Below are 72089 nucleotides of genomic sequence, written 5' to 3' on the forward strand. Positions count from 1 at the left end.
ATCGATCGATTGTATAGACGCGGCAGCCTTGTAAGTCACTCATCTTTCTTGTCCGTAGTTACCATGAGATATTTGAATGCATTATTGTATGGTGGATTGATGTGTTGTTTCTTTTTCTGTAGAGTCCGTTCGATGCTCCTTTGCGGCGGGATGAGCTTTCGGGGGACGAGGATGCGTAGCTCGCCCTTGGATCCCTAGAGCTCACACACCTTTATTTTTGAGTTGCCTGATCTATGTAGACATGTTCTGTGTATTAGTGATATCCTATTATGATTGTTCCAATCGCTTTTTATGCGATCATGTATTTATTTCATGTATCAGTTTTATGATTTCAGTATACATTGTTTTTGTTTGCCAGCTCATTGTACACAGTAGTGCATAAACTATTTTGTATGGCTCTCATAAAGCACACAGTGCTATATGTGGCAGGGTAGCTTGCTGCCTTGCGACAAAATTTTTTTCCCTGTTACCATCGCTATTAGTGTCGCAAATTTTACTGCTTGCGTCGCTATTGGCGTCGCTATGCACATTGCAAACCATCGCTATCAGCGTCGGTATTGGCATTGCTATCAGCGCGATTTGCTATGTGCATAGCGACGCCAATACCGACGATCTATGGCGTCATTAATAACGACGCTTTTTGCAACGACGGGGATAAATTTTGTTGTTTGTATTTTCGTCGCTTTAAACGTCGATATAAGGCCTATATCTTGTAGTGGGAAAAACCCTAGCTCACTCTCCAAATATGTTTCACTGTCCCTACATTTCGGTGAATATGGGCAAGTATTTAGGGTATAGGAGTTTTAGTTTTAGCAATACGTAACAATTAGGTTACGTATTAATTTCTAGTGAATTTCTTGGAATTTAACTCATTCTAAACGAGTACTCCGGGGTTTAGGTGTTTAGGTCTGTGCCAATTTGTTTAACTCTTGAAGATAGTTACGTTAACATTTAACAAACACATGACTCGTTGTCTATGCGTAAATTGATTTTTCAACCTTAACTTATCGATGAAGGTCAAGCATAGGTTAGGATAATTCCAACTAATCTTCCTATACTTGCGAACAAAATTCATACTAAACAAGCAACCTTTTACTTGATAATTTATGCAATTGATAAATGATAATTGCCTAGAGTTATACATCGTAAGAATCATTTCATGCCTTGCACTTTCCTAAAGATTCCTAGCACTTTCCATGATGATTCATTACAAAGAGGATATGGGTTAATAATGTGATATGTAGTTTATACTTCCATGTTTAAATGAGGTATACTATTTTAATTCCATTCTATAACAATGGACATTAATCTAATTTTAATTCATTGCACTGCATAAAGCTATTTACTAGAAATTCATTTATTCGGCCTTTATTTTTCTTATTTTATTGAAAATATTAATGACTAAATTCCTCCATCGTGAGCTAATTTTTCTAAAGCATTTAAGATGAAAAATGCATCCTATTTCCAACAATTATCCTTTGCACGATTGAGTTATAACGATACCAAATAAAAATGATGAAGGAAAACCTGGACTTGGGGTGAGATGTCCACATGGATGCTAGGAGACGAACCTCCTGCGGCTATGCCTTGGGCTTTCTTAGGAGGCATCGCGAATGTAGCCTTCCCATCGTGGATGCAGCTTTACAACTCCTTTTTGAAATTCCACCATGGTTCCCTTTTGCAATAACTTGCACTATCCATCGAAAGCAACTTTAGAAGGCTTCCTCCTTGAAGTAGGGATTTCGAAAGGGGGTGTTTCAAGATCTTTCGCGAATAAGACCCATTAAAGCCATGGGAAAGGCTTAATGGCCTTATAAAGACTCGCACGGACGGGGAATAAAAGGTGTAGAATCCCTTACGAGGGCTTTTGAGTGGGAAAGGAAGGTGTCAAAAGATCCTCAACACTCTCCTTTATTTTACGTGTAGAGGACGGAGCTCCAAGAGGAACACCAAGGAAAAGGGAATTCTCTTGCAAGAAAATCTATCTTGTAACATCAATAAGCTTTTTTATTAGGTTTTATATTATCACAATGAAGAAAAGAACACCAGGCACAACAAATCTTCATGCAGCATCATGTAGATCTCCCACGGATTTGATAGAATCAACCATATTCTTCAATATCTTCACAAATTCCATCAATAAAACAAAGAAAGCAAATGAATACACCATCTTTGAATGGAAATACATCACATAGTATTCATCTTCAATGTCTTCAATGTCTTCTCTCTCAATCTCTCATATACAATCACTCTGTTTTAGTAGAATTGGCTATCTCTGACTCTCTCTCTCTCTCTCCATCAATAATACATCATATCCTCACTACAATCTCTCATAATCACTCACAATAATCCTTCTTAGGTCGTGGATACCCCTCCCAAGAGGTATGTCTGATATGAAGAAGCAGCAGAGCCACTACAGTGTCCTTTTGTAGCTCACCACTATCACTTAACTCCAGTCTTTACTTGAGTCTTCAACAGCTACTTCTTTCACTTCTTTTAGCTCTTTTGCACTTGTATTCACCTCTTTCCAAGGCTAGAAAACTTTCCCAAGCTACACTCTCATCCATCAGAACACATACAGAAGTATATAGAAGGTCTACAGAAGCTCATCAGAGAGTTACAGAAGGTCAACAGAAAGCATCAGAACCACATAACTCATACCAAAACCATTCCAAACCATCAAAAATCACTCAATAAGCTTTCAAACAATCTCAAACCCTTTTAATCAATACTCCATCCCTCCTTACAGAGAGAAAACAGAACAAAACAGAAGCAATCAGGACCAATCAGAACATATCAGAACTTCATCAGAACTTCACATCTCTACTAATAAACATCATGAGCTTAATAAAACTATTCCAACCTATCCAAAACACACTCAAACCACTTCCAAACCAATCAATCATCTCATAAAATCAACCATTCAACTCTCAAAAACAACAGAAATCAACCAAAAATAGGTCATTTCAACACTCAACATATCCCCACACTTAATAAAGAAGTGTCCTCGCGACCCAGGAAAAAGGGAATACAAGTTCATTCAAAAGCTCAACTTTGATCTTCAATAAATCTTCAAAAACAGTCCATCCAACCACGACCCCAACTTATAACCTATATCTGATATAAAAAATACAATGAAAGGAAAATCCTTTATACATTAACACTTCTTATCAAACTGGAAATCACAACAAACTTGTAACGGATATGAGAGGTTTCTTCTTCTTCTGCATCAGCATCTTCAACTATCCAACCAGCAACACCATCACCACAATTCTCCAAAAATGTAACTCGCACAAAAGCCAATCGAATAGGCAACCACCACGATCTTATTACATAAATTAACCCACAACACAAACACGACACATAACACAACCATCTGAATGACTCCTCCAAAAAGAGAGATTTATCATTAAAAATCATCCACCATACATGGCAAAGGTATCAATGAAGATGATCCCTCTTGAAAGATTGGTGATTTCGAAAATGATCCATGGACAAGGATTCATCTACAAATGTCTTGGGAGGATTCTAAAAAAACTAAAGGCAGCACATCCTTTCCAACAGGACAAGGTATCTGCTAGGCAAACAGAGGGCATGAAAGTACAATACATCCAGTTGCTGGGAATCAATGCTCACATTGACATTCATGCACAACTTTGGAATAGGCTTTGAATCATTATGAGAATGCCTATGCATATACGCCAGGTACCAAGTAAAATGAGCAATTAAGCGCACAGAAGGATCTGCAGATTGAGAATACTGCTGAGCAAAATGCAGATAATTCTGATAAGCCTGACTAGCACTTATCCATTCTCCTGGGATCAATGGCCAATTGATTTGAGGTCGAGTAAGGGAATCATTTAAACTCCATCCTCTTCTTCGAAGAATCTTCTGATCAAATCGTGGATATCCAATAACCAACTGAGGAGGATTAGGAAGAGAAGTGTTAGGAGATGGAAGGGGGACTAATGAAAGAGGATGAAGTGATGGATATGCAAAATCATAAAATGAGGAATGGATTAAAGATGGATTGGCTGAAAATTGAGGAGATTCTGTTAAGAAAGGTGTTAAAAGATAAGGAGGAAAAGTTGATAGAATATCAGGGGATGGGGAAGGACAAGGATTAGGAGGTACAAAAACTCTATCTTCAATAAAAGAACAATGGGTAAAAATAGGAATTTGAGGAGATCCTTGAGGTTGGAAAAGAAGGGGTAAAATGACTTTTGGGTTAGATTGAAAAAGGGAAATATAAGCATCATACCTATGAGCCATTTGTTGATAATGAGTTAGACATGGTAAGGATAGACCTAAAGCTGATCTACGATGATAGGCTTCAAAGAAAGAAGTATCAAATGGGGGTTGATTGGAAAGATAGTCTAAAAGATCCACCCTTAGTTGGTTAGTGTTCTGAGCATGAGCTGAAGCTTTGACCTGTCGATGATTCAAAATGACAGAATCAACCATAGTGTGCCATGAAAACTCAGGACACTCAGCCACCTTGGAAAAATATCCCTGGAACATCTCATCAATCCTCAACTCCAAATGTCGGACATACAAAGAAGCTTGCAATACCACATCTCCGACATACCAAGCCAGATATTCCTCATCTGGAATCAGTAAATCACCCCTCAAATACATGTAGGACAAAAGCATCATATCTGGAGTGACAGAGTCTTCAAAAACCATCCTTACTACTTCGATCAGCAACTCTGATGACCATGCCCCACTCCATCCATCCTCTGGAATAGGTAAATCCACCGTGGAAAGCTTGATATAGAAGGCCAACTTCTGTTGTTGATAATGGACAAAAAAGGAATGATCTGGTGGAACATATTCCTGATACTGCTCAAAAGAAGACCATAACAAATCCATACGAGATTGCAATCTTTCCACCTTGGCCTAGAATAAGGGACATAAGGTAGCCTGTCTTTGAAGAGCTGCCAAGTCTGTAGGGGATAAAAGAGAAACTGGCTACACAGGACTCTGTGTATTAGACTGAGACTGAGCCAACTGATCTTTGAGTTGCTGGATTTGAACATTGCTCTGGTCTAAAATAGCTGTGGTGGATTTCAATTTCTCTGCTTGGGCAGCTATCACCTCCTTCATCTCTTGACTCTCCTTTTGTAACTTATCCCTCTCCTCTGTTACAGCAACCACTTGAGACCTAGCTTCTGCCAACTCAGCTTTCAACTTAGAAATTTCAGCTTTCTGAGCATCCACTAGCTTAGTCTGTTGCTCCATTTGCATACAAAGGTCAGAGAATTTCTCCTAAGTAGAGGCTAACTCAGTAGTGGTCTTATTCAGTTCCTCCTTAGACTGCTGAACTTCATCATAAAATGAAGAATATAATTGCTGGATACAAGCAGTCATCGAAAGTTCAATAGAACTCTGGATATCCTTCCACAGGAACGGAATAGCATCTCATGTTACCAGGCAGTGAACAGAAGGAATAGTAAGGTCGAGCATCCCATCTCTATGGGCTCTGAAAAGATTTGGTGTCTGAAGGAATGCAGGCAAGCTGCTGCAAGACTGGGCAGGAATTGTCACTGGAACTGGAGGAATAGGCATTGAATCAGCCACCCTCTTGAGGCGTTTTCTCTGAATAACCAGGGGAGGAGGAGAATCATCATCCTCAATTATCACTTCATCATCTTCATTATGAGGCAGAGGAGGAACTTCTTGAGGATCAACTGGAGGTAAAGGAACTTCCTTTGCAAGGGCAGCATGTAGCAAGAAGACATAGAGGAAGGACCCAAATTTAACATTAGTCACATTTCCTCGAGTAGCTCGGATAAAATGGTGATCCATCTTGGAGAGGAGGTAGGTACTCCAATCAATGGTTATGCCTTTCAAAATCATTCGTGAAGCTGTAAACAACTCCTTGGAAAGATAATGAGATGGGGATTTTGCAGGCATGAACCTGTCCTGAAGGAGTTGCCATATCTGTTTCCATAAGGGATTGGAAATCATGGAAACGCCCACTCCTGACGTGGTAATGACCTTCTTTGGATCAAGAACATCTTGAGTCTGCTTCTGCAATAGCTTCAAAATATCATCATTGGTAAACAACTATCTGGCAGCAGGGACAGATTCCCCACGATATGGCAAACTAAGAGCCTTGCCTAGACTCTTCGGTGTCAGAAGAACAGAAGTGCCATGGACTGGACTAGACCTCTTGCTATAAGAGGTTAGAAACTCGTCACAAAGGGAAGGATCATCTGGAACCAGTGGGAAAGACAGGCTGACGAACTTGGACAAGCCCGCTTTAGCAACAACATCCGAATCCAGTAACAAAGAATAATCATGGACAGCCAAAGGAACATACTGAATCAGGGGAGGAGTACGAGAGGGCGCCATTCAGATGGTTACACACACACACCACAAACACAAACAAACCAAGAGAATGCCTGCAAAGCAACATACAAAAACCAAGGATAAGATATCAACCAAAGCGGTAAAACGTGACTCGACCAACTATCCCCAAGCAAACCACAGCCTAGAAAAAATTCAACATGACCTCTACACATATGCGACAGAAAGCTTCATGCTATGCAACATGCAAACACCCAAATCCCCGTATCAGGCAATAAAGAAAAAAACTACAACCGTATCCTTAACCGTAACAAAGAAACTAAACCAAAACATAACCACAACCCACACATATCAGGACCGCAACTTTGATAATCAGGTTTGACCATGGAGACAACTCCGAAGACTTCACGTACCCATCCCACGAAATGAGTTCATTAAAAAGGGGAAACAAGTGCAGTGAGGGGGAATTAATTTAATGAAGGGTTAATTTTAATAAATTATTAAGAAATGGGTGAATTTTTATTAAGTGATAAACCTTATCAAGAAAATGACGGTTCCTTCTTAAAATTTTAATTACAAATTATTAGGTTAGAGCGGTGCTTTAATCCGAATCCCAGACACACGAATAGCCACGCGCACACGAGCAATCACGAACACACGAATAGCCACGCGCACATGTGTCAAAGGGCGGAGAATGGTATCGCGAGGTTCTGCGCGGTTTGGTTGGGTGCGGCTGGGTGTCATCCGTTGTTTCTGCGATGGGTGTCTGCGTCTCGAGGGGGAACAGGGGTTTGGAGGGGGGTTTTCTGCGGTTGGGTTTCTATGGGTGGGACAGGGGGCTTATGGGGGGTTTTTGCAGTGGTCGCGGGGGGTTTCTGTGGGTCTGCGGGATGGGGGGGCTTACAGGGGGGTGGGAATGGGATTGACCCTGGGGGGGGAACAAGGGCTTGTGTGGGGGTAGGGGGGGTTGTGTGTGATGGTGGGACTGGGGGGGAAGGGGGGGTTACAGGGATGTGGGGGATAGGTGTGACTATGGGTGGGGGGGGGGGGGGGGGGGAGGGGGGCTTGCAGGGACACGTGGTGGGAAGGGCAGGGGTGCTCGGGGCACGCCAAGTGACAGGGCGGGCGTGTGGCAGCTACAGGGCGGCAGGCAGGGAGGAGGCCACAGCGGGGCAGGCGTCATAGCGGAGCACTCGGCGGCATCGGTGGCGCACGACATACGAGGCGGCGGGCGCACAAGGCAACAGGGGCAAAGGCGGTGACAAGCGGCGCAGAAGGAGGTGGCAGGCGCACGAGGCAGCGCTCGACGGGTACAGGGCGGCAGGCAGGAAAGAGGCCACAGCGGGGCAGGCATGCACGAGAGGGCGTCGGCAGGGCAAGAGGGGCGGCGTCAGCGGCCGTTGGCGGCAGGGCACAGGGCACCGTGGCGGGACGAAGGAGGGGCAGGGAAGGAGGCCTAGCGTCAGGGGAGGAGAAGAGGAAGGGGGCAGATGGCGCAGAAGGAGGTGGCAGGCGAGGAATAGTGGCGTTAGAGGCGTGGAGGAGGGAGGGGAGGAGAGGAGCAAGGCGCCACAGGGGAGAAGGAGGGAGGGAGGAGAGGAGGAGGAGGGAAAGGAGAGGAAGGAGGGAGAGGAGAAGAGGAGATGGAGGTGTAGGAATGGAGAGGGAGATGGAGGTGGAGATACGGGGGGAGAAGGCACGCAGAGGAAGGGAGAGGAAGAGAGGTGGTTGCGGGGGGGGAAGGGGTCGGGGAGAGAGAAAGGTGGGGGGTGGGGGGGGGATAGGGAAGGGTGCCTGGTGGGGTGGGGTGGAAAGGGCGCCCGGGGGTTGGGGGTGGGGTGCCCAGGGAATGGGTGGGGGAAAGGGTGTGGGGGTGTGCCCATGGGGATGGGTGGTGGGTAGGTGCCCATAGGGGGGTGCCTATAGGGGAATGGGCGGGGTGCCAATGGGGGAAGGGTAGGGGTAGGGGGACCATGGGGTGCCCAGGGGATTGGGTGCCCATAGGAAGGAATGGGCGGGAGGGCCATAAAAGAAAGGCGTACCCCCATCCCGCGTGCGTGCGCGGGGCTGGGTAAAAAAATTTGCCGTGACAGGATCAAAATAGCACCAGGATGGTGGGACAGGGCACGCAGACGCGATCAGGGTGCGTGGAGATGCGGGAAATTGAAAACGGGCACGATCACTGCAGAACGAGTCGCGCGAAAACACGGAAAAATAAAGAAAAATTAATATCTCCCAATCCGGGCATCAAAACGAAATGTCGTAAAAACAAAAAGTGGGTAGGACGGTAGGGGGAAGACAGGGAAAATGTGCAACAGGGGTTCCGGGGGAAAGACAGGGCGTTCACGTGCAAAAAACACGAAAAATGGGTCCAAAAACACAAATGAAAATTAATATCGGAAGATTGGTGCATCGGAACCAGGTGTAGGAAAAAGGAAAAATGTGCAGAAAGACGTGTCTGACAATCCTATCATGTCAAAACATAGGTCTGACTGAGATAAGACGCGTTCACGTGGAAAAAACCCAAAAAACATACCCGAAAATGGGATCGGAAATTAATATTAGACGAACCGTTGGCCAAAATGACATGTAGTAAAAGGAAAAAATGTCCGCAAGAAGGGGGGGTATAGGGTTGTCATGTTAGAACGCAGTTCTGGTGGAAGTAGGAGGGGTTCACATGCAAAAAACACCAAAAATACGTCCAAAAACACACTGAAAAATTAATAATTAAAAATCCAGAAGTCGAAATAGGGTGGAGGAAAAAGAAAAAAGGTGGGGGAAGGCGGGTTGGACACGACTGTCAAATCAAACTGGAAGTCTGATGGAAACAAGGCAGGTTCACATGGAAAAATGTCAAAAAGACGCACGAAAAAGTTTTAAAAAACCGCAAAATTAATATTGGACAAACTGTGCATCGAAATGACACAGAGTAAAAAGGAAAAATGTCAGGGAGAAAATGGTTGTCAGGGCTATGATGTCAAATCACAGTTTTGAAGCAAGCAAAGCACGTTCACATGGAAAACCGGCTAATGTGCGCAAAATGCTTCAAAAACTAATAACTCGAGAACCGGGCACTGGAACAGGGGTAGGTAAAAAGAAAAAATGGTCAGTTCAAAGGGATGAACAGGGTTGTAAAGTTGAATGTGGATGTCAGTGAACGTAGGGTGCATTCTCATGAAAACACAGCAAAATAAGGGAAAAATGGAGGAGGAACAGTCCCAAGGGAGGGGTGACAGTGGATGGGTGGGCGAGAAGGGACCCCATCAGGGTAAAAGCAAGGCATGACATAGAGGCATTAGCAGGTTGAGGCATATACAGAGGGGTATGTAATGTAGACGCACAGGGACGTGTCTCCACACTTAAAACCTTAACGGATAGGGTTAACCGAGCAACAGGGACCTAGGACTACACAACAGACCATCCACTAATGTCCCCACACTTAAAACATGAACGTCATTGAGAAACAGAAGGTGTAGGGTTAGAAAAACTTGGCCCATGTTGTCGAGCATCAAGGTTGACTGTCGATGGCACATCCTGTGTCGTTGTCGACTGCAAGAGGTACCAAGGTATCTTCACAACACACGTCCTTCGTAGCAGGGACCACGGACAGCACCCAGGGAGGTAGCTGGTTGAAGGAATCGCAGGAAATTCGTCGATGATAAGGAATGTTGCACTCAACTTACAGTCACTCAAATGGAATGAAAGAACTGTCACTCACCCCATGACTAATATCACTCAAGGAAGAAGGATTAAAACCCATATCTCATACCCGGTTTAGAAAGCGACAGGGGGGAATGGTGCAGAAGGAGTATGCCAGGGTGCACAGTTGATGGTGCATCAGTGCGTCCAACCCGTCTGGCATAAGTGCAAGGAGGAAGGCAAGGGAGCCTTACAATGCAATGTACAGAGCAGGGTGGCGTGTCTTGTGATGACGACAGAGACCCATCCCGTGGGTGCATAGGGAAACGGGAACGTACTTGACTCCAAGTGTTGTAACGTCCCTCAATCTCACCTCTCAATAAGTGATTGAGGAAACACCAGTCACACTCAGCCCACCCTCTGTCTCACGCTCTGCTGATAGATACAGGAGGGCAACCATGTCCTGAAACCCATTAATGTTATCCTCACGGTCACTTGTGCAAAGGTTGTATGCCTTGTGCGCATTTGATGGTGGAACTGTGCATCCCACCCTTGTCGGCATACGGTGCGAGAAGAAAGGCCAGGGAACCTTATAGTACAGTGCACAAAAACAAATTGTGCTTTGTGCATTGAGAGGCCCATCCCGTGTATGCTACACTGCATTCACACTTCTCACCTCTCATTTGATTGGAAGGGAAAAGACTAGTCACTCGCCCCACCCTATGTCTCACTCTCTAATAGATACAGAGGGCAACCCATACTCACTTTCCCATCTAGTTAGGATGAAAGCTCGCATCACTCAATTGTTTGTCGATGAAGATCACATTGTCAGTTGTTGAAGAGGCGTACCCAGGAAGGTAGCCATCAAATCGAACATGGGGTTAGATAGGAACATGGCATCTGCTTAGAGGACAGTTAGACGCTCTGCAGAGAGACCCAGGACACAGCGTACCAAGGGAGGCAGCTTCGGAACTGGATCCTGGGGATATCAATTGATGAATCCACTTTCTGGACTGCTGGGTGTTGCCACCTTTTCCACAGCCAATTTCTCGCCCAAGGGTGTTTACCACCTTTTCTTAGAACGAGGCCTGCTATGACAAGGAATTTCTTCCTTTTCTCCCATAAACACAATATTAGTGAGTTTGGGAATCTCCCAATTCCCATTTTTTGAATACTAAAAAGGTGGCACCCGGATAACATGATCATAAGTTTCTCAAAACCATATGATATGACCTATCATTGGAAAGCACTTGAAAAATGGAATCTATTGAGCTATAGAGCACTTGATTTGGAGTTATAGTATTCAAGTTATGACAAATCCAAAGATTTGACCATGTATCCCAAACTTATGGGAAATTCCCATATTCCCCAATATGGTGTTCATAACAGATTTTTTCTTTTCTTGTTTTCTTTGTTTTTTTCTTTTCTTTTTCTCCTACTCCCGAGGGTGTTTCCACATTTTCTCGAAGAATAGGTCGGCATGACAGGGACCGAAGTCCTTTTCTCCCATGACTGATATGTATATATATTTTTTTCCTCTTTTTTTTCTTTCGAATTAAGCAAGGGAATGGTAGAAATACCATTTGTCAAAACCCACCTCGCCACTGTCACTGGTGGAAAATAGAGGATAAGAGATTAGGGCTGGAAGGTAGGGTTGAGGGGACAAAGGGTTGTGTCCACTTCATCAGGAGTGGTTGAAGAACGGCTATCAGAAGTAGCATCATAAGAGTGATAGTGCCACGCCAATGAGGGAAAGGATCAGGTGACCGTGATTGTCAAGATCCCCAAGGAGGGAAGTACTTCTTCAGGCGATATCCATTGATCAGGAAGGGATCATCAGAGGCATCAACGGTCTGTACTTGGACAGAGCCATTAGGATTGACAGCCAGTACCTTATATGGGCCCATCCACCATTGTTGAAGCTTGCTAGGAAACTTGCCAAATCGTGAATCATAGGCTAGGACCAAATCACCTTCCTTGAACTCCTTGTGCTTGATGAAGGTCATGATAAGCCTTGCGTCGAGCTTGCGTGGCTTCCATGCACTGTAGAGCCATCCTGCGAGTTTCGTCCAAACATTCCAGGTGCAGGAGATGGCATTGTAGTGAATCATCGTCCCCCAAACGCTCTTTGATAGCCACTCGCAAAGAGGGTAATTCCACTTCAACAGGGAAAACAACTTCTGTACCATACACCAGCTGGAAGGGTGTCTGTCCTGTTGCTGCTTTATGGGAGGTTCTATACGCCCAGAGGGCCTCTGTAAGTTGATTGTCCCAATCACGACGATGTGCGGCAATCATCCTTGTCAAAATCAAGCAGAGGATGCGATTGGTGACTTCGACTTGGCTGTTGGCTCTGGGGTAATAAGAAGTGGACTTGCGATGGTGGATCTTATACAGCTCTGTCAACTCTTCCATGACTTTATTAATGAAATGAGTGCCTCTGTCACTTACCAGCTCTAAGGGACTGCCAAAACGGGTAATGATATTCTCGTACATGAACAGAGCCATGCTCTTACCATCGTCCCGCTTTAGGGCTTTAGCTTCACACCACTTTGTGACATAATCCGTACATACGAGGATGTATCTGTTCTGTTTCCTTCTGGTAGGAGGATCAATCGGGCCTAAAAAGTCAATGCCCCACTTCTCAAAAGGCTTCAAAGGAAGGATAGGTTGCAGTGGCATGGCACTTGTCTTGGTAGGTTTCCCCATTCTCTGATAAGCGTCACATCTTTTACAGTAATCATAAGCATCCTTGTGAATGGTAGGCCACTAGTATCCTGCTAGCAGAGCCTTCCTGGCTGTGGCTTCTCCTGCAAAGTGGCCCCCACATGGCTCGTCATGGCAAGCCTTCAAAACAATCCCAATCTCATCTCCTGCAACACATCATCTAAGCACTTCATCTTTGCCTTTCTTGTACAGTGCGCCACCTAGCAAGGTGTAGGGGGCTGATTCTAACATAAGCTTATTCCTTTCCCGACTAGAAATACCAGGAGGGTACTATTGGGTTGCCAACAGATTGGCAATGTCTGCATACTAGGGGGTTACAGTTTCTACCAAGAATAGAGAAGCATCAAGGAGGTCTGGATCATCCTGCTCCTCGTCTGTAATTTGTGGGATACGCGACAGATGATCAGCCAGAACATGGGAATGACCAGGTTTAGTAATTACCTCAAAGTCGAACTCCTATAATAGAAGGAGCCATCTCATCATTTGTCCTTTCACGTCTGCTTTGTTCATCAGGAAGGATAGGGCCTCATGATCCACATAAAATTTAGAGTGGGTAGACAGCAGATAGTGGCGGAACTTTTCTAGGGCAAACACCATTGCCAAGCATTCCAGCTCTGTCACTGTAACACCATATTGGGAAAAATGGGAATTTTCCATAAGTTTGGGACATGTGGTCAAATCTTTGGATTTTTCATAACTTGAACACTATGACTCCAAATTAAGCGCTCTATAGCTCAATAGATTCCATTTTTCAAGCACTTTCCAATGATAGGTCACATCATATGGTTTTGAGAAACTTATGGGTATGTTATCTGGGTGCCACCGTTTTAGTATTCAAAAAATGGGAATTGGGAGATTCCCAAACTCACTAATATTATGTTCTGTGTAGTTCTGTTCTCTATCCGTGACTTTTCGGCTTGCGTAATAGATGGGTTGATCCAATTTGGAGGAGCCCTTCTGGCAGAGAACTGCGCCTAAGCCTTCAATAGATGCATCAGTGTGTACATGGAACTCCTTCGTCCAGTCAGGAGGTTGTAGAATGGGTGCCTCAATCAGACACTACTTCAGAGTGTTGAAGGCTTTGTCACATTCTTCCGTCCAAGTAAACTCTGCATCTTTCCTTAGAAGCTTGTGCAAGGAGGTTGCCTTTGTTGCAAAATGGGCTATGAACCTTTTGTAGTAACCCACATGGCCTAGGAATCCCCTCAACTGTTTGAGGTTGGTGGGTGCTGTCAGAGCTGCGATCTTTTCGATCTTTGCAGGGTCTATTGATATCCCTTGTGCAGAGACGATGTGGCCCAACAAAACTCCAAAAGAGACCCCAAAGATGCATTTGTCGAGGTTGAGAGAAATCCCATACTCCCGACATCGGTCAAAGCATTGTTCCAAATGTCCCCAGTGTTCACGGATCAAACTATAGACACAGAAGTCATCCAAATACACCTCAATAAAGTCGTGCAGATGATTTTGGAATGCGGCCATCATGACTTGCTGGAAGGTAGCAGGGGCATTGCAGAGTCCAAACGGCATCACTCGATAAGCGTAGGTCCCCCATTCTGTGGCGAAGGTTGTTTTGGATTGGTCTTCTTCTGCTATCTGCACTTGGTTGTATCCACTGAATCCATCCAGAAGGGAATAAAGCTCATGTCCTGCCACTGTGTCCAACAGTTGGTCTATGAAAGGGATAGGAAAGTGATCCTTACTCATCTTGGAATTCAACTTGCGGAAATCCACACATATACGAAGCTTGCCATTCTTCTTGGGTACCACCACGATGGGTGAAACCCATTCACTATTTGCCATTGGATAGATAAACTCGGCTTCTAGAAGCTTCAGCAGCTCTACTTTCACCAATGTGGAATAATTCGGGTTCATTCGCCTCTGTCGTTGCCGTACTGGCTTGGCATCAAGCTCCAAATCAATATGATGCTGACATATTGTGGGATCAATCCTCTTTAGGTCTTTGTAGGACCATGCAAACACATCCAAATTCTCTTTCAACAAGTTGTACAAAGTTGACAACTCCTCTTCTGGTAGGCTGCTACCCACCTTCAAATGGCATTCAATGCCATCTGCATCCACAAAAGTTAACTGCCTTTCACCTTCTACTTCACGGATGAAGGTCCCACGAACTACTTCTAGATATAGATCCGAATCCTTCAAGGAAGTGGTGTCCTCATTTGATGTCCCACTAGAACCAACTTCTTCTTTTGGTGGAGACTTAGGTTGCTCCTTGAGATGTTGAAATGGGATTAAAGCCGTTTCGGGTTTGGTTTCAAGATTAGTTACCTCTTGGCTTGAAGACTCATCTTCTGATGACATGTCCAGGAACGTCACATAACAGGGACCCTCTGATGCTTGTTGGAATTGTGAGACTAGTGCTTGTTGGCACGGTGCATCATCATCATCTTTTCTTGGCAGGGATGGTTGAGGGCGGCATGAGCCACTGCTGAAAGACGGTTTGGTCTTCTTTAACCATTTCTTATAAAGATTTTGCATATGAGAAGATCCATTTACGAGACCAAATGGTACCATCGCCATTCTGTCCCACATCATGAGCTCGTCTACTTTTGATGCTTCTGGAACTTCTTCTTCATATGTATCCTCTTCGGGTGGGATAGACTCTTCCATATCGCTTTCATAACCTTCTTCTTCCATATCATCTCCTTCCTCTCCTGTTTCTGTCTGTGTCTGTGTCTCTGGCTCTGGCTCTGTCTCTGTCTCTGGCTCTGTAGGAGCTCTGTAAGAGAAGAACATGTTCTCTGTTTTATCTTCTGCCTCTATCTCTGGCTCTGCTATGGCCATGTAACAGGGAGAGCAATACATCCATGCTTCTATCTCAGTGTCAGAAGTGATTTCGGAGATTGTTCCTGGTTCAGGTAGGAAGTATTCACCCATTGATAATGGCTTTGCATCTTTTGGGAGTCGGCTTACAGTATCCACTGTTAAGGAATGTGCCACTGTTTTCTTGGGAAGGATCTGTTTGACAGTATCTTCGTCTACTGATGTTCCATTTGTAGCCTCATTAGGGGAGTCAGAAGATAATTCCAAGGAGGTGGATCCATGTCCTTTTTTAGCACCATATAGCTTCAGCACCACTTTGTTGGGTCCTCTACCCAAGGTCAAGGTTCCTTTTAACCAATCCGTCCTTGCTCTGGCTTCAAAAAGCCATGGTCTGCCCAGTAACAGAGGGTAGGATGAACCATAAGAGTTTGGCTTCACCACCAAATAGGTTAGCCAATAATCTTTTCCATCCACTGTAGTCTTCACATATGGGAGAATGCCCAAAGGCTTGATTCTGCTCTGATCTGCCAGTCTGATGAGCCATTGGGTTGGTTGCACACCTTGTAGGCCTAGATCCTTCATTGTCACATCCGTCATAATGTTCACTGATGAACCACCATCAATCAGTGCATTTGCAATGAAGCAGCCTTCTATCCACACACCAGTCTCTGGGGTACCCGGATCTAGGAAGGCGTTAGCCACGTCCAGTTCTTTTACAGGCTTTGGAGCTTTGTTGGACTTTGTTGCTGTTGAGGGAGCAATCCTTAAGCCACGTCTTCTTGTCAGTATACTTTTGAACCTTTTTCAGCAACTGGGAGATAGCATCAATAATTGTCAGAATGTGAGGTTTGGTTTAAAGGTGTCTAGATCTCTAACCAGATCATATTCCTTAATAGGATCCACTGGCTTCTCTAACCGGTTAGGGAATGGGGCAACACCCATTTTCATTTTCCGTTTTTCTTCCAACAGGGGCATCATGGGGACTTCTTTTACCACTTGTGGCACTTCCTCCTCTTCTATCTCGTGAACCTCTGGTCCTGTCTCTGGAACTATCTCTATAACTCTCTGTGGCACTGTAGTGCTCTATACGGCACTGTCAGGCTCTATTCTGTTCTGTTCTTCTGGTGGAAGATTGAACTTCACTGTTTTGGCAGGAGGATTATTTTCTTTCTGGATAGGTGGTTCCTTCTTCTTTGCATGCGTGATGGCAGCAACTTTCAATTCCACTAAATTGGAGGTAGGCTCTTGGGCCTTGGCCGGACTATCCGTAGCACTGTTTTTCACTGGGGCTGGGCTTGGACAGTCTTTTGCAGTGTGGCCTTCTCCTTTGCATTGATTGCATAAGGGCTTATAATCCACTGACCTTTTGGGATTTGGACAATTTGGTGAAATGTGTCCCTTTTCTCCGCATTTGTAACACTCTACTTCTGATCTCTGACCACCGCCAGACTGTCTTCCTCTGTAACTTTGAGATGGAAATCTTCTGGGTCCGAAATCAGGACCAAACTCTCTAGGCTTGGGTCCAATATCATGTGTTGTCATTTTAGATTCCAGCAAGTTGAATCTTGCATCTTCTTCCTTCCTTCTCCTATCATGCATCTCCTTCAAAGAGCAAATATCCTCTGTATGGTTCTTCCGCAAATAGTAGGAACAGAAAGCTCCCGGAATGGTTGGTTTTCGTGTACATTCAGTGGCTAAATGGCCTGCTTGATGACACTTACCACACCAAGTATTTGACCGCATCACATCTCTTCCTGCTCCTGCCACATTGGATATACTAGTGGTATTCACTTTCAGTATCTGTAGCTGCTCTGTAATCACATCCATCAACTCCTTTTTTATATTTGCAAACTGAGTTGGATAAATAATCCTTCAAGCTTTCTCCTCCTGAGGTACTGGCAGTAGGGTTTTGAGGAGTCTCTGTAATCACTGCATAAACAGGATGGGCTGGCGCAAAGGGATCTCTGTTCTGATTCTGATTCAGAGCTCCTGTTTGAACTGTTGGCTATTGGCTCCAGTTGGTAGGGTTCCACTGTTGCTGCTGATTTGGCATTGGGAAAATTGGTTGGGACCATTGGTTGTTGTGGTTGAACCATCATTTGAGGCATTGATTGTGGCCACTGTGGATTTGATGCACTGTACTGTGATACTGGGGGCATCTGCTGGTAGGGGTAGGGAACAGTCCCTGGGACTACATTTGGTGGGTACATCATTCCTGGCATCAGAGGGGGTAGGACTCCTCTTCCTGGACTCATCGCCAATCGAGCTTCCACTTCATCGTACAATCTTGCATCTTTTGTTGCAGCTTGCAATGTGGCTGGTCTTTGCAGCTCCACAAACTTACAGACTTCTAGTTGTAATCCTCTAAGAAACACCCCCTTCTGAATGCCATCATCTAGATTATGGTTAGTCCATCTCTTCAGGATGGATTCCATTCATGAGACATAAGCTTCTACTATTTCTCCAGAGGACTGACTTAGGTTTATAAATTCCTCTTGCATCCGCTCTTCAAAACCTTCACGCCTGAATTTAGTGAGGAAGGCCAACTTCAGGTCGTCCCATGTGCCAAAAGTTCCTGCTGCTTGTCTCTCATACCACTGAAACGCCGTGCCCTTGAAAGTGGTGGGGAATATTGCTAACCAATGCTCAAGGGTTCTGGCATTGTTAACCACACATGCTACCATAAACTCTGCTACATGAAGATCGGGGTCTTCATTGTACTCTCCCTTAAAAACTGGCGACGGGACTACATTCGCTGGCCTGTCATCAATATTTCCAGGACGGATCTGGCTTGGAAGTGGACCTCCAGGCAGCAGGAGGAGGAAGGGCTTGATGTGCCATTGGGACTTCTGTAAAGAGTTCCATAAGGGGGTCAAAGGCGGCTTCTGCTGCGAGCTCGTTCTCAGCTTTGATTTTTGCTTTCTCTCTTCTCACGTACCTCTGGACTCGTTCTAACGCTTGCCTCTTTATTGCGTCATTCATCAGGGGGTTGGCTCCACTCTGTTGTTAGTGCTCCACAGAGGGATAACGGAAGGCTTCAGTCTCTGGAGGACTCTCTTGCCAACATTTCTTCTACTTATTCCTTTTCAATGTCTCTAAATTCTGCTTTCATGCAACTGCACAAAGGAAGGTATTCGGTTCTGAAGGTGTCAAAATGCATACGTCTAAGCATTGTGGTGGTGCTATCATCATAGTAATGCCAGCTTCTGATGGTTTCAACAGTGTATGTTGTGAAGAACACTCTGTCTACCAACTTCCAGTGGGTTGCTAATTGAACAAACATAAGATTTTCAGAACTCAAGCATCCCACGTATCTTGCTGTTGAGCATCCATGAACAAATTCCAACTCTTTTCCTTCTTGTCTTTCTGAACCTCCACAGACCAAGACTCCTAAAGCTTCTTCACAATCTCCCACTTGATGATGTCTGGAAACTTCTCAATGAATGCCAAATCTTCCATGGATGGTCATTCTCTCTGTTTCTGCTCTTCAGTTTGTCCCCAAATAGTTTGCCACCAAGATGCAAGTTTCTGCTGCTTCAACAGGAAGAGGAAACTGTCCACCACATAGAGCATGCATAATGATGGTGGTATGTTTTCGCCATCGTGGGATGAAATTCTTGTGGAAAGTGGCTTTGATTATGAGAAATTCCAACTCTTTAGTGGAAGAAGGAACTTTACAAACATCCATTGAATTCTTCTCTTCTTGGCAATGCCATTTCCTTCATTTTCAGCCTCTTCTGGTGCTTGTTGATGGCAAGTTTCCCTGGCTGCGCACCAAAAACATGGAGCCCCAAGAGGAACACCGAGGAAAATGGAATTCTCTTGCAAGAAAATCTATCTTGTAACATCAATAAGCTTTTTTATTAGGTTTTATATGATCACAATGAAGAAAAGAACACCATGCACAACAAATCTTCATATAGCATCATGTAGATCTCCCACGGATTTCGTAGAATCAACCATATTCTTCAATATCTTTACAAATTACATCAATAGAACAAAGAAATCAAAGGAATACACCATCTTTGAATGGAAATACATCACATAGTATTCATCTTCAATGTCTTCATAGTCTTCTCTCTCAATCTCTCATATACAATCACTCTGTTTTAGTAGAATTGGCTATCTCTGACTCTCTCTCTCTCTCTCCATCAATAATACATCATATCCTCACTACAATCTCTCATAATCACTCACAATAATCCTTCTTAGGTCGTGGATACCCCTCCCAAGAGGTATGTCTAATATGAAGAGGCACCAGAGCCACTACAGTGTCCTTTCGTAGCTCACCACTATCACTTCACTCCAATCTTTACTTGAGTCTTCAGCAGCTACTTCTTTCACTTCTTTTAGCTCTTTTGAACTTGTATTCACCTCTTTACAAGGCTAGAAAACTTTCCCAAGCTACAATCTCATCCATCAGAACACATATAGAAGCATACAGAAGGTCTACAGAAGCTCATCAGAGAGTTACAGAAGGTCAACAAAAAGCATCAGAACCACATAACTCATACCAAAACCATTCCAAACCATCAAAAATCACTCAATAAGCTTTCAAACTATCTCAAACCCTTTTAATCAATACTCCATCCCTCCTTACAGAGAGAAAATAGAACAAAACAGAAGCAATCAGGACCAATCAGAACATATCAGAACTTCACATCTCTACTAATAAACATCATGAGCTTAATAAAACTATTCCAACCTATCCAAAACACTCTCAAACCACTTCCAAACCAATCAATCATCTCATAAAATCAACCATTCAACTCTCAAAAACAACAAAAATTAGCCCAAAAATAGGTCATTTCAACACTCAACAGGGGAAAAAACAAGGTATGGGAGGTTATTTTTGCATGGCCTAAGGGGGCCCTTAAAGGGATTTAAGATCCGGGAAGGAAGAGACTTTAAGGTAACATATTTTGGTGGAAAAAGGACTTTATAAAGCTTCAAGTGGAAAATTGAGGGGGGGGGGAAAGGAAAAAGGGCTAAGGTAAAATTTTCTTGGGGGAAAAAGGGCCTTATAGAATTAGAAACTCCAAGGGGGGAAAAAAGTAGCCTTTAAAGGCTATACCTTTTGGAAGGAGGGAAAGGGGCCTAAGGGCCCTTAAGGGAAAACTTGGAGGGAGGGGGGGGAGTAACCCCAAAACCCACGGGCACGTGGAGGGGGAGGTTGAGAACTCCACGTGGGGGGGGGGGGGGGGGCAATTGGAGGCCGTCAGATGGCAGCGATGACCAGGTGGCTGTGGCATGGCGGATGGGAGATAGCGCCCTCCTGTCGTTGATTTGTAGCGTCTCCCCTCAACTCCTCCTCTCCCTCTCACAGCGGCAGCAACGCCTCAACCTCTCCCTTCCTCATTGCGTCTCCAGCTCCATCTCGTCCTCCTCCCCAGGCTACCATAGCCACTAGCATCCCATGGTTTATATAGGGGGAGGGGATAGGATCCTCCCCCCCTGCGTGTCAGCAGGCATGTGCACAATATTTGGCAAGCTCCAGCAAGGAGCTTGCCCACCATACTAATCCCCTCTTCCTCCAGCTCGACAGTCCGCTAGAGGAGAGGGAAAATTTAAAAAATTTCTTTTATCTATTTTTTTTTTTTAATCCCTATGTCTTATAGAAGTAGTTCACGCGTGGGGAAAAAAAAATCAAAACGTTACATTCTCTCCCCCTTGGAGGAATCGAGATGTCCTCACCTCGAGATAAACTGGGGATATTGATGGTTGAGAGTGCTTTCATCTATCCAAGTGGCATCCTCTTCGGGATAATCTTTCCATTGGACGAGGCATTCTCTCAAGGTTCTGGATCTAAGTTGTCTCTCCCTAATATCTAAGATCTTGTCAGGCCTTAGTTCAAGGACTCCTTGACTAGGCATTACAACTTGTTGGTCATCAAGTATATGGTTAATATTAGGTACATACTTCTTCAATAGGCTGATATGGAATACATTATGAACCTTTAGGTTCTTAGGGAGTTGCAGTTTATAAGTATTAGGTCCTAGGCATTTGAGGATCTTGTATGGTCCACAATATCTTGGACTTAGCTTTTTGCAATTTCCTAAGGATAGGAAACTCTTCTTTGGGGTACGCGAATGAAGACCATGTCTCCTTCTTCGAAGACTCTATCTTGACGCTTCAAATCTGCGTAGGACTTTTGTCTATCCTTGACAGCTTGGATGTCCTGTCTTATTGACTTTATTTGGTCATCCATCTCTTCCAACATCTGCCTTGAAGCTTCAACCCTTAAGGTTGGATCTGAGAAGTTTAGGGGACTTCAACAGTCATGACCATACAATGCTTGGAAAGGGGTCATCTGAATGCTTTGTTGGTAAGAAGCATTGTAGGTAAATTCAACCAAAGGCAAGTATTGAATCCACCTCTTCGGCTCACGATAATAGTATGCCCTAAGCATATCCTCGATGATTGATTTACTCGCTTTGTTTGGCCATCCATTTGGGGATGATAAGCGGTGCTAAAGTAGAGTTGAGTCCCAATGGCTTCAAAGATAGCTCTCTAGAAGTATGATGTGAAGAGAGAATCACGATCACTAATGATTCTTATGGGTAACCCATGTAGCTTGAATATCTCCTTGATAAACAATCTTGCAATGTCCGAGGCTTTATAGTTTGTCTTTACTGGAATAAGGTGTGCAACCTTAGTAAGCCACAACCATGATGGAGTTGTATCCTCCCTGGATTTAGGCTAGGCCTACAACAAAATCCATACTGATGAATTCCCATTTCATTTGGGGAATTTCAAGCGGTTGCAGCTTCCCTGGCATCTTGACATGTTCGGCTTTGATATGTTGACAAGACAAACACTCGGTGACATATTTGAGAACGCCACCTTTAAGCCTCTCCCAATGGTAGCTTTTTCTAACTGCATTAAGAGTCTTGGCATAGCCAGGATATCCTGAGAAAGGGGAATCATGAGCTTCCCACAATATCTTCTGCTTAAGTGCCTGACTTGCCGGTATACACAGTCTCGCTCTATCGTAGACAAGTCCGCTATGGGCAGAGAATTCATGATACTTAGCATACAGCTGTTGGTTCTGATCCTTGATAGAGATCTCGCTTAGCATTGTTTGATAGGCCGGATCATGGCATGCATCCTCTCTAGCTAACTCAAGTATTGGGTTGTTTGGCATAGATACTTTTGTAGCTAGATATCTTGCTGTTGATGGATTCTGCAAGATTAGGGAATCAAGGAATGCCTTGCGACTAAGTGCATCGGCAACTACATTCACTTTTCCTGGTCGCTACTTGATTTCAAAGTCATACTCGTCCAACACTTCAATCCACCGACGTTGCCTCATGTTGAGCTCATTCTGGGTAAAGATCCATTTGAGACTCTTATGGTCAGTTACTAGAGTAAACTTGTTACCCAACAAGTAGTGTCTCCAAAGCTTTAGAGCATGGATGACAGCTAGCAATTCCAGGTCATGAGTAGCATAATTCTTCTCATGACTCTTCAATTTCATTGAAGAGTATGCTACAGGATGACCTTCCTGCATGAGCACATATCCCAAAACATGTGTGTTAGCATCAGTTACTACCTCGAACTTCTTATTGAGGTCTGGATGTTTTAGGATAGGTGCTGATACCAAACTTTGCTTCAATCTGTCAAAGCTATTTTGTTTGGGAGTTGACCATGCAATGGAAGTTTGCTTCTTCAGTAAGTTCGTCAGAGGTGCTGCAATCAAGGCATAGTTTTTTATGAAGACCCTATACCATCCTATCAATCCAAGAAAGCTGCATATTTCTTTGACAGATGTTGGTATTGGCCATTCTAGCACATCTCTGACCTTGGCTGGGTCCACTGAGATTCCTTTCGCTGATACGATGAAACCTAGATATTCAATCTGACGTTTGAAGAATGCACACTTTTTCATCTTAGCATACAGTTTATGTGCCCTCATTGTCTCAAGGACAATCCAAAGTTGAGGTCCATGATCTTCTTCCTGTTTAGAATAGACTAAAGTGTCATCGAAGAAGGCAAGCATGAAATCATCAAGATATGGCCTAAAGATATCCTACATTAACCTGTTCAAGGTGGCAGGTGCATTCGTAAGTTCGAATGACATAACTAGGAACTCAAAGTGCCCATATCTTGTATTGAAGGCCGTCTTGGGGATATCTTCTTCCTTGATCCTTATCTGATAGTAACCCCAATCTTGGAGAAGATCTTTGCACCCTGAAGGCGATCAAGAAGCTCATCTATTCTAGGAATATGGTACTTGTTCTTGACCATTGATTGATTCAATCCTCGGTAATCAATACATAGTCGAAGTGTTCCATCTTTCTTTTTCTGGAACAGTACTGGAGCTCCCCATATGGTGAACTGCTAGGCCGGATGTAGCCCTGATCTAGTAGTTTCTTGAGTTGTTCCTTCACCTCAATTGCTTATGGTATGGACATTCTATAAGGTCTCTTTGCAATTGGCGCAGCTCCTAGTACTAACTTAATCTCATGATCCACTTCTCTTTGAGGCGGGAGTTCTATCAACTCTTCAGAGAATACGTCCACGTATTCCTTTAGCCAAGAATGTCCCTCACTAGACTCTTGCTTCTGATCTAACTTGTTGAGCTTAATTAAGTAGATACGTAATCCTTTTCTGAATCCTTTTATGATCCGAGATACTTTGGCCAATTGGATTTTTGGCACTCCAGCCTCACCTTGAGTTGTGACTAATTCCCTTTCAGAGTTTCGAAAGGAAACTTGGCCCTTTCCACAATGAATGTGGGCATCATTAGGCTTAAGCCAGTCCATTCCGAGTAGACACTCATGGATACCTAAATTCATGACTCTGAATTTAACCAAAGTCTTTTTTCCTCCCAGAAAGAATTCCACCTTAGCAGTTTTCCTGGTACAAGTAACCTCACGACCATTTGCCGATTCCACAAGCAAGATAGGTGCTTCTATTGTGGCTATTCCTAATCTTTTTGCACAACCTGTTGAGATAAAGGAATTTGTACTGCCACAATCAATCAAGGTCTTGAAACTTTTACCTTGATAGTTTGATGGTGTCTGAATCACCAAGAACTGGCGATTCAGACCTTTCTTGTGTAGAGCAGCATGGACTGTTGCCCTTTCAAACTCTGCTTCCATGGTCGGATCTTCTTCTTCTTCTTCTTCACACATTTGCCTATTGGCAATGCAGGCGGTTCTTCCTCTGCCTCGGGTAGTGGCTCCTTGACCACGGCCCATTCCTTGGAAAGGTGCTTGGCGATGTCCTCCTCCAAGTTTGGGACATTGCCTCTTAAAGTGACCGGGCTCGTTGCAGTGGAAACAACGGAGGTTTCGGCCATTGCTTTGAGTAGGAACAAAGTTGTTGACGTTATTAGTCCTTGCTTTCTTTCTTTGTCCCTGATTCTGACTTTGAACTCTCTTCATCTGAGGTATGAATGCTCCTCTGTTCGGGTCATTATAAGACCAAGTTTTTTTACCCCTTGGTCTAGACTGCACCTCGTGAATTATAGTAGGTGCAGCTCGAATGAGGGCCTCCTGAAGATCTGATGGACGCATAGATTCGAGAGGGGTATTCATTGGTAGATTTAAACCCGCACAAAATTTGGACACCGTGTGTCATGTCCATCTGTGGCGCATACTTAAGAGTAGTATGCATCAAGAGTGAGCCCCAATTGTTTTAGCTCGTAGAACTCATTCATTTTCTACGTGCGATATGCAGGTGGTAAGTATCTTCCCTGCATGGCTTTGTTTAGCTTCTCCCAGGTAACGGATCCTTCCGCGATCCCTTGATCCCTGCGCAATTGCTTCCACCAAAGCCTAGCTTTGCCGGTGAGCTTCAGCTTGGTGAGCATAGCCTGATTGGCGGGTGCAGTACCGGATGCTTCGAAGTAATCCTCCATGGATTCAATCCAAATTTCAACATCTGCTTGGACGGACCTACCTCTCCCGTCAAACTCGGGAGGCTTATTTTGTTTGAGAAGAAACTTCTTCTCTTGGATTACATCAGTATTTGATGTAGGAGGCAAACTAGGAACCTGTACCTGGGGTTGTGCTTGGATAATGATTTCCTAACGTTATTATACAATAAACGTTATTGATTTATATTACATCCTCAATTTTTGCTACTATCAACCAAGCAATCTAACCACTTAACTTTTTATCAATTCTTATGCACAATCAGACATTGATAAAATGAAGTCTTATTTGTATTTATATGGGCATAGCCCTTTCGAAATACAACATTTCTTGCGATGAGAAACCAACTATTACATTTAGTTTGGAGAGAACAACGTTGTATTGCATTTATCTATAGGAATTGTATAATAGTATGGTTTCGGGTCATGGATCTTCAGGAATTGGTAACTCATTGGAAGTTCAGGGTACCCTTTCCTTTGGAACCCATTCTTCTCATGGCGCCCCAACACTTTAATCCTATCGGCGGGGATCACACGGGTTACTTCCTCATACACATATGAGTTCATCTCAATCCTTCAACCTCAAATATGTAAAGTTGAGTTTACGTGAGCTTCCACAAAAATGAACAGCTTCACGAATTTGAGGTCTTTCAACCACTTGATCCTCTTTAGGTTGGTTTGTAGGTAAGCAAACCGATGGGCGGCTATATAGTAGATTCCTGAGGCACCCGTCCATCTTCGTTCCATGTACAAAGGCAATGGATTATAGATTTTCTCTAGGATGTTCATCATCTCAATCCTTTGTCAATAATGCGGAGAATGCATTGCAGTCATACACATGACTCGGAACACCAAGAACCTGTTCCATGCTTCATAGTTTTGCAAGACAGCATTGGAAGTAAGGAAATATTTGGACAGCCACATTTACTTTACTTTTTCTTATTATGATTTCATAAAAACAATTCCATTGTTGATGGGCTCTGATACCAACTGTACCATGTCCACTTGTATCTTCAAGACACATCCTATCAGTCCATCGGAAAGGATGTCTAGAAAGCTCCGCCCGGCACTCCCATGGAATGTTACGAGGTTTGCGATCTAGGGCTTTTCGCGTCTGCCATGTAGTGGAAGTATTCTGGCCGTTCCCACTTAGGATCGACCTGAATTAGGGTTTTTCCTTATTGGTCATTTCCTAACAACAACTAGCATCAGATCTAAGCGAACTACTTTACGCAGAAACGCTAGATCTAAAGCGGATTCACGCTGCACTTGGTTCAAGGAGAATGGGAAAAGAGAGGGATGCAAAGCTCAACCTCTCTGCCATAATGCATAGTCCCATTCCGTTCCCATAAAACAGCAAATCGGGATCAATTGTAACTCTAGGTCAACGCTTTTGTTGTGCGTATTCTTGATGATATTCTGGCTGCCCATCGTGATTTGAGAAAAGTTCTCGGCCAATCGGGACCACCCATCTGTAGGACGGACCTATGGCCACATCCACTGCAGTTTCCTCGGGTTGTTTTAATTATCTAATTACCTAACACATTTAGTTGAACATGTAACAATCAGCTTCTTTAATTAGCCCGTTAGGCACTGGTTCTTTCACGAATATCAGACAAGTTTCTTATTAAGAGGTTATCATATTTATCTTTGAAATACCAAAAGTCCAGCCCGTAGGGTTATCCACAATCCACCCAAAGGCTATCTAGCAATCCACAGGGATCACTAATCCAAGTTTCCACCCGTAGACTAGTATGCGGGCCTCGAGATCCAATCCCAAGTCACGTTAGCCTCTTGTGCAGGGCCCGGAAGGCGAGGGATTTACAGCCCGAGCCCCCCTTGGCACCCAAGGGTCCTCCTAGTCCAAGTAGCGCTTAACGGAGAGACCTCTCGCGGCGGGTTTGGTCCACTTTCCCGATGCGCTTAACAACCCCTTTGGTTAGGGTCAGGCAGGCAGTCAGGGGTAACTGAAGCTGCCTCTCCCTTTAGGCCTTCAACCTGAAGTATTAGATATCAATTTATCTTTTAATTCATTGATCAAACAAAGCCAAACAATGCTTTTAAATCTGTAACAAGCACAAACATTTCCATTGATCGTTTTTGTTGGCAAACTGCTAAGGAATGAATCCTTCCTTTTGAATGCGTCCAACACTCGATCTGGGATGACTTGCGACTTGGCAAGATCCCTATATCCTGGGTTAGGGCGTACCCTACTAACCCGCCTTGGTCAATACCTTAAGTTCATATGTTATATACCAATTTATTGGTTTGTCCTTTGCTCCAAGCAATTATCTTTACTCAAGAAAGATACTAAATTAGGATGATTACTCATCCTCTTGCAAGATCACTTGCGTAAGGACCTGCAAACCTCATTGTGAGAATTTGGCCATTCCCTTGTGATCCAATCACAAGATCATATGACTCCGCACTTGCTGCGCAAGTGTCGCATCGAACTATGAGACTTATTCTACTCATTGAACGGAGTCACGAAACAATCTGTTCCTGATTATATTAGGCTGACGTCGTTAGTCCTTGGGTTCCAAGTTCCATCTTATAAGATTCTTAGGGACAAACCCTAGCTCACTCTCCAAATATGTTTCACTGTCCCTACATTTCGGTGAATGTGGGCAAGTATTTAGGGTATAGGAGTTTTAGTTTTAGCAATACGTAACGATTAGGCTACGTATTAATTCCTAGTGAATTTCTTGGAATTTAACTCATTCTAAACGAGTACTCCGGGGTTTAGGTGTTTAGGTCTGTGCCAATTTTTTAACTCTTGAAGATAGTTACGTTAACATGTCACAAACACATGACTCGTTGTCTACGTGTAAATTGATTTTTTAACCTTAACTTATTGATTAAGGTCAGGCATAGGTTAGGTTAATTCCAACTAATCTTCCTATACTTGCAAACAAAATTCATGCTAAACAAGCAACCTTTTACTTGATAATTTATGCAGTTGACAAACGATAATTGCCTAGAGTTATGCATCGTAAGAATCATTTCATGCCTTGCACTTTCCTAAAGATTCCTAGCACTTTCCATGATGATTCATTGCGAAGAGGATATGGGTTAATAATGCGATATGCAGTTTATACTTCCATGTTTAAACGAGGTATACTATTTTAATTCCATTCTATAACAATGGACACTAATCTAATTTTAATTCGTTTCACTGCATAAAGCTATTTACTAGAAATGCATTTATTCGACCTTTATTTTTCTTGTTTTATTGAAAATATTAATGACTGAATTCCTCCATCGTGAGCTAATTTTTCTAAAGCATTTAAGATGAAAAATGCATCCTATTTCCAACAATTATCCTTTGCACAATTGAGTTATAATGATACCAAATAAAAATGATGAAGGAAAATCTGGACTTGGGGTGAGATGTCCACGTTGATGCTAGGAGATGAACCTCCTAGACTGTGCCTTGGGCTTTCTTAGGAGGCATCGTGAATGTAGCCTTCCCGTCGTGGATGCAGCTTTACAACTCCTTTTTGAAATTCCATCGTGGTTCCTTTTGCAGTAACTTGCACCGTCCATCGAAAGCAGCTTTAGAAGGATTCCTCCTTGAAGTAGGGATCTCGAAAGGGGGTGTTTCAAGATCTTTCACGAATAAGACCCATTAAAGCCATGGGAAAGGCTTAATGGCCTTATAAAGACTCGCACAAACGGGGAATAAAAGGTGTAGAATCCCTTACGAGGGCTTTTGAGTGGGAAATGAAGGTGTGAAAAGATCCTCAACACTCTCCTTTCTTTTACATGTGGGGGGAAAAACAAGGTATGGGAGAGCTAGATGGGTTATTTTTGCATGGCCTAAGGGGGCCCTTAAAGGGATTTAAGATCCGGGAAGGAAGAGACTTTAAGGTAACATCTTTTGGTGGAAAAATGACTTTATAAAGATTCAAGGGGAAAATTGAGGGGGGGAAAGGAAAAAGGGCTAAGGTAAAATTTTCCTGGGGGAAAAAGGGCCTTATAGAATCCTAAGGGAGAAACTCCAAGGGGGGAAAAAATTAGCCTTTAAAGGCTATACCTTTTGGAAGGAGGGAAAGGGGCCTAAGGGCCCTTAAGGGAAAACTTGGAGGGAGAGGGGGGAGTAACCCCAAAGCCCACAGGAAGGGGGGCTTAGAAAGCCCCCCTTGGAAGCTTCTAAGCTTCCAGAAGCTCACGAGCACGTGGAGGGGGAGGTTAAGAACTCCACGTGGGGGGGGGGGGGGGATTGGAGGCCATCAGATGGTGGCGACGACTAAGTGGCTGTGGCATGGCGGATGGGAGACATCGCCCTCTTGGCATTGATTTGTAGCATCTCCCCTCAACTCCTCCTCTCCCTCTCACAGCAGCGGCAGCACCTCAACCTCTCCCTTCCTCATAGCGTCTCTGGCTCCATCTCGTCCTCCTCCCCAAACTACCATAGCCACTAGCCTCCCATGGTTTATATAGGGGGAGGGGATAGGATCCTCCCTCCCCCCCCCGTGTGTTAGTGGGCATGCACACAATCTTTGGCAAGCTCCAGCAACAAGGAGCTTGCCCACCATACTAATCCCCTCTTCCTCTAGCTTGACAATCGGCTGGAGGAGAGGGAAAGTAAAAAATTTTACTTTTATCTAATTAAAAAAATATATCCCTATGTCTTATAGAAGTAGTTCACGCGTGGGGAAAAAAAAATGAGAACGTTACACTTGGGCTTGGTAGAGAATCTTTCGATTTTTTTTCCTAGTGATTCTCAAAGCATCTTCAAAAGTATTTGGGCATTTCACCTTTACCTTCTCATTGAGCAAGGGGTACAAACCTTAAATAAATCGATCCTTTTGAAGGCTATTTGGAGCTCTCTCACCAGGATTCAGTGAGTTTGACCCCCACTGCCCCCAAAGCTTCAAAAACCCTTCCTCATAAGTTGCATAACCATAAGGATCACTTTGATGGAGGGCCAAAAGTCATTGCCATAACTCTTCAGCTGAGTTAGTTTGTTGAAATCTCTGCAAGAAAGCTACCTTTAATCCCTCCCATTTAGCTCTTTGGGCCGAATTTAGAGTTTGGAACCACATTCTAACTTCTTCCTTGAGCACCAAAGGAAAAGCCCTCAACTTTAATGCTTTATCATCCCTCCCAGAGACAAGGAAGGCCATCTCAAGGTTGCCCAAAAAATCCACTGCATTTTTCCCATTGCGCCCAAAGAAGCTTGGAAATGCCATGTTGCCTTAGTAGAATACAAAGATGAACACATCTAGACTTAAGTTGTATTTTATGAAGGAAGGGAAAATCCCTTAACTTTAATGCTTCATCATCCCTCCCAGAGACAAGGAAGGCCATCTCAAGGTTGTCCAAAAAATCCACTATATTTTCCTCATTGCGCCCAAAGAAGCTTGGAAATGTTGTTGCCTTAGTAGAGTACAAAGATGAACACATCTAGACTTAAGTTGTAGTTTATGAGGGAAAGGATGAATGGGTTCACAGATGCATTGATTTTAGCAAGACGTCTAGGTCCCAGTATGCTTCTAATAATGCCTTGGAATCTAAGCTTTGTGTTGGCTACAATATGCACAGTTTGTATAGCAAGAGGTTGGATTGGTCCATACAACTCGTGGTGATTCATGAGAAACTATTATAGTAAAATAAAGACATGTACATTGAAGGATACATTGTAGTTTAGCATTGGAAAGATTATAGGTTCTGGTGTTACAAGAATCTCCCTTAATCTTTTAGCCCCAAAGTACATGACAAGACGCTGTTGGAAGAAAATCTTACTGCTGTTGCATACATTAACTTGGATGTTTTGTACAGAGTGAAAGGTGTAGAAATTCGGGCCATTATTATTATTCATAAGTGGAGACTACTTAAGGGAGTAGAGGGAATGCACTTTCTTGAATTATAAAGGATTTTCCTCTGAGTGTTTCTTTCTAGAACCCACCAACTTTGCTATACATAGAATTTTCTCACTAGTGATTGTTCTTGCCTTAGTGTGTCCATCCTCGGCGACATATATTTCATAAGGTGTGATGGCCACCTTTTCAACCACACCCAATCTTTGAGCTAGCAACAGTTGAAGGTAGTCTCCATACTTTGCACCTCTACAAAACTCCACACCGTTCATGCATAGTTATCCTCCTTTGATGTGGATTAGGCCAGAGAAAGAGGGGGATCTGATGATTTGGAGATGAGGACCTCCCGAAAGGGCCTTCACTTTGTTTGCAAAACACTCACCACAATTATGAGAACCTAGAAATTGATGGCAACATGATTTTTTCCATTGTGAGAGAATGTAATTTCTAAGGTGAACACCTTTTATCCGCGTACGTGACGTCATCCGATAGGCATACTTCCTTTCTTGGGATTCCTTGGAAAACCATTGTGGGAGTCATGGACTTCAACCAGCTTCAAAAAGAGTTGGTGAAGGTGTTGGAGAAGAGCCACTTGGAGCACTTGTTATAGAGGATGCACCACTATGTGTTGTATCGTCCCCATAAGGAGGTAGAGAATTGTGGATGAGAATGTACTCAGCGGGGGCACTAATTTATGATGAAGGAAATTCAGTATGGCAGCCTCTATACTATGCCAAACTCCCTTCTGCCCACAAAGTGAATGAGGTAAGGGCACCACCTAGTCATGGAAGTGCAGACTAGGACGCTATGCAAGAGGGAGAGGAGCTTATGAGGGAGAAGAGAGGAAAACTAAGAGAGGGGGAGAGAGAGAGAGAACTACAAAAAATAGATGAATCAAAAAAATTTAAAAGGGTGCAAGAGATGGATAACCCTCAAGACATAACCAATATACACAATATGGACACCAATAGCATGGCCTTATTACACTATAAAGCATGCATAAGCTATAGTAAGGGAATGAACTGCATAAGCTCATGAGAGAGAATGGGGAAGGCTCAATAGGGTTGAAGAAGGCCTCTTGGCTCTCTCTTGCAAATTACAAAGGAGAAGGCCTCTTTATATAGGCCTTGAGGGTATTTAGGGAGGAGGTTAAGATAGAATAGGAATTAACACCACCAAAGCTGCATTAAGGCGGTTCCACCAATGTATAAGCTCCATCTAGATGTTTTGTTGACTAATTTTATACTTAATTAAGTTCAATCATAGGTTATTTGTCTCCATTCTCCCCCCCATAGCTTGGGTCCAAGAGCTCTCCTATAAAAAAACATAGAGAATCTTCATAAAATAAGATCATATCTAGCAATAATGGAGAGAGAGTAGTGAGAATTCATACATTACTACTACAATTAAGGATAATTTGAGGTTGATTTAGGAGGGGAATTCTAATGGTTTATTAGCTTGAGAGAGAGGAGAAGAGAGTGGAAAGGGTTGGGAGTCTAATTAGTGATGTTTTATGGAAGTGTTAAGTGTGGTGAAGAAAGTGTGGGTGTGTATAAAATTGGGAGGTGGTCTCCCACCGCAGTTGGAAAAAGTTGGCGTCCACCATTTTGGCCATATCTCCCAACTCGTAGCTCCAAAAAATTATAAAAAAATACCAACCAAAACCTCAGCTCACGTGCTACAACTTTTATGTTGAATAGTTTTTTTGAGAGTGAAAGTATTTTTAAAAAATCTTAAAAATCATGTGCTTGATTTTTCTTCCACTAATGCTTCCAAGAAGGGTCCCATTTGTTTGAATTATCATAAGGCTCCAAAGCCATGTCATTATGAGCCTCACATGCCCTTTGGATGGCTCCAAATCCATTTCATGTCTTTTCTTTTCACATTACACATTTTCCATTCACCTTCCTCCATTGATCTTTACTCTTCACCCCCCCTTGGTAAACCGGTCCATGAAATATTTCAATCTAGTGATTTCTTGTATTTCCCAAGAGGTTGTTCCCACCCTCTTCTTTATTTCAAACCTCCAAATGTACAAAAAATCAACAAAGTGTTAGAAAAATATTTTTTTGTGATCTTCTCGGATCATAAGCCTCTTTCAGTACCATTGGAGCAAAATGTAAAGTTGAGTGCTGATGTTGGGGATGAGATAGAAGACCCTACTATGTTCAGGAGGATAGTAGGGATTTTGATTTACATAACTATCACAAGGCGTGACTTGAGCTATGCCATTGGCCTTGTCAGTCAGTTTATGTAGATGCTTAGAAAGCCTCATTTGGATGCAGTTAGACATATATTGAGGTATGTGAAGTCCACTTTACATTATGGACTTTTTTATGAGGTATGTAAGGATGTACAAGTCTTTGGATATATAGATGTAGATTGGGCTGGTAGCATGTCAGACAGAAGATCTACAAGTAGATTCATGTTTTCCCTTGGTAGTGCAGCAGTTACATAGAGAAGCAAAAAGCAACCTACAATTGCTTTATCGAGTACAGAAGTTGAGTATACGGGTGCTGCTATGCTAACATGTGAGGTGGTATGGCTACAAAAGTTATTAGGTCATTCATTGTGACAACATGAGCAAAATATAGCTAGCTAGGAATCCACTGTTCCATGCTAGGACAAAACACATTGAAATGCACTACCACTTTGTGAGAGAGAAGGTACTTGCAGGAGAGATTGACTTGGTATATATCAGCACACATGATCAGATAGCTAAAATTTTCACAAAGGCATTGGGTGCAGAGAAGCTTCGAAAGTTTTGAAGCTTACTTGGAGTTGCAGAGATAGAATTGAGCTTGAGGGGGAGTGTTGAGATGGAAAGCTCAACATGTGTGGACATTGATGATGGACTGCCTGACTGGATGAGTTCACACGTCTACACTTAGCACGTTGGTGGTCATTATGATACTCACATGGCTACTGACTCATCACTTATTATATTTAGTTTTGTGACACCTACCTACAGCTGGCAAAGATATAGTGTCAGTCGATTAGTGTAGTCGGTTATGCACTGTTTGACTTAGAAGGCCACTTTCCTTTATGTTGTATCTTATCTATACTTTGTGTACATTGTATAGTGTGTGGAAGAAGAAGAAAAATCAATAAGAAAAATTTTTGGCCTCCATCTCTCTTCTTGTGTTCTTGAGTGAGCTTCCTCTTGTGTATAGAGTGTGTGTTTGGCGCAGCAGCTCAAGCAAGTCCCCCCACCATGCGATTCTTGACAGGTTCTTGGGTCTTCTGTTGGGTATTAGGAGTAGCTTTCATAAGATCTGGACATGGAAAATCTTTTGCAGTGTGGCCTTCTACTTTCCATCGACTGCATAAGGGCTTGTAGTCCATAAACCTTCCAGGGTCTTGACAATTAAGTATGACCATTTTCTCCACATTTGTAACAATTCACTTTTGATCTCTAGCCACCACCACATTGTCATCCTATGTAACTCTGAGAGATAAATCTCCTTGGACCAAAATTGCGATTGAATTCCCTAGGCTTTTGACCAATGTCATGCATTGTCATTTTAGATTCTAGCAAGCTGAATCTTGCATATTCATCTTTCTTTCTTCTTTCATGCATCCCCTCCTTTAGAGAGCAGATATCCTATGTATGGTTCTTCCTCAAACAGTATGAATAGAAGGCTCCAGGAATGGTTAGTTTTTTTGTACATTCAATAGCTAAATATTCTGCTTGATGGCACTTTCCACACCATATATTAGACCGCATCACATCTCTCCCACCTCCCACAGGAGTGGACATATTGGTTGTATTCATATTTAGTGTTTGTAGCTATTCTGTAATCACATCCGAGTCATGTCCATAATATCTTTCTTAATACTTACAACTAAATTGGAGAGATATTCCTTTAGATTTTCACGTTGTGGAGTACTTAGAGTAGGATTTTGAGAAGTTTCTATAATCAATGCATACACTAGTTGGATTGACCCAGAGGTTCCTCTATTCTGGTTTTGATTCAAGGCTCCTATTGAGACTTGGGGTTGTTGATTCCAGTTGGTAGGGTTCCACCATTTGTTGAGTTTCCATTGGGGGAACTATTTGAGGCCACTACTGTTGTGGTTGAACCATCATTTGAGGCATTGTTATCTGCTGCCACTATGGATTCGATGCACTATATTGTGGCACTATTTGTATCTGGGGGTAGGGGTAAGGAACTGTCCCTGGGACTGCATTTGGTGGGCATACCATTCTTAGCATGGGAGGAGGCAAGATTCCTCTTCCTGAGGTCATTTACAACCTTACTTCAACTTCGTCATAGAGTTTTGACCTTCCACCATAGCTTGCAGACTGACTGGCCTTCTCAATTCCACGAACTTGCAAACTTCTTGTTGTAGGCCTCTGAGGAAAACTCCCTTTTGGATGCCTTCATTCAAATGATGGTTTGTCCATCTCTTCAATATGGATTCCATTTGTGAGACATAAGCTTATCCTCGTTCACCAAAGGACTAAGTTAGATTCATGAACTCCTCTCGCATCCACTCTTCAAAACCTTCAAGCCTAAATTTAGTAACAAAGGTCAACTTTAGAGCATTCCATGTACCAGAAGTTCCTACTACTTGTCTCTCATACCACTAGAACATCGAGACTTTGAAAGTGGCACAGAATATTGCTAACCAATGCTCAGGGGTTCTAACATTGTTAGCCACACATGCTACCATAAACTCTAGTACATGAAGATCAGGATCTTCATTGTACTCTCCCTTGAAAATGGGCAATGGGACTACATTCGCTAGCATGTCACCAATATTTCCAGGACAAATTTGACTAGGAAGGGACCTTGAGTCACCATAGGGACTTCTATAAAGAGTGCTTTTAGGGCATCAAAGGAGGCTTCTACTGCTAGCTCATTCTTGGCTTTGATTTTTGTATTCTCTCTTCTTATGTACCTCTGAGCTTGTTCTAGTACTTGCCTCTTGATTACGTCATTCATCAGGGAGTTGGCTCCCCCTAGTTGGTTTGTACTCAACAGAATAGAATTAGAGGGGGATTTAGTCTCTAGAGCACTCTTTGGACAATATCTCTTCTACTTTATGCTTTCCTATGTTTTTGAATTCAACTTTTAAACCACCACAGAGGTGAAGATATTCCATTCTGAAGGTATCAAAACTCATTCTTCTAAGGATCGTTGTGGTGCCATTATCATAGCAATGCCAACTTTTCATGGTTTTAATAGTGTATGTTGTGAAGAATACTCTATCCACTAGCTTCCAATGGGTTTCTAATTGGAAAAACATATTAGTGCACCATGCGTCCCACGTGTCCTACTGTTGAGCATCCATGAACAAATTCCAACTCTTTTCTTTCTTGTTTTCATAAACCTCCACTGACCACGACTCCTGAAGCTTTTCCATGATCTCCCACTTAATGATGTCAAGAAACTTCTCAATGAATGCCAAATCTTCCATGGATGCTCATTCTCTCTGTTTCTACACTTTAGTTTGTTCCCAATCAATTTGCTACCAAGATGCACATCTTTATTGCTTCAACAAGGAGAGGAAATAGTCTACCACATAGAGTTTGCATCATGATGGTAATATGTTTCCACCATTATGGGAACAGCTTCTTGTGGAAAGTGGCTTTGGCAATTAGTAACTCCAATTCTTCATTGGTTGAAGGAACTTTGCAAAGTCCCATTGAATTCTTCTCTTCATCGCAATGCCATTTCCTTCATTTTCAGTCTCTTTTGATGCTTATTGATGGTAGTTCCCCGACTGCGCACCAAAAACATGGAGCCCCAAAAGAAACACCAAGGAAATAGGGATTCTACTGAAAGAAATATATATTGTATCATCAACAACCATCTTTTTCATCTTTTATATGTCCACAATAAGAAAAAGAATACCAGGAATAAAAAATCTTCACGCAGCTTCATAGAAACAAATTTCCCACGGTTTTAACTTTAACAAAATCTATCATTCTCTTCATATTCTTCATAGAATTCTTTGATAGACATAAAAAACACAAAATAATACTCCAATTTTAATGGAAAAATATCACATATGATTCATCTTCAAAGTTTCCATAGCTTTCTCTCACAATCTCTCATATATAGATACATTGTTTGGCATAGAATTGGCTATCTCTGAATCTCCCTCTCTCTCTCTCTATCAATAGTATATCATCTCCTCACTATAATACTCAATAATAACTCATAATAATCCTTCTTTGGTTGTGGATACCCCTTCCAAAAGGTGTGTTTGATATGAAAGGTCACTAGAGCCACTACAATGATGCTTATCACTATCACTTCACTTCAGTCTTCTCTTGAGTCTTCAATAGTTTCTTCTTCCCCTTCCTTGAGCGCTTTTCAAATTACATTCACCTCTTTCAAAGGCTATAAAACTTTCCCAAAGTATCACATACATTCCATAAAAAACTTATAAAGGCATATAGAACAGCACACGAACAGAGGCTCTATAGAAGCTCAATAGAGGGTTACATAAGGTCAATAGAAAGCATTAGAACCACATAACTCATATTACTATCAAAAACCATTCAATGATATTTGAAACAACCTCAAACTTTATCAGTCATTACTCCATGCTTCATACAGATGAAAAATGGAACAAAATAGAAGCTAAATAGATGCTATTAGAACCTTATTACAACTTATCAGAACATCACAAAACCTCATCTCTCTACGATAAAACATCATGAGCTTCCAAAATATAACCAACCTCATCCAAAACACTCTCAAACACTTCCAAAATAGCTAATTATCATTCAAAGTCCATTAAAAATAAACCATTCAACCCTTAAAAACAACAAAAATCAACCAAAAAATCAAGTTATTTCAGCATTCAATAGGTCTACATTAGTATGTATCCCTTTGCCCTTCTCTAGTGCTCCTATGCTGCTGCAAGCTTTTAGAAAACAAGTAAAGGTGACTATATCTGGGAAGAGGTTCTCTTTGAAATATGCCCAAGAATTTTAAAGCTTCATTGTCAAGTTTGTTTATTAGCTTAACCAGTAATCAAGGGAATCTAAGAGGTTGTGTTTGTCACCAAGATGTGTGACAAACACTTCTTACCCTTTTGCCAAACCTCCTAGAGTGTATGAGAGTTGTGGTATGTTGACATGCAATCTAAGACTTTCCATCTTTTAATTTTACTCAGCATCTTCTTCATAACTTTTCTTGAACCCAAGAAGAATGGAGACTATTTTTTTTTCTTATGCTTGTTCTTGAAAGTGAGGAGCCACAGACACAAGGTTCTACCATCTACAGCTTTCCTTTAAAAGTCCACCTAGATATGACTTCCATATTGCCTACAACACCTCATGATGCATTTCAGACATTGTGATGTCCTTTCAATAGAATGGCTGAATAGATCCATCAAGATCCAAATGTCCACTATCTCTTTGCGAGTACTCCCATTGTTGGAGTTTCATGCTACTAATCCAAGGCCTATGCTTCTCACTATGTAGATTCATTTTCCTCACTCTTGCATTTTTAATGTCTTCAGCAGTGTCCACCAAAAAGAAATTTCTTTTGCTATAATAGTCAACATCCTTCTCTCTCATGCAACTCGGCTCCTTTGATTCTCCTTTGTACAAATGTTCAAACTGGACATGAACAATACACTTGGAATTTTATCAACAAAACATAGGGATTTACCTAATGGATTGTCTATAACTAGGAAATGTTCATGAAGACCAGATTCACATCCTTGCCCACAGACATGACCACCATTCCCATGTCCTACATCTAAAAATCTCCCTACATCATTTGAGTGACAATGGGGAAAAATTCTGGTGTACCTCTTGGTATGATTTTTCTTTGGCCGACATTTTTCTTGTTGGAGGGCATAGATGAGAATTCCCATGAGAAAAGGGCTAGGTAGGGTATAAGAGCACTAGTTAATAGTTTTTTTAAGTTTAATAATAATCAGTTAGCATTGGTCTTATCTTATTTTGGGATTTTATAACTCTAGCTATTATTTAATACATCTACTATCTTTTTGTATCAAAGAGTTTTGTTAAATTTATTAATAACCAATTGTCTTTGGATTGATCGATTCAATATAGACAAAGTTAACTTCACATATGCTACAAGTTAAAGCTTTCTCTCTGACTCCTTTTGACTTTGGGGGATGGGGACATGAACATAATTTATCCATGCAAACAATGTTTTGATCAAGGACTATTTGCTCTATGTGCTTAATTGTGTCCAAGATTGTATTCGAGCTAGTGCATATGAACTTTGCAATTTCTCTAACCAATATAGCAATTTGATGTGTCATCACACAAAGGATACAAAATAATTATTATTATTCATTTCATATTAAGCATTCTCTAATACAACTCTAAGAAACTCATTTCATAAGTCCTACTAGACAATGGGGTATTGAGGTAGGCAATGGGCAAGGGGAAAAAGGAAATGGGTTTTGATTTAACCCAACCTTCAAACCTCTTAACATTTCCTTTTGCATTTCGCAGCTACTCCTATGTGGCCAAAAGCTTTTAAAATGCATGTACAATAACTGCATATAAGGACCTAACTTTATTTGGTAGGTTGTAACTTCCTAGTTATCACAATCAAAATCAAATGAAAAATACAAACTTGATAAGAACCTCTCAACAACCATATTGATAAGAGTTGTAAATTTGTTGCAATCATGGAAATATTTAGATATTTGATTGGCAAAATTTGTCCTTGCAAGAATTAGCACAATTCTACATCTCTTCATATATGATCCATTGCTACAAGAACTATGGTGAAGAAAAGAAACAAGAACAATTCTTAGAACTCTCACCTAAGCATTTGCAATTACTTACTCTTAGGTCTCATCCTCTCAACCCTTGTTCTACTTTTAGCCTATATAAACTTAACCCTATTTTCCACCCCATGTATTTACAAGGAGATTTTGAAGAGTTCCTACATAGAGAAACTCTTAAAGTGTAGAAATTCTCTATATTTCCCTAGGTATGTATATATGGATTCCCTATGGATAACTAGGGAACTACATTCCCCACATCTCATGGTAGGGAATCCTAGCCATGCATGTATGAATTCCCTATATATAACTAGGGAATTTTATTTCCCACAACTTAAACTAGGGATTTTTAGGTCATATAACTTGGGAATCATGTTTCCCATATAGCATAATAGGGAATTGTAGGCCACATAACTAGGGAATTTAGTTTCCCACATTTCATACTAGGGAATTACAAATAGCCATTTCAAGAATATATACTTGTGGAAATTTACAAATAGTTTGTGGAAAATAGTCACAAAAAAAGTTACACTTAAATTAAATAGTGATGAAATAATACAATATTTCTTCTCATTCATTTTTTACAAAAATTTACAAAATTCTTCTCCTTACTCCTCAAACAGTTATTTGGTGGTGCACCAAGCGTTATAAAGGTAGCTATATTGATCAATAATTAAATATTTAACACCATGTGACCTAGCTCAATACTTATGGAAATTAAGAGCCAATTGTACTACGCCATTTTGTGCATCTTCTTTCGCAATTTTCTAATGCATGTACATTGCAAAAAGAGATGAAAAGGATCCTCTTTTGCCTAAGGTGAATGTCTTTCAGTAAGCATCAACATACTAAGCCTAGCTCTATGGAAAAATTTGGTATAAGTAGCCTCAAAAGAAATATATTAAACTTATACAAAGATGTTTCATTCCATGTTGGTAAGGTTACACTTTTGCAGTTTTCATGTATGCAGGTTTATTGAAATTACTCTGATTATCTCAAATCAAGCTACACTACAAGGGTACACACATATAGCAACGCTAAGTAGCAACGTTTTTTTTTTCGGTGTCAGTATTAGCATCGCTAAAAATGTCTCTATTTAGCGACACAAATAGTGACGTAAATAGCGACGACTTACTGCTATAACATTTCGCGAAAACCCGAATGTTTCTTTCAAATGCGTGCGCGAAGGCAGAGAGAAAGAGAAAGGGAGGTGAGTAAGAAAGGAAGGTGAGCAAGGAAGCAAGCCGCGAGCCGCACGCGAGGAGAGGAGCGTCACCCGCATGAAGAGGTCATGGAAGAAGAAGAGAGCACGACGGTATGCCCTGTTTTGGTTTCTTTACAATCTTTGTTTTGCTTTGCAATGTAGGTTAGAAAGTGTTGGTTTCTCTTCGATCTTTGTGTTGCTTTGCAATGTAGGTTAGAAAGTGTTGAAAGAGAAAGAAATGGAAGCGAGTGTTTTCAAATTTTTTCTTGTGTCGGTTTTTATTCTTTGCAATGCAGATACGAAAATGTATGTGTGTGAGCATAGTTTAGAGACGACCTCAAAGATAGATAAGTTTAGAGCCGAACTCAAAGAGATAGGTACAAAAATTTAAACTTGAAATATATATAGTGGAGTGGTCCCAATATACAATATAGAATCGTTATTAAATTATCATTCCATTACATCGCAGTCAAAATGTCTAGCACTCACAACTAACATGGTGGTGATCGTGAGGCTTGGCTCAATCAACGTGTCCCCTATCCATGCACGCAATGCAAATTGGCCATTCGTCAAAAACCTCGTTTGTCCATAGAGCATGTGCAATGGTATGGAGAGTTTCAAGTTGAGATAATCGACCAAGAAGTCTTGAATTACGAGATTCTGGTAAGTTCTCTCTCATTACTATATGACATGTAATTGATTTAAGTATAATAGTTTGGGGTTATCTTAGAAGTTAGCTTCTTAACGTCCTTTACAGGGTCAGGGCCATGTCGATACATTGCAGTCCATAGATCTCTTGTGCCCAGTAAGACGAGTTCGTCCGTGCTCTATACAAATGATGTCCGAGATAAGTAACTGTCTCATAGAAGGTGATAAATCTCAACCCCCTTCTATGGCTGAGAATGCTAGAGACATGGACAATCCTCCTGCTTTTTTGGAGCCCGAGTTAGAGGACATGATCGAATCATTGCTTCTGACGAACTCGGAATCCCAAGATCCTTTAATTGCAGAGGCTGCCATTCCATTGTATGATGGGAGTCGGGTATCCCGTTTGAAGACACTTCTTGCATTGTTGAGCATACAAACAAAGTATGGATGGAGCGATGTGAGTGTGACAGAGCTATTCAGGTATATTATGATGTGTATGATTCTTTATTGAAAGCCATTAAAATGTGCTATGTAGTACTCTAATAACGTGCTTCATTGCAATTTGTAGAACACAGAAATCTTACATTTTGCCTACCCAAAACACGATGCCTGAGTCTCGTGATGATGCAAGACAAGTGCTATGAAAGCTAGGCATGGATTATAATTGCATTCATGCTTGCCCCAATGATTGTGTTCTCTTCAGGGAGAGTTTGAATTGTTGGCCACATGTCCCAAGTGCGATGCGGACAGGTATCGAAATGACTTGCAAGGACAAACTATTTCGTAGAAGGTTTTGAGGCACTTTTCGCTGATACCGCGTGTTCGTCACATTTATCAGACTAAGAGTTTTGCAAAGTTAACTACATGGCATGCGGAAAATCGATCCACGGATGGTGTACAACGTACACTAGCTGACTCAGAAGCATGGCATCACATTGATGAGACTTTCCCTGACTTTGCAAAGGAGGCGAGGAATCTATGATTTAGTCTTGCCATGGATGGGGTAAATCCTTTTGGTTTACGTTCCACCTCCTATAGTGTATGGCTCGTGCTCCTTGTTAACTACAATATACCGCCATGGCTTTCCACCAAGAAAGGACACCTTTTGCTCAGCTTGCTTGTGCCTGGACGATACAAAGTCAAGAATATGGATGTCTACCTCTCTCCACTGATTGATGAGCTAAAGGAGTTGTGGGAGGGAATTGTAGTGGAGGACATGAGCAAACATATTGGTAGGCGATTCGCAACTATAAGGGCAATTCTTATGTGGACCATGCATGACTTTCCAGGTTATGGAGAATGCTCTGGTAAAGCGTGTTTTCTTATTTTGCTAGTTTTCTTTGAGCGATGTTAGTGTTATGACATGCCTCATTGTACATGTGTGTTGTGCAAGGCTAGTCACATCGGGTTACCATGCATGTCCTCTATGTGGACCAAGGTTGGATTCTCGTATGTCAAAATCTATGAAGAAGATGGTATTTGAGGGACATCGGGCTTTTTTGCCAGAGGGTCATGTCATGAGAGAAGGATTTCTTGGTCGCCCTCTTGTGAAAATGAATGCACTGAGTTGGTTTGATCGCAGGATGGTGGACCAAGACTCGCTTCCCAATGGAATGCGACGCTTCTCAATTTTCTATGAGCTGACTTATTGGAAAAAACTAAAAATTAATCACCTTTTAGATCCCATGCACATTTTTAAGAATGTGGGTAGCTTGCTATGGGACCACCTCACTCGGCAGCGAGACACACTAGGAGCGAGGATGGATTTGAAAGTAGTGGGAAAGATGGAACCATATTGGCCTATAAGTGGTGTCGACGGTCGAGTGCAATTTTCGTGCGCTCCTTGGGTTTTGTTTGGCAATGAAGTGCGACGAGTAAAGGAAAACATCAAGTCCTTTCGCACGCCGACTGGCCTAATGAGTTCTCTGAAGACAGCATTCAGAAAGGATGACCAACTGACACGACTCAAATCCCATGATTGGCATAAGATGTGTCAATTATGTACGGTATGATGCTGTGTATGGCATGATTCTGCATATTAGATTTTAGAATCTCTGTTTGTTTATACACAATATTAATTACATGGTTTTCATAGTTCATATTGCCGATCGCAATCGCAGGGTCTCTGACATCGGAGGTACAGACAACCATTTACAAATTGTCCGAATTGATTCAGTTTATCTCCCAAAAAGAGATTCGCACATCATCTATTGAATCTACGAAATGCATGGCAGTAGAGACTGCTTGTCTTTTGGAGAAGTATCTTCCCACTAGCATGCTCACGATACAAACCCATCTTCTAGTACATATTGTAGATGAATTGCAGGTTGCAGGTCCAGTCCATAGTCGATGGATGTTTTTCCTTGAACGGTTCATGAAGACCTTAAAGGGATTTGTGCGACAACGGGCTCATCCTGAGGGTAGCATGGCTAAAGGTTGGTTAGTGTTGGAGGTCTTGGTGTACATTTCTGAGTGGTTGTCCACTATGGACCGGGACAAAGGCTTGATATGGTCACTTAAGGAGGATGATCGTCTGAATGGAGATGTCCTAGTGGGAAACGGAACAGAGAAGAAGATGGACGCATCCAAGGAGTCCAAGGTGAACCAATTTTGTATGCTGCATAGCGCTACGATGGAGAAGTGGCTGCAACGGTATGAGGATGCTCGAGCTGAGCGAGAGTCTGCAAGATCGACAGAGTACGTGGCAATGGCCATTTGATATCCGAAGGGCTTAGAGGAGATGCCTCTACTCATGTCCACTAGATGGCTACATGAGGCCATAACCAAAGCATCTCAAGATGGAGAAATAGTTACTGAAGAAGAGTGGGGACTTCTCACGTGGATGCAATCCCAAGGTATGCAATCCCAAGAAATTACAATCTATACTGCAAATCGCAACTAATATACTTGTTCTTCTCCCAATATAAGGTCCATAGTGCAGCATGGTCACGTGGATGACATTTCAGAGTAGAGCACATCAACAAGTTATGCTCGACAATGGACTGTGGAGTGATGGCAATGTTTGAGCAGGAAAGCCGACGACGTGCCACAGATCCAAATTGTGTAGTTGCAGAGATGGAGTATTTTGGATGTTTACAGAGTATCCTTGCAATGGACTATCGAAGTCTCTCCGTGACCATATTTGATGTGCAATGGTTCAAGGTTACTCTCGAAGGAGCAGGTGCAACTGTTCGGGGAGGGCCAAGTGGCTTTGTTGAGATTGACTCAACGAAGAAGTGGACCGATTTGAGTGATACATTTGTTTTGCCAAATCACTGTGAGCAGGTAAGAGTCCCTAATACTTGACGCGCTTTAGCAATCTCAAAGTGGACTTTTATACTAATCGTAATATGGATCAGGTCATCTTTTTCCCTAATCTGCAACAACCTCAATGGTGGTATGTCATTCCCATGACATCTAGGAGTATCCCCGTGTTTGCCAGAACTCCCGTACCGATCGTAGAAGAGACACCTTTAATAGCGGCAATGACAGAAGGCATACAAGAAACTAGGATGAACTGCCTGGAGGACCAAGACATCTCACCTATGGAGATAGAGGATGGGTTTTTTGAAAATGAAGCAAAGTCCTCATTTTGTGGAGAATTTTGTATAGATCTCCCAGTGTATACTGAGCTATGTCAAGATGAGATTGTGGAACACTAAACAAAAGCGACTCGATCAAAACGTTCCTCCCACTACAGCAATGCCACTTTTTGCAAATCGGTTAGGACAGTTTTTATGTTTTTTGAGTATGGTGTTTTGTATAATCTAATTTTTATTATTATTTTAAAATGAAGTCTTGCAAATTAAGTCTTAGTTTTATTATGTCTTGCAATTCATTATCTAATATTATTATTTTTCCTTGTATGTGCAGGTTTAGGATTTGGAAGATGAGTCGCGATTTTACAGATGACGACATTGACACGATGCTAGCGCGTTTCTCACCGGAGCAGCTAGCACAGGTCAGAGATAGAGCTGATGCACAGCTTTCCCATTCCAGCTCAGCATGATCGGCACGGTCCCATGCTTCGGTCTCCAGTAGATGCAGTCGCAAGTCTCGCTTTGCTTCAGAGTCACGTAGTCGAAGAGGAGGCAGCTCTTGTTGTGGGGATATAGATGCAGTCTCTCCCACTCGCACTGCCACCAGGGAGTCGACACCGTCTTTCACTGGCGGTGGCGGGCAGACGTCTACTGATCCCACTCCTTCACGCACCCCACCGATCACTCCTTCAGGCACCCCACCAATCACTCCTAGGGCTAACAAGAAGTACACGAAACCCACTCCTCTAGGTATGTATTTTCACATCCTTTTTCGCAGTAGCACTTATCAATCCAAGTTGTGTTTGACACATTTGTATTAATGTCATGAAAGTACCTGTTTGTAAAATCTTGCAGGTTACTCGTATCTCATAGATAAGGCCACTGGCCATTTATACATGAATGATGATGGAAAAGCTGCCATCTCTAGGATGCATGAGTTGTGCCAACAAGTATTTCGGCACAACATTACAGACAAGTGGAAGGAGATCCCAGACGCCAGCAAGGAGTACATAATCGATACATTGTATCGAGAGCAATGATAGATTTTTGAGAGGGTGGATGATGATGCGTACGCATGACTATCAGTCGCATAGGCGGTCTGATGCACGCGAAGCAGTAAAGCAGGGAAAATCGAAGTCGGAGTGGCTGGATATAGAGGACTGGAATAATCTCCAGGATGAGGGGACATCCACTCCAGAAAAGTGGAAGCAGCAGAAGGATGCAACAAAGACGCGCTTGGACGCAGGATCGGTGCATCACCTTGGTAGCGGCGGCCACGCAACATTCCTGACAGATTTCATAAGTATTCATAGGGTAGAGTACTCTAATTTAATGACATCCATGTTGATGTATGCATTTCGAACATGAATCTCAAGTACGTTGTTTTTCAATGTTTGTGTGCCACAGCAAGGTTTTAGTGAATCGCGACCCGACTGCACTAGAGGTGACATACGTGGAGAAGCATGGCTTGAGTGCCCTGATCGAGAAGCTCTATGCTCGTGGAGGACCGGTAAGTAGTAATAAATATCATTCCTAATTTGAGAAATCTATTATTATATGTTAGTTTGTATTTGGTACTCATAATTATATATGTATTTGCTGTTGCAGACTCCCTTCGGTATGCCACTACAGTGAGAGGAGTTTTCTGATGCGGATGAGTCGTAGAGAGCAGATTAGGCTACATAGGATTACTCCCCATCTTGTATTATGTAAGGCCTTATGGCCTCTATCCTCCATATGTAATAGCTAAGTGTATATGATTCGGACTTCTATGTTGTAGCATGACTCCATATACACATCTCCATGTTATTCACCACATATTGATGTACAGGTGTATACATATTTGCTTTATCGCAGTAGCACTTCTCAATTTAAGTTCTATTATTTTCTTTATCAATGCAGTGCACATTTGTGTTAATTAATGTCATGAAAGTACTTGTTTGCAAAGTCTTGTCATTATTTGGGATCGATTGTCTAACTTCTTTGACAACAGGAATTGTCTCTTAGCCATGTGTGGCTCTAACTGTGGTAGGGCTGCATCTGCAGCTCTGCCACAAAAAAAATAATTTTCTGCAAAACCGTCGGTATCAGCGTCGAAAAATAATTCTGCAATAATCGGTATTAGCATCGGAAATTCCTCTGTAATCGTCGTTATTTTCGTCGCTAATAGCGACAAAATTAGGAAGAAAATAGCGACGCTAATATTGACAAAATTAGCGACGAAAATAGTGAGGCAAATAGTGACGGTTTTGTAGCGACGCTAATAGCGACGATGGGGATATTTTTCATATATAAAGAAAACATCATTATAAACGTCGTTATAGCATGTATATGTTGTAGTGCTAGAGTTTAATGACACGATGCCCATCTCACCTATGATCAATCCTAATTGAGGTTAAAAATACCATACTATAATAGAAAACGTGATAGAGATTAAAGCCCACAAATGGATTAGTTTCTCAAGGCATACACATTTTAGCTCACTTTATTTGATGTCAAGGAATACCATGAAAGAAAAATTATAAAGGAAACCTAGTTAATTAATTGTAATAAATGCACAAATTTTCCAAAAGATTATTTCCTTTTGAGAATTGATATGATGATTCAAGCCTTTCCTCAATAACAAATATATCCTCTTTGAGCCTAAAGCATTCAATCAAATATTCATTCCATGTGATGAATCATCCTCATAAACACATGTAGCCAATCTTGAAAAGGAAAATACCCTCCAAGGAGGAGGTTCCACAATGGTTGAGGAAAGAGAGTGTGTGCTTACAATATCACAAGATCAAACACTTAGTGGGTAACAAGACAATGCAAAGCTTCATAAACAATATAAATGAGGACCCTCATGAGAGAAATCAAAATACACTTTTATAGAGTGGCATACATATTTATATCATCCCCTCTTCATACTCAAGAAATTCTATAGTAAGAAGAGATTAAAAAGGTACAAAACCAATAAGAAGTGAGAACCATGAATGCTCAAGTCCTGCACATAGATTAGATGTGCCTCGAAGCCAACACAAAAAAAGAATTGTCAAGTATGAGGCATGGGATAAGAAAACAACTCCCTACATGTCATAGCTCACCAATGTCCAAGATGGTCTAAGTGAGAGTTTCTCAAAGCTCCAAGAAGACCATTCAATAGTTCTCAACCATATGTAACATTTGGAAGGCAAGATATAGTCAAAGAGGATTCGAGCACAAGGACCAAACTCACAAATCATCTCTAAGAATATGACTTCATAAAATTACGTGAAACAAATGTTGACTTGAGAAGCACCAATCAAAAAGCATTCCTCAATGTGAATGTTACATATTTCATGGGAAGGTACTAATTTCCTCCCTCGATAATGACTCTCCATGTCAAATGTCACATTCTCTGTGCTTTTTTTCTGTGTGCACGTGTGTGTATATATGTTTGAGTATGATAAACAACTACCATGGTAAGTTTCTCCTCCCTTACACATTCTTGCCCCAATGGTTATTATAGGAGCAATTTTGAGAAAAGCTATGATGGATCATCAAGTATAGCCCAAATTTCTCTAATGAAAATGGCACATGTTCTTGATTCATATTTGATTAATTTATTTGGCATCATTATCATGCTATTTATACAATGATATGATATGGAGTCTTCCCACAATAGTTCCATGTAGGCTACGCATTGAAGGAATGAATTTCTTGTCCATTTTATTATACCTCCTTCCTCAAATCCTCCTCTAAGGATGCACCCTTCTCTAATCTACACTATCTATTTGGTTGTGGGTTGCATACAATGATTCTTGGTTTGATATAATGCATTCAAACTTTTTGCAACTAAAGCAACTAGCTTGCAACCTCTGCTGCCCTTTTAATATGGTATCACTGCATAGGTTTCCTTTCATGATAAAACATTGAAAAATTATTGAGTATCTTCTTTTTTTTTTCACACTTCTAATATAAGATTTCAATGTTAATCAAGAAAGTCTAGCAAGACTCTCTCTCTCTCTCTCTCTCTCTCTCTCTCTCTCTCTCTTTCTCTCTCTCATGATTTGACCTCCTTGCATATATATACTTACTTGCTTCATGACATAGAAGAGGCAAACTTGGAGGATGATGATAATATATGAAATATATGATTCACATCTAGATGTACTAGCCAAGAAAATCTAAACAACCCTCTTGTAGACCTAAAGGTAGTTACTAGATCTACATTTGCAAAATCCCTATAAAAGAGTGCTAGAAATAGCTTTATGAAGTTTATTATGCAAAAAACTTGGTTTACTATAATAAATCTATAATTTTCCCTTCTTCCATCTGTAAAGAGTTTCAAGATCTTTGCAAATAGGAAAATTGGTTTCCCTACTACTTATGTGTATTTTTTACTAGGGAAATGATAGGGAATTCCCTTTTTTTCTCCTATGTAGGGAATGATTAAAAGTTCCTTGTGATTGTGTTTTACACTCATTTTTCACTTTACTCTTGATTCGTGCTTCACTCTCGGCTCCATCTTATTGTGAGTTCTTGGTGGCTTGCCTTGGAGTAACCCTTCTTTAATCTCCATCATTATTGAGTTTCTTTCCATTTGTCCTCGTTGCTCTTGTTTATGTTTTGCATTGTCTTGTTTTACTAACTAAGTGTATGAGCTCTTCATTCATGTATGGAAGAGATTGGATTTGAGTTACTGGTGCACAAATCGGATGCTGGATGTGTATGTAGTGAGCATCGAAAGGTCCCTAAGAACAAAGAACTCTACTAAAACACATAAAAAGCAAGAAGAGAGTTTGCACGACATGAGTCAAAAGGACAAATTGGGTACAATCTCCCCCCGTGCCTTGTGTGAGCGCTTCACAAGGCATATATTTATAAATTTATTCATCTCAAAGCTCAAAAATAGCCCAATTTTACAACTAGCATGCTTTAGCTTTAGTGTTTGCTTTTGTCCAAATAAAGAATAAAGTGGTTGGGCGATCGGGTTGTGCCCAAATACAATGTCCAATAATGAAATATTTAAACCATGCACCCATACACATACAGAATAATAAATGTTTGCCAAGCGCTTCAATAAATAAGTGCACCTAAATAAATATTAGCGCCATGTCTTTAATGATAAGATGCACGTCCATAAAAAATGATAATATCTTATAGGTAATTTGAATACATGCAATCACCCAATGCTTCCCAATGCCACCGTTGCTTGCTCTACCCATCAATCGAAGCATTCACAATGTTTAGAAAATAATAAAATTAAACTGACAAAATTGAATACCTAGCAGTGTTCAACTACAAAATAAATAAATAGGTTGGAACTTTGTCCTAACCTTTATTTAATATGAGTGCACTCTAAACTCATAAACGTCCATTAATTTAAATATGTATTTTGTAGAATCACCCACCATGGAATCACCCATGTGTACATTAAATTAACATGACGCCCGAAAAGGACAGGTGTCCCCGTCAACTTCTCGCATAAGGAATCCACATTGTTTACGAGCCCCGGCAAATAAATATAGTTTTACGAAATCCACAGCAAAACCTCAGGAATCCATCATGGAATAAAAAACTCATGAAATCCACCGTGGAATATGCCTCCTCCTAGCATCATACCCCCGGGGTGGGATAGCAATTGTCCTCATTAGCTATTAGCTCAATGTGGAGCGAGTAGTGAGGGGTGAGCACTTAGATCGCGAGCATGTATCAATTGGGCCTCTTCAATATGATGATTTTTAAACTTAACCAAATCTCTAGAGTATCTACGGCCGTGGAGTGAGTAGTGAGGGGTAAGCACTTAGATCACGAGCATGTATCCATTGGGCCTCTTCAATATGATGATTTTTAAACTTAACCAAATATCTAGAGTACCTACGGCCAGGTCTAGTGGTCATAAAGTCAATGTCTAGAATCGTTTCAAGTTCAAGGATTTCAGTTTCTTCTTCTAACAAAGGAGGGGATTCATAGACATAATGAACATGTAATTGGTCTCTAAAAGGTCGTAACGAACTAATATGAAAAGTATTATGGATTTTCTAGTGTTGGTGTAGTTCTAATTTGAATGCATTGCCATTGATTTTGTGAATGACCTTGAAAGGTCCATAAAATCTAGGGGCTTACTTAACAACAGGGTGTTTCTCAACACTTTGTAATCTTCTCTTTTCAATGCGTAACCAAACATAATCATCAACTTTGAAACTCATACATTTTCTTTTCTTGTTAGCGCATTTAGTGTATGATTACTGGGCTTTCACAATCATGTCTTTGACTTTAGTAAAAATAGTAGCATGCATATTGGTAATATCATCAATGGCTTTAACTTTGTTTGATAATGATGTAACAGTTGTAGGCAATCTATGTCCATAAATGATTTCAAAAGGTGATTTTTGTATAGTTGTATATGGTGTATTATTTTATGCAAATTGAAGTAAATATAAGTGTGTATCCTACATTTGTGGTTTTGAAATTATGTATGCACGCAAAAGATCTAATATTGTACTATTAGTAGTTTCTGTTTTTTCATTAGTTTCAGGGTGAAATGCAGATCCGAAATCAATCTTTGTACCTAAATTATCAAATAAAATAGTCCAAAAATGATCACAAAATCTAAAATCACGATAAAAAATAATAACTTTTGGCAAACCATGGTTAGTGAAAACAGTCTTAAAAAACAATTGTGCAGCTTGAGATGTAGTTAATGTTTTCTTGCATGGAATGAAATATGCTTGTTTGCTAAATTGATCTACAATAGTCCAAATCATATCATGATTAGCTTGGATGTTAGGCAAACCAGTTATAAAATCCATTTAAATATGTTCCCATGGTCATTCAAGAATTGGTAAAGATATTAATAAACCATATTGCTTACCATGGTGTCGCTGAACTCTTTTACAAATTAAATACTCAAATACAAAGTTAGAAACATTAGATTCCATCTGTGGTGGCCAATGAAAATCTTCGACCAATATACACAAAGTAGAAATAATACCTCTATGGCCTTGATATGGGGGACAACGAATTTCTTGCAACACAAATGATCTAAATGGTAAAGTTACACACAAACTTTTCTCATAAAAGATAAATCCATGAGAATAAGACAATGAACCTATTGGAATCCAATTATTAGCAACTATTTTTTTTCCAATTAGTTTGAAAACTGGGATCTTGGTCATAGGTATCTTTCATAGGGAAATAAGGGAATCAAAAGATATAACATAGACATTATGGATACTTGGTCTTCCACTTAAGGCATCAGTAACAACATTCTCTTTTCCGGCTTGATATTGGATAACTGGGTGAAAACTTTGAATAAAAGTAGCCCATTTGATATGATGGTCAGAGATTTGTGGTTGACTATTAAGGAGATGTTTGATACTTTGTTGATTAGTTTTGATCATGAATTCAGATCCCATTAAATAGTGTTTCCATTGACATAAGGCCTGTACTATATCTAACAATTCCTTATCATAGGTAGAATACTTCAGTTCAGAGGGTTTAAGTTTGCAACTAGAATAGGCTATGGGATGTGAATCTTGTATAAGGACAGCTCCTATTCCAGATCCGCTACCATCAGTAACTATTAGGAAGAATGGTCGATTAAAGTTAGATAGTTCCAAAATAGGTGCATGCGTTAAAGCATGTTTCAGTAAATTAAATGACTTTTGTTGATTATCAGACCAATTATATACAATAATTTTCTTTAATAATTTTGTTAAAGGTAATGCAAGTAATGAAAAAATTCTCACAAATTTTCTGTAAAAGCTAGCAAGACCTAAGAAAGAACGTAATTCGTGCACATTTTTAGGGATCGGTCAATTCAAATTTGCTTCTATCTTTTTAGGATCAACTTGAATACCATTAAAAGAAACAATATGTCCTAAGTATTCAATTTAGGTTTGGAAAATTTTGAAAACCAAAGATAAATGTTCATAATGCTCGTTCTCATTCTTACTGAAAACCAATATGCCATCAAAGAAAGCAATTATATAATGCTGATGCTTCAAAAATATGTGATTCATCATATGAGTGAATGTGGCTGGTGCATTAGTCAAACCAAAAGGCATAATAAAAAATTTGTAATGACCAAATTGAGTTCTAAATGCAGTTTTGAAAATATCAAGTGTATCCAATCGTACTTGATGATATCCAGATTTAAGATCTATCTTGCTAAATATTGTGGCCCCTTGTAGTTTATCCATGAGGTCGTCTACCCTAGGGATCGAATATCTATTCTTGACAATGATCTTATTTAGGGCACGATAGTCAATGCACATCCTATAGGTATTATTTTTCTTCTTAACTAATAGAACAAGTGCACCAAAAGGAGAACTATTGGGCCTAATGAGTCCTCGGGTTAAGGGTTCTTCAACTTGGGCTTGGATTTCTTTCTGTTCAATTTGATTGTGTCTATAAGGTGCTTTACATGGTGGTTGAGAACCAAAAACTAAATCTATTTTATGATCTTCATAATGTGTAGGTGGTAAACCAAGTGGTAAGTCAACATCAAAAAAATCTTTAAATTGTGAAATAAATCGTGCGTGCCTAGAATGCATCTGATTTTTCTTAGCTTTAATTTCATTCATCCATACTAAATATGATTTGCTACCTTTTCTCAATGCACGTTTAGCATGTGTGTGACTAAGCAATGGAAAATTATCTAAAGTGTGTGTACCATGTAATGTGATTTGTGTTCCATTAGAATGAATTTTCATTGAATGTGTGGAATAATCTATATTGGGATTATATTTATGACGTCAAGGAATTTCTAAAATAATGTCACTAGATTGCAAAGGCACAACCAATAAATTTATGTGCTCAATATAATCACCAATTTTAATTTCTTAATCATGAACTTCTTGTGTACTATTGTATCTAGTGCCTAAGAATGTAGATTTTATGCGATAATGAGTTGGAACAGTAAGTAAATTCAATTCTTTGACCATTTTTGCAAAAATAAACCTAGTAAAGTATCTGAAGTAGTACCGATATCATCATTGTCTTCCATGAAATCTAGCATTTCTTCATGGTCTTCATCTATAGTTGCTCCCTAAGTAATTGATGTGAATAGATGGCTTTTTGAATTGACAATTCACTGCCAAGTTGGTGTCACTTGTAGCAAAACTATAGGCTTGACTTTGGAAACATTATTAGTAATGATTGGGAATTTAGATATGTTGGGATTTGGTTGGAAAGATGGCTTAAGATTTGAATTTGTGTTTGATGGTAAAGCAGGGGGTCATATCTAGGATTTACAGAAAGAAGAAGGAACAAAGTGATTTTGATTGAATCTTCGAAAGTTAGAATTTAATTGCTTTGTATCGAACATACCATTAGTTGGAGATTGTTGCAGACGCTTCTCTTATCCACGAATTTTGTCTTCAACATTATGGGCCAAAGAAATCGCATCCTCCAAAGTCGGCTTGAAAATGTTCGCCTCCGATAGAAGTGACCAAGAAAACCAGATATATACTTGCACTTGTGGATCGCCTCATGTACATCTTCAACCATTCTAAGTTTCAATAAGACATTCTAGAAATACTTAGTGTATTGTGAAATAGGCTCACGATCTCTTTGTTGCAGAATATCCCACTGTTTGATTGCTTTTTCATGCAATTGAGATGGAAGAAAATTTTGCAAAAAACTCTTTTGAAAAGCCTCCCAAGTAGTAGGAAAATCAATACTTTTGCAGACAACAATCCACCATAATGATGCTCTGTCCACTAAATGGTTAGTGACGACATACTTGAGTTTGTCTTTTTCGGCATATTGTTCTTCATGGAAATAATCATCAAACTGACTGATAAAAGCGAGAATAGTTTTTTCGTCATGTAGCCCATTAAAAGTATAGAGTTTGAAATTTATTTTACTTATCTTGGCTTCTTTCTTGATAGACTGTGCTTCGATTGTTGCATCGATCGTACATTGTATAACTTCTTCGGGTTGCGATCCATCTTGATCCACAGTAGATCGTTGAAGAGTAGCCAGTTGAGCTTGCAAAGTTTGACATGCTCTTCGTTACTCTTGAAGCTGCATCATAATTACATCCAATTTTTGCTCCATCATTGGTTCCGACAAATCACCTTTGGCCATAAGATCTTCCATATTTTGATTGGACATCCTGCAAAATTGCAAACAACCTCACACACTCGAAATCTTGTTAGTGGGATGAGCGTAGCTCAAGGTTGGGTTTATAAGGCTTTCTTCTTTTTTAAAAAAAATATGGCTTTTTGTGATCTTTCTTCATTTGTGAGTACGGTAATTGACGAAGGTCTTCTTCCAAGTGAGAAATAGACTGTGTGTGTCAGTTTGCTTGTTGGAAACTATCTTTGTTAGAGTGCAGGTACGAACACGGGCTTGTAGGAATTGTGAAACCAGTTCTGAGTTGGTTCAGTGTGAAAAGCCACTACGGGAAAGATTGAAAATTGGAATTTTAGCCTTACTAAAGCTTATAAGCCTTAAGCTTTATAAAAAGCTTTATGTTTTTTTGAAAATTCGACAGGACAACGGCATCAGTTTGATGACGTCGACATCCATGAGTACATCCTCCTAACATTGATGCTGAAATTTGAGGACTTAAGCTTTTTAATAAAGCTTATTAAGCTTTATAATCCAATTGACTAATGAAATTTTTCGCTTCTCTGAGAAAAAAAAAGGTCTTGATAAAGGAGCTTCTCGGGGGGTCCTCCGTCTTTATAGAGAGTGGTCCTTGCGATCTAACAATACAGCAGGGGGTTCTTCACCACTAGGAACACGCTGGTATTGAGGGTTTGTCACGAGAATGATTAAAGAGCCCGTTCGTTCTAGGAGCTTTGCCTTCACGCAAGATGGTACAATCTCATAAAAAGCAAGAAGAGAGTTTGCACGACATGAGGTAAAAATACAAATTAGGTATAATATCCCTCCATGCCTTGTGTGAGCACTTCACAAGGCATGTATTTATAAATTTATTCATCTCAAAGCTCAAAAATAGCCCAAATTTACAATTAGCATGCTTTACTTTTGTGTTTGCTTTTGTTTAAATAAAGAATAAAGCAATTGGGCAGCCCAAGAGTCGAGGACTGTGGCCTAATACAATGTCCAATAGTGAAGTATTTAAACTATGCCCCCATGCACATGCAGAATAATAAATGTTTGTAAAGCACTTCAATAAATATTAGTGCCACATTTTCGGAGGGGTTTTTGTCGAAAGGTCAAATCCACCGGGGATCACAAGTAGAAGGAAGTAGAGATAGGAGATGGAAGAAAAGATAAAGAATACCCAAGTGATAGACACGACAAAAACAAATCACAATGAATTGAATCAATATGTATTGAAAGAACCTGGAATCTTTGCACTACCAGAAGCAATCTCCAGGCATTAGTTCTCTTGGAGCTCCTTCGTAGACCTAAAACGTGGATCAGAAAAATCAGATCTTTCTCTGTTGCTCAGAACCCAAATCTGATGGCTCCATTGGCTCCGAAAGGGAGGTAAAACTGCAAACCACCTGCTCACGAATCTCTTAGATCACTCCTTCTGTTAGTTCAATCTGCAGTTTTCAGCCTGTTTATAGTTGCGATTGCGACTTGTGTGATTTCGTCCCTCTATCTTTTTTTATGAAAAATCTCCTAATTGGCTGAAAAAGCAACTAGATTTTTGTATGCCATCCTAATCTAGAAGCTTTTTCTAACTTTTTTGGATTTTTACAATAAATAATATCGGAAATAGACTCAAATTATCCAAAAAGCTAGTATTTTCGGATAATCCACGCAACTCACACTAGTATTAATGGCTTAGGTCACATTGACTCTCTAGATCAATAGAAAAGTTGGATGATGATGCATTCCAAACTTTTTCATACTGTGTCCTCATAACATCACGACATCCACCCTCTCTGAACTTGCACATCCTCCGGTATGTGCCAAAATCCTAGTTGTCACTGGATTTTGAGTCCTCCTCATCCTCTGCAACCATGTTCTTTACTTCTTCATCTTCCATATCTTCCGGGCTAGCCCCTGTATCATTGCCACTATTTTCTTCCAATTCTGGTAACTCATAGGCAATAGATTCCCGCCTTTTTAATAATTTGATTCTTTTCCCTGCTACTGGAAGTTTTATGGATGTCCCATCCAGCTCATTTAATGCATAAGTAGCATTATCAAATACATGTCTTACCACATAGGGTCCAAACCATCTTTTGGAAACTTTACGCATGGCACTATGCTGGTTATCTAAACTGCTATCATAAACCAATACCCAATCCCCATCTTGTATGGTTCTTGGTCTCAGTCTATGTCTTTTTGTCAAACCATTTCTTGTTCGGTATCCTTGCTACCCTTAACTTTGCAGTTGCTGCCTCTATGTCTTCTGACTTTCTTACCAACTGTCTAATGGGTAAGGCCAACAACTCCTCTCAATTCAACTCCTCCTTCCAAGGTAACACACTCCATGTGACTGTCATCTCTTCTGTCAATATGATAGGTTTTTGACCATACATCAATTTTGCTGGCATATATCTTGTAACAACACTATGAGTTGTTCTATCAGCCCACAAAGCGTAAGGGAGCAATCGTGGCCACTCTTTTATCTTCTCTCCACATGCTTTTGCCAAAGCCTTCACAATAGGTGGATGACCTCTTTTACTTTTTCCATTTCCTTCAGGGTTATAGGCTGATGTTAAAGCAAGCTTTATCCCCAACCGTGCAAAGAAATCATGAGCTTCATCTGCATCCAACTCACCCCCATCTGCTGTAATTTTTTCCACATAGCCATATCAACAAAAGATCTCTTCTAAGAGAGAAGTACATATGGCATTTTTCATCTTAGTACGTAGAGCTCTCTCTTCCACTTGATTAGTCAAGTCTTCATGATCAAGCATAAGATACCTCATTTGCCAAAGACCTGTAGGCATTGTGACCAAATCCACCACCCACTTAAAATGAAGGCACAATGGATATGTGGGTTGCAAGCCATCCCGATGTCTCACAGTTGAATACATTTGACATGTCGTACATGTTTCCACAAAGTGAGCAACATCCTTATACATACCCTGCCACCAATATCTTTCTTTGATCTTTGTAAAAGTACCCCAAACACGTCTATGACCAGCCCACAAGCTTTCATGAATTCTTGCATTACTTTTACTTGTGAAGCTCTATCACCCAAAACTCGCAATGGAATACCCTGTTTCTTTTTAGCAATTTTCCATAAGTATCCATCTTTTAAGAAAAATCCATAGGCTTTCCTCTTGATCTTCTTAAACTCCTCATCTGACCATTCATCTCTCTTTGTTAATGTATTGAGATATTGACCAATTCTCAACCACTCTCCTGCATATTTGTCTTCCAAAAACACTTCTACACAAGATGCAAAACATCTAAAGTGTATTCTCTTTGTTGTCCAAGCTTCTGTTAATGCTGTAGCAACATGTTGCATTGCTAAAATCACTCTTGCACCATCATTTTCAGCCATAAGAAAGTCATCTTCTTCCTCCTCATCCATCATCCCATCTTCATTCTCATAGCATGCTCGAGATAACATGTCTACCACTAGGTTATCTCTTCCTGCAATATGCTGAAATTCGGGGTTCAAAGATTTGATGTATGCAATCCACCGGAGCATAGCAATGTCTAGGGTAGCACAACTAGTAATCATACCCAATACCGACAAACAATCAGTCTCAATGACTACATGAGCACCCATAAAATACTCCTTATCACATTTAAGAGCTGTCACAATGCACTAAAGTATATTGCATACATTTCCCCTTCCTCATCATCTTGCCCGATTTCCCATCCAATCTCGATTGGGCTTGTATCAACAGTAATAATGATAGGCTTTCCATGTGAATAGTCAGCCTTTCTCAATGTAGGAGTAGATTTTAAGAGTTGCTTCAATTTCTTCATTTCTTCTGATGCTTCCTTTCCCAATGAAATTTTTGACATTTCCTTAGAAGCTGATTAAGAACATCAGCTACATGTGCAAAGTGAGGAATCCATATCAAATAGAACACACATGCTTCCAAGAATCTACGCACCTCTGATACATTCGTGCATACATCTTGCATTCTATCAATCCCATCTATTCTTGCTGGTGATGGCCTTCACCCATAAGGCCCACACATATGCCCAACAATCAAAACCTCCTCAACTCCAAAGACAGACTTTTGTCCAGAAAGGGTTAAATGCACCTCTTCTAGACTTGTCAAAATCCTCTCACAATCCACAATATGATCTGGAACATACTATTTGCATCCATGTGCATCCATCTCTTCATTCTCTTCATCCACTACATACCCTTTGATTGGAACATCATCCAAGAAGGGCATAGTCATTTGTGATATAAAATCCCTGAGAACCCTATTCATAGCATTTGTCATGTGTGCCACTGAGTTTGTTGCACCCTATGGAAGAGTACACATCCATACTAACCCCAAAGGAGACTTCATGGTTGTGATATCCTTGCTTTCAATTGCAAGATGAAACTGATGATACCCCGAGTAAATATCACCCAAAGAATAGATTGCTCTGCCTGCAAAAGCCTCTGCAAATTCATCAACCACATGACCTACACCTACATTTCTTATGGTCACTTTATTGACCGATTGCATGTCTTGAATAAATCTCAAAGCCCCATTCGTTTTGGGCATAGTAAACCAACGATTTGAGTACGGGGCTGAAGAAGGCTCCAAGATCTTCATGCGAATCTTTTCATTTAGCAAATACATCAACTTTGGCAAGTAAGCTTTAGGCACAAGAATAGGCCTCAAGTTCCATGGTACATGTGGCACAGTAAGTATGACCATAGGAGAGACAACATTTGGATCCACACAACCTATTGCACTTGGTTGAAATGTAAATGTCTTCCCATGTCTAGCCAACATCTGCATAAAACAGTTTCTCTTAGTAGGCAAAAGAAACCCTTCTGCACCAACTTTCAATTCCCGTAATGTTTCAGATGTAAATCGATGACCTATATCTTTAGGATCCCGTAAGCTTGGCTGCCTTGACACTTTTTCATACATACCCTCACTCTTTGGTGGAAGTGGCAAATCAATTGGTTTCACCTTTCTGTCAACTGTCTTATACTTTGTCTCCACAAGTGCTTTCGCCCATTGTAATTCTTCCTGTTGAGCAAACGGTGCTATAACATCATACATATCCAAAGAACGTACTGACAACACTCTGTTTTTAGCCTCATTTTCTGCATGTATAGTTGTTGAAATTTCAGCCATAGTGTCAGTAATATTCAGCCCATAAAAGATGCCTGAAATGCCATCATTTTCAGCTAACAACCCCAATGATCTCAGTTTCTTAATAGCCCATTTCATAGATATGCGTTCAGCCCTACACATAGCTTCCATAGGCTTAAACCAACATGAGCTGTTTGCTGTAAACTGAGAATTACCAATAGTAAATACATGCTTCATTTCATCAAGAGGCAAGTACACCCTCCGAAAAGCACTATTGTAGCCCCGCATTACAACAGTGCTTAATGAAAATCCAGGTCTTTGAGTTCCCTTGCATTTGGAACCAAAGGAGACTCTCGAAGCGTATCACGATTTCTAGGATGATAAACACAAATAGTAAGAAATTGGATTGCTTTCCTCCCATCTTTGCTTCTAACTCTTACATAAGTCGAACCATCATCAAGCACCTTTGTTTCCATACGCACACTTGTAATATAGGACTGTCCCAAAATCACTGCGTACGAGGAATTATCTTGCACAAAGAAGTGTTGCTCTTCTTGTACATCACCAATTGTCACTTTTACATTAGGACATGCAGCATAGAGCTCCCCTGAAGAATTATTTGCAGCCCTCATACGCCAACCATGATCAGTGTCCACAGGCCATGCACCATTTTCATACAATCCCCGCTCAATGACATTTATCTCAGACCCATGGTCAAGTAAAGCAACACAAGGAGCTTCACGCTCCCCTATTTTCACTACCGTTTCAGTGGTAGCTCTAGCCCAATGATTTCTTGTGTAGTGACTTCGAGGAATAAATCCTAGAGTCTCTTCTCCATATTGTTGTATTTGCCTTACTCCACCATGCATATTGCTACAAGACAATGTATTTTCAGCCACTTTCTTCTCTTTTCCACATGATGTCCACTGATTAGTAGCATCCTGTATAGATAATCCAGTACTTACTTCATGCTCATTTTTATCCCAAATACCCAACAAACCAATTTCTTCTTCAAATTGCAGCAATGCACTAGTGGTATCACCAAGAAACTGATGCTTCCTCTTACTTATGTCAATGATCTCATCATGAAATTCTCTCTTGGCAATGCCAAGTACCTCTCCCAAGGTGAATTCCACCCGAGTGTTTAATATCTGTTCTTCAAGAACCTTCTTAAGATCTGTGGCTATCTCAATGTCAAATTGCAACTTATATCATGGCTACTTGCCCTTCTTTTTGCCCTCTTGTTTGTTATCATGTTTTTGCTCCTGACTGACCTCTTCCATAACATGCTCGGGAGATGGTTGATTTGTAGCTTTAGGCTGATCCATACTTCTTCTTGTCATTCTTTAAGATATCCCTACAATATCTTCATCTCTTTTTTGTTTTTCTTCCATAAGTACATCCGTATTTTATACATTTGCTAAATATGCGTACACTGAATATGCATCTACCGATGATTCCCAACCAGTTATGCCACGAATGTCTTGCCCTGCATGAGACATTTCACTATCATTGACCTTTCTCTTTTCAGTTGCATGTAAAGCACGTGTCCATATTTCAGCCTTTGGACCAACCATCACTTGGCCATGCATTCTATCCAACTGTAGACCAAAAGTAGAAGCATGTACCGCTGCATAAGCATTTCGGACAACCAAGTCTTCCAACAACTTCTACATACCTCCCTTTCCAAAATTCAAAGCAAGAGGCAACCCCGTTTCTTGTGCATGGATCTTGCCATCTTTCCAAAAGATAAGCTGACGTGCCAAGGCCTCCTGATAGGCAGCACAATCCTTTCTCTCGTGCTGCAAACTGTCACACCACATACATCTTTTTCCACCATCCCCTTTCCTCTTCTCCTTTTTCATCCAATTTTACAACCTTCAATTGAAGATCCCTCATCCCTTTAACCAATTCATCCAAGACATCTTCCCTAACAGAGGGAACAATAGCACGTACAGCCATAGGGTTAGCCACAGAAGTAGGTGGCTTACTAGATACATCAACTATCTTGCCCGTAATAGTGGGCAAGCTAGAGACATGCAATCTTTCTCTTGTTCTATGCTTCTTCACAAGTGCAGTAATAGCTTCCTTGACATGTCTCCACTCTGTTTTCAAACCAGTCTCTGTAGTGTGATCCTCCAGCAAATCATCAAGCTTCTCTTAAAGCTTAGGATCAGCTGCCTATGTAGAAACAATTCAATTTTCTGACTTGGAAGAGCTTGTTGTTTTGCAAGATCCAACTGCTCAAATTGACTTTTAAATTCTCTTAACAATTATGTAGCCACAAGACCCTTATTGGGTTGTATAGCCCACTCCTGAAAAGTCTTACGCGTAATCAAACTCGTATCCTCAATGTAAAATTCTTCCTTGAGTGTCTTCTTGAAGGCTACCCAGTCAGCATCCTGCAAGTATAATTCAGTAATCCGTGCTTTCAGTTCATGAATAGTAACACATACAAAATACTGGCTCCATGCAGATTGAGCCACTCCAAAGAATTCCATCTTCTGAGCATAGTTATGTATATATGCAGATACATTCCTGCCATTGAATAACTTCACCTCACACTCAATTGCTTGCAAAGCATTCATCACAATACTTTCTGTTTGAGCTGAAGCTTGCATCACCTATTGTTGTTGTTGTACCTACATAAGCATATTCATATTTTGCACCAATTGTTGCACAACATCATTGGATATTTTATTCGAAGGTTCTCCCATATTATCTTTTCTTCTTCTGTGACGACCTTTCATGTTGGGTTTACCAATGTCGGAGGGGTTTTTGTCGAAATGTCAAATCCATCGAGGATCACAAGTAGAAGGAAGTAGAGATAGGAGATGGAAGAGAAGATAGAGAATACCCAAGTTGTAAACACGACAAAAACAAATCACAATGAATTGAATCAATATGTATTGAAAGAACCTGTAATCTTTGCACTACTCAGAAGCAATCTCGAGGCATTAGTTCTCCTAGAGCTCCTTTGTAGACCAAAAACATGGATCAGAAAAATCAACTCTTTCTCTGTTGCCCGAAACCCAAATTTGATAGCTTCGTTGGCTCCGAAAGGGAGGTAAAACTACAAACCACCTAGTCACGGATCTCTCAGATCACTCCTTCTTCTTTCAGTTCAATCTACATTTTTTAGTCTGTTTACAGCGATTGTGACGCGCGCGATTTCGTCCCTCTATCGTTTCTTATGAAAAATCTCCTAATTGGTTGAAAAAGCAACTAGCTTTTTGCATGCCATCCTAATCTAGAAGCTTTTTCTAACTTTTTCTGATTTTTACAATAAATAATATCAAAAAAAGACTAAAATTATCCAAAAATCTAGTATTTTCGGATAATCCATGCAACTCACACTAGTACTAATGGCTCAAATCACATTGACTCTCTAGATCAATAGAGGAGTCAGATCATGATGCATTCCAAACTTTTTCATATTGTGTCCTCATAACATCATGATAACGTCTTTAATGATAAGACGCGTGCCCATAAAAAATGATAATATCTTATAGGTAATTTGAATACACGCAATCGCCCAATGCTTCCCAATGCCACCGTTGCTTGATCTACACATCAATTGAAGCATTCACAATTGTTAGAAAATAATAAAATTAAATTGACAAAAGTGAATACCTAGTAGTCTTCAGCTACAAAATAAATAAATAGGTTGGAACTTTGTCCTAACCTTTATTTAATACGAGTGTACTCTAAACTAATGAATGTCCATTAACTTAAATATGTATTTTGCAGAATCACCTGCCATGGAATCACCCACATGTACATTAAATTAACATGACACCCAAAAAGGATAGGTGTCCCCGTCAACTTCTTGCACAAGGAATCCACCTTGTGTATGATCCCTAGCAAATGAATATAGTTTTATGGAATCCATCCCAAAACCTCACAAAATCCATCATAGAATAAAAAACTCACGGAATCCACCATGGAATATGCCTCTTGGCATCAATTATTGTGTTCTGCTTTACCATTGTTCAACTTGCATTTTTTGATCCTTTGAACCTCTATTCTTTGAATTAGGACTTCACATCTCCTATTAATAACTACTAGATGCATCAATATCCAAAGCAGGTATCCTGATGGCATTGCATCAAAATACTTGTCCATGTATAGTGTTGAATTTTATGCTAGGTCAATGAAATTTACATGGACAAGAGATTCTTTGACTCAACTCATGTTTTGGATGATAGTTTTTAAATTTTCATTTAGCCCCTATGAGACCTATGAGGATGATATGTAGTTATCCATTATTCAATCATAATTCAATTGTGGTGGCATCCTACTAGCATCATGATTAATTAGGTTTTATTTTTCTTTTTGTGAGCTTTGGGACTATTATTTTGTGAGGTATAGTGTTTACTTTATTTTAAGCGATTGGTATTGCGTCTCCATCATGATCCCTCTATATCAAAACCAAAATACATGTTTGATGACCCTTACTATTCTCATTAAAAGCTAAAAATGGAGTCATGGATTGTATGAAGAAATTGAAAAAGCATTGTTTCATGTGTGGAACCTAAGTTAGATCACCATAAACATATGACAAATATCCAAGAAGAGGAGTTTCTGGAGTCACTTGAAGAGTGGGAGAAGAGGGACATGAAGACTTTTACTACATTGTTCATGAACGTTACTACAAACATAACCTCCATAGTTCATGAGACTTATCTCATAGATAAACCCCGATTGTTCAATCTTTGAAATATGTTATGAGGTTTGGGAAGTGTTCCAATAGCTTTATCAGTGGAGTTCTCCTTCTTGTGTCATTACTCTTCAAACTCAACTTTAGAGCAACTTTGCAATCTTGAACTACACAAATGGGGAATCTAGCCCAACTTTTCTCATGAAGGTGAAGGGTCTTCAAGATCACTTGTTTACTATTGGGGCCAACATGAGAACAAGCCTTCTTATTTCTTTGGTTTTAAACAAGCTACCATATGAGTCATCGGCAAAATCAATTCATGTATCAACTTGATGAAGACTTCCCAATGAGAGTGCAAGGAAAATTCTAGGGGATAGAATATAGTGGATATTGGTGAGCTAACACATGTGGGGAGTTATTTCTTCAATCCATGTTTTATACTTGAGGAGTCTTCTTTGTGCTCTCTCATAGGAACATCTAGTATATGCTTAGGACTCAAACTTCCATGGTTCTATTAAAAAATTGACTTATTTTTATCATTGTAATCTCTTTTTACTCATAACATTTATTGAGCATCAAGAGGGGGTGTTAAAAGTATGTATATTGCTCTATAAATTATTATTAGGGTTTCTCTTGTAAGGCTTCTCTCAAAGGGGTCCACCTATAAGAAATCATCTACATAATGTATGTTTAAAAGATATTAAGAAATAACCTTTCTTTGCATGTTATAAGGCCTTAAAATGACCCCTTTTACTTTACTAAACTTACCAAATTTTTTAAATTATAATCAAAAAATCTATTTTGTAAATATAATCTTATAAATTTTACTAGATATAATGCCCTTCTTTTGAACTCACGTGATACCTTACATGTTCTAGAAGGTGAACCCCATGGGGGCTCCTCTTATATTTCATTCTCCTAAGACTTCTCTCAATTATAGCCTATATTTTCATCTTCATTAATCTTATTTATTTTTTATATTGTCTTATTTCTAATTAAGTGCATGGTCTTGTGATGTTGTAAATTCATATCGTCTCTTTCTTCAAGAGAGAAGCTTGCTAACGAAGGAAGATAGTGGACTAGCTCCCTCTAGATGCAACCAATCATTAACAAATCCCTTTCCAATAAATATGTATTTGACCCATTGTGGAATCTCCTCCTCAAATGGTATCCTACCCATTAAAACCATGAAAATCAATAGCCATAGCTTTAAATATTCATAATTGGCTAGGTGGTTAGGCAAGGATTGCTTCATTACTTGACTACCTATTTTGTTGAATACTTTGGTCCCCTTCAAGTCTAATTTGTTGTGAATTCAAAAGTTTCCCATAAAGGTAAATTTAGTAAGTTGATGCCACTTTTATGACATTGCCCTTTGTGCAAGGTTGAAAAAGAGGGTCATTATGATCTCTTTGGAAATGCAAGTGCATCTGTAACGTTCTAATTCTATTTTTCGCGTGAACTACTTCTAATAGGAAATGGGGATAATGATATAGAATTTTTATAATTTACTAACGATAATGGAAAAAAAATTTCCTTATTCCCACCCAGCCGACGGTCATGCTAGAGGGGGAGAGGGGAATAGAATGTAGAGAAAGCTCCTTGCTGGAGCTTGCTCACACTCGGAGCCATGCCTGTCGACACGTAGGAGAGGGAGGATCCCCCTCCCCTCCCCTATTTAAACCATGGGGCTGCTGCCGCTTGAAGGAAGACGAAGGGACAGAGAGTTGCCATGACGCCATTCTAAATAGTCTGAGTAAGAGAGAGAAGGCTTGGGGGAGCGAGAAGCCAAGGAGGCTGCCGCTCTGCGCTGACAAGGGCTACCACATCCCCCGTGCCCAGGGAGGAGCCGCCTTCATTCGTCGTCGTCACCGTCGAACGGCTATAAATCCCTTGCCCCCCACGTGGAGATCTGAATCTCCCCCCCTCCACGTGGCTAAAGCCTCTAGAAGCTTAGAAGCTTCCAAGGGGGGCCTCCCTAAGCCCCACTTCCTGTGGGCTTGGGATTACTATTTCCCCCCCCCCTCCCCGAATGTCCCTTTGAAGCTCATAAGCCCCTTTCCCCCCTTAGTCCCCCTTCCCATGGTTATTTAGGACTACCCCCCCCCCCCCCCCCCCCCCGTGTTTTATATTTCCCTTAGCTCCCTTCCTATGGTTTTTTTTTAAGGATTAGCTCCCCCCTCCAAGGTTGCCTTTAAGGGCCCTTAGGCCTTTCCCCTCATTCCGAAAGGTATAGCCTTTAAAGGCTACTTTTTCCCCTTTATAAAAAAAATCTCTCTCTAAGGCTCCCTTAGGGCTTTTCCCCCCCATAAAAGGTTACTCCAAATGACCTTTCCTTCCCCCCCCCCCCCCCCCCCCCCCGTGTTTTCAAAAAAAACCCCCTTAGGCCCATAGCCTTTAAGGCCACTTTTTCCCCTTGGAGTTCTCCCTTAAGATTCTATAGGGCCCATTTTCCCCCAAGAAAATTTTACCTTAGCCCTTTCCTTGCCCCATGCAAAAAATACCCCTTCGAACTCTCCCGCACCTTGTTTCTTTTCCCACACGTAAAAGAAAGAAGAATGTTGAGGGTTGTTTGACACCTTCCTTTCCCACTCAAAAGCCTCGTAAGGGATTCCACACCTTTCTATTCCCCGTTCGTGCGAGTTTACAAAGGCCATTAAGCCTTCCCCATGGCTTCAATGAGTCTTAGTCATGAGAAATTTTGAAGCACCCCCTTCCGAATTCCCTACTTCAAGGAGGAAGCCTCCTTAAACTGCTTTCGATGGACAGTGCAAATTATTGCAAAAAGGGATCCACGGTGGAATTTCAAAAGGAATTGTAAAGCTGCTTCCACGACGGAAAGACTACAATTGCGATGCCTCCTAAGAAAGTCCAAGGCACAGCCGCGAGAGGGTCGTCTCTTGGTATCCACGTGGACATCTTACCCCAAGCCCAAGTTTTTCTTCCTAATTTTTATTTGATATTGTTGTAATTCAATCATGCAAGGTTAATTGTTAGAAATAGGATATATTTTTGTCCTAAATGCTCACGATGAAGGAACTTAGTCATTAATACTTTCAATAAAACATGCAAAATAAAGGAAGCATAAATGCATTTCTAGCAAATAGCTTTATGCATTGAAATGAATTAAAAATTAGATTAATGTCCATTAAAATAGTATACTTTGTTTAAGCCTAGATGTATAAACTGCATATCGCACTATTAACCCATATCCTCTTCGCAATGAATCATCATGGAAAGTGCAAAGCATGAAATGATTCTTACGATGCATGACTCTAGGAAATTATCGTTTGTCAAATTATCAAGTAAAAGGTTGCTTGTTTAGCATGAATTTTGTTTGCAAAGTTATAGGAAGATTAGTTGGAATTAACCTAACCTATGCCTGACCTCAAATCGATAAGTTAGGGTTGAAAAATCAATTTACGCATAGACAACAAGTCATGTAGAAATTGTGAGGTATTCAAGCTGCATGGGACCAAGAAATTCCTCGTTGCTGAGATTGTGCCCAAGCGCAAGGCCTCCGCTGAGCCTATTGCTGCGTAGTTCTCCTATTATTGAGAGGCAGGGCAAACAGTTGTTTATGGGAGGGTTTGTTGTTATGGCAAGACCAAAGATGCAATGCAGCGAATCAGATTGCGACTTGTGGAGATAATACCATCTCTGTCTCCCAATGAAACTAAGAAGATTGTTGATGATGTTGAACATGAGGTCCTTGATAATTCTGAGACAGAAATGATCACGTAATTATTTTCTAGAGTTAAACAAATTGGCATAAACCTAAAACACCTAAACCGCGGAGTACTCGTTTGGAATGAGTTAAATTCCAAGAAATGCCTATACCTTAAATACTTGCCCACATTCACTGAATGTAGGGACAGTGAAATGTAATTGTAAAGTGAACTAGGATTTGTCCCTAAGAGTCTTACGAGATGGAACTTGGAACTCTAGGACTGACGACGTCAACCTAACGTAATCAGGAACAAATTGTTTCATGACTCCATTCAATGAGTAGAATAAGTCTCATAGTTCGATGCGACACTTGCGCAGCAAGTGCGGAGTCATACCATCTTGTGATTGGATCATAAGGAAATGGCCAAATTCTTGCAATGAGGTTGGCAGGTCCTTACGCAAGTTATCTTGCAAGAGGATGAATAATCATCCTAATTTAGTATATTTCTTGAGTAAAGAAGATTGATTGGAAAGTAAAGACCAGCCGATAAACTGAAATAACCAATGAACTTAAGGTTTGACCAAGTCGGGTTAATAGGGTACACGCTAACCCAGGATATAGGGAATCTTGCCAAGTTGCAAGTCATCTCGGATCGAATGCTGGACGCATTCGAAAGGAAGGATTCATTCCTTAGCACTTTGCCAACAAAAACGATCAATGGAAATGTTTGTGCTTGCTACAGATTTTAGAGCACTGTTTGGCTTTGTTTGATCAATGAATTGACTGCTTGCCTGACCCTAACCAAGGGGGTTGTTAACTGTGTCGGGAAAGTGGACCGAACCTGCTGCGAAAGGTCTCTCCGTTGAGCGCTACTTGGATCAGGAGGACGCTTGGGTGCCAGGGGGGCTTTGGCCGTAAATTCCTCGCCTTCCGGGCCCTGCACAAGAGGCTAACATGACTCAGGATTGGATCTCGAGGCCCGTATACTAATTTATGGGTGAAAACTTCGATTGGTAATCCCTATGGATTGCTGGATAGCCTTCGGGCAGATTGTGGATAAGCCTATGGTTTGGACTCTTTGTATTTCAAAGATAAATATGATAACCTGTTAATAAGGAACTTGTCTGATATTGTTTTTCTATGTCAAGTGATAAGATTACGTGGAAGAACCAGTGCCTAATGGGTTAATTAAAGAAGCTGATTGTTACATGTCCAACTAATGTGTTAGGTAATTAAATAACTAAAACAACCCGAGGAAAGTGCGGAGGATGGGCCATAGGTCCGTCCTACGGATGGGTGGTCCTGGTTGGCTGGGAACTTTTCTCAAATCATGATGGACAGTAGGAAGATCGTCAAAGAACATGAACAACAAAATCATTGACCTAGAGTTATGATTGAACCCGATTTACGTTGTTTTAGGGGAAGGGAATGGGACTATGCCTTATGCCAGAGAGGTTGAGCTTTGCATTCCTCTCGTTTTCCATTCTCCTTGAACCAAGTGCAGCGTGAATCCGCTTCGGACCTGGCATTTATGTGTAAAGTAGTGCACTTGGGTTTGACACTAGTTGCGGTTAGGAAATGACCAATAAGGAAAACCCTAATTCAGGTCGATCCTAAGTGGGAACTGCCGGAATACTTCCACTACGTGGCAGACAGGGAAAGCCCTAGATCGCAAACCCCGTAACATTCCATGGGAGTGCTAGGCGGAGCTTTCTAGACATCCTTTCCGATGGACTGCTAAGACATGTCTTGAGGACACAAGTAGACATGTTACAGTTGGTATCAGAGCCGACCAACAACGGAATTGTTTTTATGAAATCTTAATAAGATGAAGTAAAGAAAATGTTGCTATCCAAACATTTTCTTACTTTCAATACTGTCTTGCAAAATTACGAAGCGTGGAACAAGTTCTTAGTATTTCGAATCATGTTTATGACTGCAATGCATTCTCTGCATTATCGACAAAGGCTTGAGATGATGAACATCCTAGAGAAAATCTATAATCCATCACCTTTGTACATGGAACAAAGATGGACGGTGCTTCAGGAATCTACTATATAGCCGCCCACCGATTTGCTTATCTATAAACCAACCTAAAAAGGATCAAGTGGTTGGAAGTCTTAAAAGTCGTGAAGCTGTTCATTTTTGTGGAAGCTCACGTAAACTCAACTTTACATATTCAAAGTTGGAGGGTTGAGATGAACTCATATGTATATGAGGAAGTAACCCGTGTGATCCCCGCTGATAGGATTAAAGTGTTGGGGCGCCATGAGAAGAATAGGTTCCAAAGAATAGGATACCCTAAACTTCCAATGATTTACCGATTCTTGAAGATCCATGACCCGAAACCATACTATTATACAGTTCCTGTAGATAAATGTAATACAACGTTGTTCTCCCCAAACTAAATGTAACAATTGGCTTATCATCGCAAGAAATGTTGTATTCCGAAAGGGCTATGCCAATATAAATACAAATAAGACTTCCTTTTATCAATGTCTAATTGTGCATGAGAATTGATAAAAAGTTAAGTAGTTACATTGCCTGGGTGATAGCGGAATTGAAGATGTAATATAAATCAATAACGGTTATCATATAATGACGTTAAGAAACCTTTATCCAGGCACAACCCCAGGTACAACTTCCCAATTCGCCTCCTACATCAAGTACTACTGTACTCCAGGAGAAGAAGTTTCTTCTCACGCAGATTAAGCCGCCGAGTTTGACAGGAGAGGCAGGTCCGCCCAAGCGGATGTTGAAATTTGGATTGAATCCATGGAGGATTACTTCAAAGCAGTCGGTACTGCACCTGCCAATCAGGCTATGCTCGCCAAGCTAAAGCTTATCGGTGAAGCCAGGCTTTGGTGGAAGCAATGGTGTAGGGATCAAGGGATTGCGGAGGGATCCGTTACCTAGGAGAAGTTGAAGAAAGCCGTGCAGGGAAGATACTTGCCACCTGGATATCGCACGTAGAAAATGAATGAGTTCTAGGAGCTAAGATAGCTGGGGCTCACTCTTGACGCATACTACTCTAAATTTGTCTCACTTTTAAAGTATGCGCCGCAAATGGACATGACACAGCAAGTGTCCAAATTTTGTGCGGATTTAAATACACCTGTCTCGAATCTATGCGTCCATCAGATCTTTAGGATGCACTCATTTGAGCGGCGCCTATAATTCAGGAGGTGCAATCTAGACCAAGGGGTAACAAAGCTTGGTCTTATAATGACCCGAATAGAGGAGCATTCAGACCTCAAATGAAGAGAGTTCAAGGTCATAATCAGGGACAAAGAAAGAAAGAAAGGACTAATAATGTCAACAACTTTGT

General features: G+C 40.9%; 1 pseudogene; it reads left to right on the forward strand.

Moving 5' to 3' along the window:
• The first annotated feature begins 7006 nt into the window (after positions 1-7006).
• On the forward strand, positions 7007-46937 carry LOC148033907 (uncharacterized; annotated as a pseudogene).
• Positions 46938-72089: the final 25152 nt, after the last annotated feature.

Source organism: Lygodium microphyllum, chromosome 7 (genome assembly GCF_053477565.2).
Source record: "Lygodium microphyllum isolate KBCC chromosome 7, Lygodium_microphyllum_v1.1.10, whole genome shotgun sequence".
Taxonomy (NCBI): Eukaryota; Viridiplantae; Streptophyta; class Polypodiopsida; order Schizaeales; family Lygodiaceae; genus Lygodium; species Lygodium microphyllum.